A 72,089-nucleotide genomic window follows, 5' to 3' on the forward strand; every position below is an offset into this window, starting at 1 on the left:
ATCTCTTTGGAGGGCAAAGGGTAAAGGATGAACGTCAAAGTTCATGGGTTTATGGATGCCCCCTTCAAGGTGCACTGAATGAGATCTCCTGCTCAGGGCCAACTTTTGCATTTGAATATCTTCACCCTAGTATGCCCCTTCTACAGAGGAGCATCTACAGTTCCAGAAGGCAAGGCTTGTCCTTCTCTGGGTGCTTTCTGTACAAGCAGCGCAGCAAACAATGGAAACATGTCTTCTTACTTTCTTAATCTGTAATCTTCAAAGGATCCTGGGGGCTCCGGCAGGCTGGTACCTGTCTTTCTCAGCGCCAGTTCAAAACAAAACAACACAAAGCAGAAACTATGCTGTAATAAGTCTGCTGTGGGTGTGGGATGGTGTATTGGTGCATGTTTTGGGGGACCTTAGTCTGGGCTCATTCTAGGGGCTGCATGGTAGTTATCCACATTCAGAAGTTTTAGTAAGGCATTTCAAAGAAGTTAAAGACAAGAAACGTTAAGGACAGGGTTCCCCAACACCTACTATCTCCTGTCTTCAGTATCAGTGCTTCAGTACCAGGGGTAGCTTTAGCTCTAACCTGTCGTGGAGTGAAGAGTGCAGAGATAGTCATGGATCGGTTAGTAAACCTGAATTATGCATGGTTGACTTGATGGTCATTCTCTGGAAACTTGCCATGACATGTGTCCCCATGTCTTTCGGGTTTTCACTTGGGCCCTAAGGTCTAGGCGCTATTAGATTTGACTGCACACTTGGACATGTTGTGTAAGGTTTTCTTCCACTGAATATCAATGCGTGTGAGACTTGGCGGATTACTGATAATTTCTTGAGCATTCTGGCTCAATCACCCTGAGCTGCATTTGTTTCCTGTTCCCTGGATATGTTCATGTTTTCCTCTGTTTAGAATGAAGATTGGGTGTCTCTGTTGTGCCTGCCCATGAATGTGAGTTGATGTTTCTTCCCGTGGGTCTGCCTATGACTCCTGTCTTCTTTGATGTGGCACCGATGCCTGTGCCATTATACACAGCTCTGCTGCAATAGCTATGTCAGTTCTTGCATGCCCCTATTCAACATACATGAATTGTGTTGCTTGTATTCACTTTTGTTTTTTAAGTTTGTGTGTCTTTGTCAGATTGTGTGTGAAATGGTTGATTTCTTTCATTCCTGGATCAAATGTTTCCAACCTCTTGAATTGTGACTTTTTTTTTTTAAGAGATACACGATATTTGTGAACAGCAAGAAATGCTTTATCGCAGGAATAGTTAACAGTGACCCACGTTTGGAAACAGCAATACCCACATATTTACAGAAATGCCCGTTGGGCAAGAATATCACTCGTTGAAATGAGAATATGAATCAGGATCACAAAAGGCAAAGATGTTGCAGGAATGCATCTGTCAGAAAATTTTTCGTCTGTCAGGAGAGATTTGGGGTTGATTGTTAAGTGTTCTATAAACACTGCCGCAGAAAAGAAGGACATTGACTATTACCACTTCTTGCAGTGATCGTTAATCTGACATTACCCATGCAGAATTTCTTCATGATTTTAAGTGAAGCATCACTCAGGCAGTAAGAGTTGGGGCTTGCCTTTCTGTGAATAGGAATTTGTTAAAGAATTCTTGTCCTCGGTGACCTTCTATAGCCTGGGGAAAGGGGCTTGCATGATCAAGTACAAGTTCAAAGCCCCTTGCTATTTCTGTGCTTTTTCTGGAAGGAAAGCACAGGGAATGGAATGATGCCAACGTGATTGGCACTGTGAACCAGTCTGTTGTGATGGGAGTAGAGATCAGAGGCACACGTCACTCAACCGTCCACAGTGAGGACTTCCAGCCCTGCCAAACTCTTTGAATGTCAGTCCCCCTCATGAGAAAATCCCATTCACCTTCCAGGATTATCATAGAAGTAGAATAGGATGCTGATTTGATCAACTAGTGAGGGAAAAAAATAATAATAACTGGGCCCAAAAAAGAGGGGTGCTTACCAAAGTCCATTACACTGGACAAGTAAGCAATTAGTTGCACATCTGTGCGAGTTTCTTTTCAGGATTGTTTGTGTGTGTATGTGGGTAGGTGGGTGGGTGAGCATGCAGACACATGTGCGCTGACACAAATGTGTGTGTGAGCTGTCTGAACTGGTCTGGCTGGGGGATGGAAGAATGGACACTGAAAACGCGAAAGAGCTTGTGTAAGATGTAAAGATCATAGGGCAGCAGAAGCACTGACGCCATGGAAAAAAGCCCAGGGATCTCACCGACAGAGCAAGCTAGAAGTGTAAACAGGCTTGTAAGTGTAAACATGGATCCCTGAGCAGAAAGGAGAGGCAAGAACAAAGCACCTGGGTGCAGTCATGGAGGATGCAAAGGAGCAGAGAAATGGAGTGGGCCAGATTCCCAGGCACAGAAGAGGGGCTATGCACAGCCCCTAGGACACCCAGCTACAAAGGGTTTTCTGTCCTTCTCAAGTGCAGGACCATTCTATCCTCGACATGACCAGGCATCTGAGCACAGCTTGCCCTTTTCTGTAAGGTTTGGGAGACTGGTGGCACTGTAGCATAAGCACCTGCTACATGCAGTTTGTCAGTTTGAAACATCACTCCTTAAAAGGGTGTCTTGGGTTGATCCTCTCACCCCTCCCAGTCCCACGGGCCTGGGCTGATGGTGTAGGCTGGGCTGTGTTCTCACGGGGAGGCTGGATGAGAACAGAACCACTTTGAAAGGGCCTCTGTACAATAAATGGACAGACTTCAATTCCTCTGGCAATGGAGAGCCGTGGCCCTTGGTGGGGCGCTATCCTTAGCATCTCTGTATAAATTTCTCTCAACAGAGAGAATTCCATGTCTGTATCACATTTAGACATGAGGGCAAAAGTGTTCTATGTGAAGCATGGAAGTTGGTATTTCACATCTGAATACATGCATGTAGATTTCCTGAATGAAATACAGAATTCGCTGCATTTCGCCTGTGAATATCTCACCACAAACTTTCCAAATTGAGAATGGAATTCCCTATATTTTACAGTATGAAAATGTATGCACATATTAAAACATAATGTGACACACATGAGAAGCAAACTACTAAACGATGGAAAAGATAAAAGATATACTCGCTCTATATATCCTAGCAAATCAGCTCATGACAAAGTTTCCAAAATAATGAGTAGTCCTCAAGTAAGACCTGATGAAAACCTTTGTCACACTTTGTCCTAAATTCACCTGGTAACTAGGAGAGCTCTCAGTGTCTGTTAACTTGCTTCACACACAAGAAAAAAACTGCTCATCCTTTTATGAGTGTATGTGGTTTTGAAGTGAGACATTATCTCAAGAGATTCTGTTAACCTCCATAGACTTAAGAGATAAGGTGTTACTGTAACTAAATACCCCTGTACCCAACAACCTTGGGCCAAGCAATATCGAAACATTAAAGTTTAAAGCAGAGTATGTTTTACTGCAGAGCCATGCAAGAAGTGTGGCTTATGCCTTTAAAAACCTCAATCTACCTAAAGAGAAAAAAGAGCTACATATAGAAAAGTATAAAGCACTGATGAAAGAAATCAAACAGTACACAAATAGATGGATAAATATACCGTGTTCATGGATCAGAAGAATCAATATAGTGAAAACGAGTGTACCACCCAAAGCAATCTATAGATTCAATGCAATCCCTATCAAGCTACCAGCGGTATTTTTCAGAGAACTAGAAAAAATAATTTCACAATTTGTATGGAAATACAAAAAACCTCGAATAGCCAAAGAAATCTTGAGAATGAAGAATGGAATAGGAGGAATCAACCTGCCTGACTTCAGGCTATGCCACAAAGTTACAGTCATCAAGATAGTATGGTACTGGCACGGAGACAGAAACATAGATCAATGGAACGCAATAGCAAGCCCAGAGATAAATTCATGCACCTATGGACACCTTATCTGTGACAAAGGAGGAAAGAATATAAAATGGAGAAAAGACAATTTCCTTAATACGTGGAGCTGGGAAAACTGGTCAACCACTTGGTAAAGAATGAAACTAGAACACTTTCTAACACCGTACACAAAAATAAACTCAAAATGGATTGAAGATCTGAATGTAAGACCACAAACTATAAAACTATAAGAGTCCTAGAGGAAAACATAGGCAAAACACTATCCGACACAATTCACAGCAGGATCCTCTATGACCCACCTCCAAGAATAATGGAAATAAAAGCAAAAATAAACAAATGGGACCTAATGAAACTTAAAAGCTTTTGCACAACAAAGGAGACTAGAAGCAAGGTGGAAAAGCCTGCCTTCAGAATGGGAGAAACTAATAGCAAACGAACCAACTGACAAAGAATTAATATCAAAAGTATGCAAGCAACACCTGCAGCTCAAGTCCAGAAAAATAAGCGAACCAATCAAAAATTGGGCCAAAGAACTAAACAGACATTTCTCCAAAGAAGACATACAGATGGTAACAAACACATGAAAAGATGCTCAACATCACTCATTATCAGAGAAATGCAAATCAAAACCTCAACGAGGTAGCATCTCACACTGGTCAGAATGCCTGCCATCCAATAATCTACAAACAATAAATGCTGGAGAGGGTACGGAGAAAAAGGAACCCTCTTACACTCTCAGTGGGAATGCAAACTAGTACAGCCACTATGGAGAACAGTGTGGAGGTTCTGCCATATAACACAGTGAACCCACTGATGGGCATATACACCGAGGAAGCCAGAACTGAAAGAGACATGCTGCTGCTGCTGCTGCTAAGTCGTTTCAGTCGTGTCCGACTCTGTGCGACCCCATAGACGGCAGCCCACCAGGCTCCGCCGTCCCTGGGATTCTCCAGGCAAGAATACTGGAGTGGGCTGCCATTTCCTTCTCCAATGCATGAAAGGGAAAAGTGAAAGTGAAGTCGCTCAGTCGTGTCCGACTCTTAGCGACACCATGGACTGTAGCCTACCACGCTCCTCCGTCCAGGGGATTTTCCAGGCAAGAGTACTGGGGTAGGGTGCCATTGCCTTCTCCGGAAAGAGACATGTGTACCCCAATATTCATCGAAGCCCTGTTTATAATAGCCAGGACACAGAAGCAACCCAAATGGCCATCAGCAGACGAATGGATAAGAAATCTGTGATACATATACACAATGGAATATTACTCAGCCATTAAAATGAATGCATTTGAATCCCTTCTAACGAGGTGGATTAAACCGGAGCCTATTATACAGAGTGAAGTAAATCAGAAAGCAAAACACCAATACAGTATACTAACACATATATATGGAATTTAGAAAGATGCTAGCGATAACCCTATATGCAAGACAGCAAAACAGACACAGATGTATAGAACAGATTTTTGGACTCTGTGGGAGATTGCAAGGGTGGAATGATTTGGGAGAATGACCTTGAAACATGTATATTATCATATGTCAACACAGATCATATGCCATATCATGTCATATGCCAGGCCAGATTTGATGCATGAGACAAGGTGCTCGGGGCTGGTGCACTGGGAGGACCCAGAAGGATGGGATGGGGAGGGAGGAGTGAAGGGGCCTCAGGATGGGGAACACATGTGCACCCGTGGCGGATACATGTCAATGTATTCAGAAACCACTTAGATATTGTAAAGTAATTAGCACCCAATTAAAATAAATAAATTTATATTAAAAAAATAAAAGTTACCTGAAAATAAAGTACTTACATTTTCATCAAAAAGAAAAAAAAAAAGAATGCTCTTGAACTAACAAGTCTTGGGAACTGAACTTCATGCCATTCTGCCCCTTCAGTTTGGACTAGGCATCAGGTTTTTTTTGTTTGTTTCTTTGTTTTTTGACTACTGAAAAGATGGAGTAGATTTCCTTCCAGTCTTTACATCTACTTAGACATAATCTTTCACATTTTTTTAATGAAACAATGCATCTATTTCTGTTAAAATGTTTATTGTGAGCAAAAACCAACCAAACAAACAACAAAAAAGAAATTGGTGCCCAGATTTTCACATGAGAAACAGAGATAATGCCATCATTCATGCAGGAAAATCTGCACCCTGATTTTCAGATGTGAAATATAAATAAGTCCCTATTTTATGTAATGAAAACTGTGCTGTGATGTAGATGTTGGAAAATTTGTGAAATTCATATTTAATATAGGAAAATGGATGCCCAGATTTTCTGATGTGAAATACACAGAATTTCAAAACTTCTTGTAGTAATACAGACATGCAGATATTCATAAATAAAATACAGAGAATTTCATATATTACGCTGAAAAAAAAATGGCTTCCAGAATCTCATATATGACATATACAGAGGTGCATTTTTCATATGGGAAAATCAAAACCTAGAAATACAAATGTCACTCCAGTTATTTACGCAATTCATGTAGAAATATTGGCACCCAGATTCTCATGTGTGAAATATAGATTATTCCATATATCATGCAAGGCAGCCTTCACGCAGATTTTCAGAAGTGAAATCCAGAGAATTCCAAACTTCAATAGGGAAATCTGTGGCCAGATTTTCATATATGAAATATAGTTGATTCTATATTTGACTGCCTGGCCCAGATATCAATTTCTGAATCACGGAAAATTGCATATTTTATATGTCAAAATCTGACACAAATATTCACATGTGAATAACTGACATTTTGTATCTCACATGAGAAAATATGTCCCCAGATTTTCCAATGCAAAATATACAGAATTCCATATTTCATACTGAAGAGCTTCATGCAAGTTTTCTTGGGTGAAATACAGAGAGTTTCACACCTCAAGCATGAAAACCACTTTATATATGAAATAGAAATTTCTACATTTCTTTAGGAAAATCGATGCAAAGTGTTTCAATTGTTAAATATACAGTATTTTGTAGCTCATGAAGCAAAGCCAATATCCGCTGGATCATCGAAAAAGCAAGAGAGTTCCAGAAAAACATCTATTTCTGCTTTATTGACTATGCCAAAGCCTTTGACTGGGTGGATCACAATAAACTGTGCAACATTCTGAAAGAGATGGGAATACCAGACCATCTGACCTGTCTCTTGAGAAACCTGTATGCAGGTCAGGAAGCAACAGTTAGAACTGGACATGGAACAACAGACTGGTTCCAAATAGGAAAAGAAGTACATCAAGGCTGTATATTGTCTCCCTGCTTATTTAACTTCTCTGCAGAGTACATCATGAGAAACGCTGGGCTGGAAGAAACACAAGCTGGAATCAAGATTGCCGGGAGAAATATCAATAACCTCAGATATGCAGATGACACCACCCTTATGGCAGAAAGTGAAGAAGAACTAAAGAGCCTTTTGATGAAGGTGAAAGAGGAGAGTGAAAAAGTTGGTTTAAAGCTCAATGTTCAGAAAACTAAGATCATGGCATCTGGTCCCAGCACTCCATGGGAAATAGATGGGGAAACAGTGGAAACAGTGTCAGACTTTACTTTTTTTGGCTCCAGAATCACTGCTGATGGTGACTGCAGCCATGAAATTAAAAGACGCTTACTACTTGGAAGGAAGGTTATGGCCAACCTAGATAGCATGTTTAAAAGCAGAGACATTACTTTGCCAACAAAAGTCCGTCTAGTCAAGGCTATGGTTTTTCCAGTGGTCATGTATGGATGTGAGAGTTGGACGGTGAAGAAAGCTGAGCACCACAGAATTGATGCTTTTGAACTGTGGTGTTGGAGAAGACTCTTGAGAGTTTCTTGGACTGCAAGGAAATCCAATCAATCCATCCTAAAAGAGATCAATCCTGGGTGTTCATTGGAAGGTCTGATGTTGAAGCTGAAGCTCCAATACTTTGGCCACCTCATGCGAAGGGTTGACTCATTGGAAAAGACCCTAATGCTGGGTAGGATTGGGGGCGGAAGGAGAAGTGGACGACAGAGGATGAGATGGTTGGATGGCATCACCGACTCGATGAAAATGGGTTTGGGTAGACTCCTGGAGTTGGTGATGGACAGAGAGGCCTGGCGTGCTGCAATTCATGGGGTCGCAGAGAGTCGGACACGACTGAGCGACTGAACTGTACTGAACTGAAGCGAAGCAAAGTCAGCACACAGGTTTTCAGATGAGAAATATGAAAAATTCCATATTTCATGTTACAAAACGTGATCTTATTTATTGCCAATTCTATGTGAAATACAAGAATTTCATATTTCAGGGGAAAATGCTCTGTGCCTCGAGTTTCAAATGCGAAAGTAGAGATATCCATATGTCCTGTAGGAAAATCAGTGCCTAGATTGTCATTCATGAAATATAAAGAACTGAATATCTCATGTAGAAAAATCGTGACCCAGATTTTCCTAAATGAGATATAAAAAGTTCATTATCTCATGGATTAGGTCTCTGCCAAGATTTTTTTTTTACGTGAAATATAAAAGTCTATCCCACAAATGCAGATGCTGAAGAAGATGAAATAATCAGTTCTCATGAAAACTTACAAGACCTTGTGGAACTAACATCAAATGAAAGAGATCCTTATCATCATCAGTTCAGTTCAGTTCAGTCGCTCAGTCGTGTCCGACTCTCTGCGACCCCATGAGCTGCAGCACGCCAGGCCTCTCTGTCCATCACCAACTCCAGGAGTCTACCCAAACCCATTTTCATCGAGTCGGTGATACCATCCAACCATCTCATCCTCTGTCATCCCCTTCTCCTCCCGCCCCCAATCCTACCCAGCATTAGGGTCTTTTCCAATGAGTCAACCCTTCGCATGTGGTGGCCAAAGTATTGGAGTTTCAGCTACAACATCAGACCTTCCAATGAACACCCAGGATTGATGTCTTTTAGGATGGATTGATTGGATCTCCTTGCAGTCCAAGGGACTCTCAAGAGTCTTCTCCAACACCACAGTTCAAAAGCATCAATTCTGCGGTGCTCAGCTTTCTTCACCGTCCAACTCTCACAACCATACATGACCACTGGAAAAACCATAGCCTTGACTAGACGGACTTTTGTTGGCAAAGTAATGTCTCTGATTTTAAACATGCTATCTAGGTTGGCCATAACCTTCCTTCCAAGGAGTAAGCGTCTTTTAATTTCATGGCTGCAGTCACCATCAGCAGTGATTCTGGAGCCAAAAAAAGTAAAGTCTGACACTGTTTCCACTGTTTCCCCATCTATTTCCCATGAAGTGATGGGACCAGATGCCATGATCTTAGTTTTCTGAACGTTGAGCTTTAAACCAACTTTTTCACTCTCCTCCTTCACCTTCATCAAGAGGCTCTTTAGTTCTTCTTCACTTTCTGCCATAAAGGTGGTGTCATCTGCATACCTGAGGTTATTGATATTTCTCCCAGCAATCTTGATTCCAGCTTGTGTTTCCTCCAGCCCAGCGTTTCTCATGATGTACTCTGCAGAGAAGTTAAATAAGCAGGGGGACAATATACAGCCTTGATGTACTCCTTTTCCTATTTGGAACCAGTCTGTTGTTCCATGTCCAGTTCTAACTGTTGCTTCCTGACCTGCATACAGGTTTCTCAAGAGACAGGTCAGATGATCTGGTATTCCCATCTCTTTCAGAATTTTGCACAGTTTATTGTGATCCACACAGTCAAAGGCTTTGGCATAGTCAATAAAGCAGAAATAGATGTTTTTCTGGAACTCTCTTGCTCTTTCGATGATCCAGCGGATATTGGCAATTTGATCTCTGGTTCCTCTGCCTTTTCTAAAACCAGCTTGAACATCTGGAAGTTCACAGTTCACGTATTGCTGAAGCCTGGCTTGGAGAATTTTGAGCATTACTTTACTAGCATGTGAGATGAGTGCAATTGTGCGGTAGTTTTAGCATTCTTTGGCATTGCCTTATCATCGTAGGGGGTTGGAATTCAAAAGTAGGAAGTCAAGAGGTACCTGGAGAGACAGGCAAGTTTGACCTTGGAGTAAAAAGTGAAGCAAGGCACGGACTAATCAAATTCTGTCAAGAAATGCACTGGTCATAGCAATCATCTTTTACAACAACAGAAGAGATGGCCTTACAGAAGTATGTCACCAAATGGTCTCTGCTGATATCAGATTGATTATATTCTTGGTAGCAATCAAGGAGGAGAAGCTGCATACGATCAGCAAAAACAAGACCTGTGGATCATCATCAGATCATCATCTTCTCATGGCAAAATGCAGGCTTAAACTAAACGGAGAGGAGTTGGGGTGGGTGCAGAGGGCAGAACGACTAGGTCAGCAAGGTACAATTTAAATGAAATCCCCTCTCAATATGCAGTGTAGATAACAAATAGTTTCAAGGGTTTAGATCTAGTAAACAGTGTCTAAAGTACTGTGGAAGGAGGCCCAAAATATTGTACAAGGAGCAAACCATCCCAACGAAAACTAAAAGCATGAAGGCACAGTGACTGTCTGAGGAGTGTTTCCAAGTTGCTGTGGAAAGGAGAGAAGCAAAAAGCATGCGGACAATGCAAAGGTACCCCAACTAAGTGCAGAGTTTCAGAGAATAACAAGGGGAGACAAGCAGGACTTCTTCAATAAACAATGCAAAGAAATAGAAGAAAACAATAGAAAGGAAAGACTAGAGATCTCTTCAAGAAAATTGGAGGTATCAAAAGGACATTTCATCCAAAGATGAGCATGATAAAGGACAGAAACAGTAAAGACCGAAACTAAGTAGAAGAGATCAAGATGAGATGGAAGAATATACAGAAGTGTAGAAAAACAGGCCTAAACGACTCAGATAAGCATGATGTTGTGACCATTCACCCAGAGCCAGCCATTCAGGAGTGTGAAATCAAGTGAGGTGATGGAGTTCCAGCAGAGCTCCTTAAAGTTCTAAAAGAAAATGCTATCAAGGTGCTGCACTCAGATCAGTTCAGTTGAGGTCAGTCGCTCAGTCGTGTCTGACTCTTTGTGACGCCATGAATCACAGTATACCAGGCCTCCCTGTCCATCACCGACTCCCGGAGTTCACCCAAACCTATGTTCATCGAGTCGGTGATGCCATCCAACCATCTCATCTTCTGTCATCCCCTTCTCCTTCTGCCCCCAATCCTTCCCAGCATTAGGGTATTTTGCAATGAATCAACTCTTCACATGAGGTGGCCTAAGTACTGGAGTTTCAGCTTGAACATCAGTCCTTCCAATGAACACCCAGGACTGATCTCCTTTAGGATGAAGTGGTTGGATCTCCTTGCAGTCCAAGGGACTCTCAAGAGTCTTCTCCAACACCACAGTTCAAAAGTACCAATTCTTCCGTGCTCAGCTTTCTTCACCGTCCAGCTCTCACATCGATATATGACCACTGGAAAAACCATAGCCTTGACTAGACGGGCCTTTGTTGGCAAAGTAATGTCTCTGCTTCTAAATATGGTATCTAAGTTGATCATAACCTTCCATCCAATGAGCAAGTGTCTTTTAATTTCATGACTGCTATCACCATCAGCAGTGATTTTGGAGCCCCCAAAATTAAAGTCTTTCACTGTTTCCCCATCTATTTCCCATGAAATGATGGGGGCAGATGTATGATCTTAGTTTGCTGAACGTTGAGCTTTAAGCCAACTTTTTCACTCTCCTCTTTCACTTTCATCAAGAGGTTCTTTAGTTCTTCTTCACTTTCTGCCATAAGGTGGTGTCATCTGCATATCTGAGATTATTGCTAGTTCTCGCGGCAATCTTGATTCCAGCCTGAGTTTCTTCCAGCCCAGCGTTTCTCATGATGTACTCTGCATATAAGTTAAATAAGCAGGGTGACAATATACAGCCTTGACGTTCTCCTTTTCCTTTTTGGAAGCAGTCAGTTGTTCCATGTCCAGTTCTAACTGTTGCTTCCTAACCTGCATACAGGTTTCTCAAGAGACAGTTCAGATGGTCTGGTATTCCCATCTCTTTCAGAATTTTCCACAGTTTATTGTGATCCACACAGTCAAAAGCTTTGACCTAGTCAATAAAGCAGAAATAGGTGTTTTTTCTGAAACTGTCTAGCGTTTTCGATGATCCAGCGGATGTTGGCAATTTGATCTCTGGTTCCTCTGCCTTTTCTAAAACCAACATGAACATCTGGAAGTTCACAGTTCACGTATTGCTGAGGTCTGGCTTAGAGAATTTTGAACATTACTTTACTAGTGTGTGCGGTGAGTGCAATTGTACGGTTTTTGAGCATTCTTTGGCATTGCATTTCTGTGACATGGGAATGAAACGGACCTTTTCCCGTCCTGTGGCCACTGCTAAATTTTCCAGATTTGCTGCCATATCGAGTGCAGCACTTTCACAGCATCATCTCTGATGATTTAAAATAGCTCAACTGGAATTCCATCACCTCCACTAGCTTTGTTCATAGTGATGCTTTTACTTTATTTTTTTTTCTTTTATTTTAGTTGGGGGCTAATTACTTTACAATATTGCAGTAGTTTTTGCCATTCATTGACATGAATCAGCCATGCGTTTACATGTGTTCCCCTTCCTGGACCCCCCTCCCACCTCCCTCTCCATCCCATCCCTCTGGGTCATCCCATTGCCCCAACCCTGAGCATTTGTCTCATGCATTGAACAGGGAATGGTGTTCTGTTTCACATATGATAATAACCATGTTTCAATGCTATTCTCCCAGAACGTCCCATCCTCACCTTCTCCCTCAAAGTCCGTAAGACTATTGTATGCATCTGTCTCTCTTATTCTGTCTCACATATAGGGTTATCGTTACCATCTTTCAAATTCCATATATATGCATTAGTATACTGTATTGGTGTTTTTCTTTCATACTGATGTTTTTAAGGCCCACTTGACTTCACATTCCAGGATATCTGGCTGTAGTGAATGATTGCACCTTTCTGATCATCTGGGACGTGAACATCTTTTTTTTACAGTTTTTCTGTGTATTCTTGCCACGTCTTCTTAATATCTTCTGCTTCTCTCAGGTCCATACCATTTCTGTTTTTTATCGAGCCCATCTTTGCATGAAATGTTCCCTTGATATCTCTAATTTTCTTGAAGAGATCGCTAATCTTTCCCACTCTGATGTTTCCTCTGTTTCTTTGCATTGATCACTGAGGAAGGCTTTCTTATATCACTTTGCTCTTGTTTGGAACTCTGCATTCAGATGGGAATATCTTTCCTTTTCTCCTTTGCTTTTTTCTTCTCTTCTTTTCCCAGCTATTTTTCAAGCCTCCTCAGAAAGCTATTTTGCTTTTGTGCACTTCTTTTCAATGGGGATCGTCTTGAGCCCTGTCTCCTTTACAGTGTCGCGAACGTCTGTCCATAGTTCATCAGGCACTCTGTCTATCAGATCTAGTCCCTTAAATCTATATGTCACTTCCACTGTTTAATTATAAGGGATTTGATTTAAGTCATGCATGAATGGTCTAGTGGTTTTCCCTACTTTCTTCAATTTAAGTCTGAAGTTGGCAATAAGGAGTTCATGATCTGAGCCACAGTCTGTTCCTGGTCTTTATTTTTTTGCTGAATGTATAGAGCTCCTCCATCTTGGCTGCAAAGAATATATTCAATCTGATTTCGATGTTGACCATCTGGTGATCTCCATGGGTAGAGTCTTCTCTTGTGTTGTTGGAGGAGGGTGTTTGCTATGACCAGTGCTGACCTCGAGATGTCAGCAAATCTCGAAAACCTAACAACTGCCACAGGCCTGGAAAACGTCAATCCTTTTCCCAGTTCCCAAGAAGGGTAGGACTGAAGAACGTTCAAACCACCACACAATTGTGTTTGTCTCCCATGCTAAAAATGTATGCTCAAAATCCTTCATGCTAGGCTTCAGCATTACATGAGCTGAGAAATTCCAGATCTTCGGGTAGCTTTAGAAACAGCAGAGGAGCCAGAGCTCACGTTGTCACCATTTGCTGGATGAGAGAAATAGCAAATTAATTCCAGAAAAACCTCTACCTCTTTTTCACTGACGACTCTATACAGTCTTTGATTGTATGGATCATAACAAATTGTGAGAAACCCTTAAAGAGATGGGAATACAGGACCATCTTTTACCAGGATCCTGAGAGACCTGTAGGCAGATCAAGAACCAAGCGTTAGAACCACATATGGAAAAACTGACTGCTTCAGGATTGAGAAAGGATGAAAAGGCTGTTGATTGTCACCTTGTTTATTTAACTTAAGCACATAGCACATCATGAGAAATGCCAGGCTGGATGAGTTGCACGTGGAATCATGATTGCTGGGAGAAATGTCAACCACCTACGATATGCGTATGAATACCACTCTAATGATAGAAAACAAAGAGGGACTAAAGAATCTCTTGATGGGGGTAAAGGAGGACAGTGCAAATGCAGGCATAAAACTCAGTATAAAAACGCAGCTCACAATATCCGTTTCCATCACTTCATGGCAAATAGAAAGGGGAAACGGGAAAGCTGTGCCAGATTTCCTCTTCCTGGGCTCTAAAGTCTCTGCATATGGTGACTGCAGCCATGAAATCAGAAAACCAATTCTTATTGGCAGGAAAGCTCTGACACACCTAGACAGTGTGTAAAAAAGCAAAGCTATCACGTTGTTGACAAAGGTCCATAGAGTCGAGGCTACGGTCTTTCTGGTAGTCACTTATGGTTGTCTGAGATGGACCACAGTGGAGGCAGAGCGCCAAAGAACTGATGCTTTTTGAACTGTGGGGCTGGAGAAGACTCTTGTGAATCCCTTGGACAGCAAGGAGACCAAACCAGTCAATCTTCAAGGAAATCAACCCTAAATACTCATTGGAAGGACCACTGCTGAAGCTGAAGCTCTAAAACTTTGTCCACCTGATGCAAAGAGCCAACTCACTGGAAAAGACCCTGATGCTGGGAAAGACTGAGGTCAGAATGCAAAGCCAGAAACAAGGATGAGATGGTTGGATGGCATCATCGATGCAATGGATATGAACCTGGGCACACTCCGGCAGATAGTGGAGGACAGGGAGACCTGGTGTGCTGCCACCCACAGCTTCGTAAAGTGTCAGACATGACGTGGCCACTGAACAACGATGTGGAAGTGTCCTAATTTCATTCTTTTACCTTTAGCTGTCAAGATTTTCCAGCATCACTTATGAAAGAGATTATCTTTGCTCCATTGCATATTTCTGCCTCCTTTGTCATAGATTAGGGGACCCATTTGGGCATGAGATTATCTCCTGGTTTTCTGTCGTGTTCCATTTCTCTACATTCCTGTTTCTGTGTTAGTTCCATACCACACTGATTACTGCAGCTTTGTAGTATAGACTGAAATCAGGGAGTCTGAATCCTCCAGCTCTTGTTTTTCTCTCTCAAGGCAACATGGTTCTTCAAGGTCTTCTGTATTTCCATACAAGTTGTATAACTTTTTTGTTCTACTATCTGTGAAAAATGCCATTGGTAATTTCGTAGGAATGGCAGTGAATCTGCAAACTGCATTTTGTAGTGTAGCCATTTTCGCAATATTTTTTCTTCCAGTACATGAGAATGGTGTATCTCACTATCTCTTTATATCACCGTTGTTTCATCCATGCCTTATTTTTTTCTGTGCACCAGTTTGTTCCCAGCCTAGGTAGGTTTGTTCCCAGAAATTTTTCTCTTCTTGGTTCCATGGTGAATGGGATTGCTTCCTTCGTTTCTATTTTTTTTTTTATTTTTTGTTGTTATTTTATAGGAAAGCAAGAGTGTTCTGTGTGTTATCTTTGTATCCATCCAATACCCTAACGTCCTGGATTAGTTCTAGTCATTTCCTGGTGGTATCTTTGGATTCTCTGGGCATAGTATCATGCCACGTGCAAACAATGACAGTTTCACCTCTTCTTTCCCAGTTCGTTTGAAAATTGTTTTCTTCTTCTCCTCTGATTGCTCTCACTTGGATTCCAGAGACTATGCTGAGTAACAATGGTGAGAGTGGGCATCTTTATCTTATTCATAACATTAGGGGACATGCTCTCAGGTTTTTACCATTGGGAATCTTGTGTGCAGTGGATTTATTCAATGTGGTGGCCTTTATTAGGTTGAAAAAGATTCCCTGTGATCCCACTGCCTGTACAGGTTTTTGCATACACCCATCATGAATGGGTGTTGAATGTTGTCAAAAGTGTTTTCTGCATCTGTATCCTAAAGAGTTTCAAGGCCTCTTCTTGGAAAACTTAGTTATCTTTCAGTGTTCTTTCTTCCTTTCACCCCCTGATGCAAAGAGCTGACTCAGTAGAAAATGCCCCGATGCTGGGATACATTGAAGGTGAAAGGAGAAGTGGTCAGCAGATGATGAAATGGCTAGATAACATCACCAACCCTATGGACATGAATCTGAACAAATTCTGGGAAATAGGGAAGGGAAGTCTGGCAGACTAGAGTCCATGGGGTTCCAAAGAGTTGGGTATGACTTACTGACTGAATAACAACACAAATTCTCTCCTTCTGTGATTGACACTACTATTCATTCTTGATTGCTTCCTTTTCTAATGCACTTCACCCTATCCATACCTCAGTTTTGTTAATTTTACCCCTTATCATGCTTTAGATTCAGCTACATACCACTGTCTTTATTGCCACTCACCTGGCAGAACATGGGCAGATTTCTCAACTGCAGATGACTCAGTGGACGGCAATCCATTCTCTAGCATCCACGTATGTTCCTCGGACACTGTCTACCTTGCTACAGAGAAAATTGTCACTCACCAGCTAAGCCATGTGATGGCAAGCAAGATCTTGAGAAGAGCCTATGAGGACTCTGGATTCTACCTTATTCTCAATCTTCACGTTGTTCCTTTATTCTTCAATCACACTGACCTTTCAATCTGTTCTCTTTTCTTCTTAGCCTCACCATCTGTGCCTATGCCATTCTACTGCTCCCCTTGATTTCTCTTGTTTGTTAATGCCTATGAGATCTTATTTTAACTTCCTCTTGAAGCTTTTTCTGACTTTACAGATTGTTATTAGGCTACTATGGTAGATTGACCTGTTCAATGCAATTTGATAGATTGTCTTCTCTGACTGGAATAGACGATCATCTCCCAAGTCTATTTCACTTGGGATTTTATTTGATTCTCTTCTGGAATAGAGATCTGTATTTGAAACATACAACCTAAATAATGGAATCAATAAGAAACATGTTTAAACTAACTAATCTTGATAAACTCTGGACTCGAAGACAGATTATTAAGATTCTATCCCTCGAAAAAATGAAGTATATTGTTTATAAGTTAAAATCACCAACTGTGGGTGTCCATCTCAAGATCAGCTAAAGAAATATCATCAGCTTCTAAGAAAACCATATCTTTCCATGACTTATGTGGCCAAGGAACGTCAAAAAGGGGGGAAAAAAACGAAAAAACAAGCAAACAAACAAAGTAATCTCACAGGTCTGTACAAAGGATAGTAAATAGCAGCAGACAGCGGCATTTCACCGTAAGAGAAATTGAGACTAGAGTATAAATATTTTTCCCTTTCCTTTTCTTGCCGAATGGTAGTTACTATTCTGTGGTGGGAATGTTTTCCATCAGATTACCTAAAAGCAGAGGCCATGTTTGTTACTCAGATGACTCAATGGTGAGGGTTTTCCAGGAGAAATGGAATAAGAGAAGCAGGATATAGCAGAGGGGAAACAAAATCTAATGTCAAGCAGAGACCAAGTTGCACCAGGCTTTATCTCATTTTGTATTAAGACATCTGCTTCCATGTCACTCAGTCCAAATCTCACCCATAGATGTGAGAATTTCACCGCTTGGATGAGGAGGCTTTCCTGTGACCAAAGGCAACTTTCCAGAAAAGGGAACCTTTCACAAACATTAGTGGCCAGGATTTATGGTGTTGAGGGTTGCCTAGTGAAAGAGACCTGAGTTCAGTTCAGTTCAGTCGCTCAGTCGTGTCCGACTCTTTGCGACTCCATGAATTGCAGCACGCCAGGCCTCTCTGTCCATCACCAACTCCCAGAGTCTACCCAAACCCATGTTCATCGAGTCGGTTATACCATCCAACCATCTCATCCTCTGTCGTCCCCTTCTCCTCCCGCCCCCAATCCTACCCAGCATTAGGGTCTTTTCCAATGAGTCAACCCTTCGCATGTGGTGGCCAAAGTATTGGAGTTCCAGCTTCAACATCAGACCTTCCAATGAACACCCAGGATTGATGTCTTTTAGGATGGATTGATTGGATCTCCTTGCAGTCCAAGGGACTCTCAAGAGTCTTCTCCAACACCACAGTTCAAAAGCATCAATTCTGCGGTGCTCAGCTTTCTTCACCATCCAACTCTCACATCCATACATGACCACTGGAAAAACCATAGCCTTGACTAGACGGACTTTTGTTGGCAAAGTAATGTCTCTGCTTTTAAATATGTCATCTAGGTTGGCCATAACCTTCCTTGCAATGAGTAAGCGTCTTTTAGTTTCATGACTGCAATCACCATCAGCAGTGATTTTGGAGACCCCCAAAATAAAGTCTGACACTGTTTCCACTGTTTCCCCATCTATTTCCCATGAAGTGATGGGACCAGATGCCATGATCTTACTTTTTTGAATGTTGAGCTTTAAGCCAACTTTTTCACTCTTCTCTTTCACTTTCATCAAGAGGCTCTTTAGTTCTTCTTCACTTTCTGCCATAAGGGTGGTGTCATCTGCATATCTGAGGTTGTTGATATTTCTCCTGGCAATCTTGATTCCAGCTTGTGTTTCTTCCAGCCCAGCCTTTCTCATGATGTACTCTGCATAGAAGTTAAATAAGCAGGGTGACTATATACAGCCTTGACGTACTCCTTTTCCTATTTGGAACCAGTCTGTTGTTCCATGTCCAGTTCTAACTGTTGCTTCCTGACCTGCATACAGGTTTCTCAAGAGACAGGCTTTGGCATAGTCAATAAAGCAGAAGTAGATGTTTTTCTGGAACTCTCTCGCTTTTTCAATGATCCAGTGGATATTGGCTGGATATAGGTATATCCAGGTCTAGTCCCTTAAATCTATTTGTCACTTCCACTGTATACTCATAAGGGATTTGATCTAGGTCATACATGAATGGGCTAGTGGTTTTCCCTACTTTTTTCAAATTAACTCTGAATTTGGCAATAAGCAGTTCATGAGCTGAGCCACAGTTTTCCCCCAATCTTGTTTTTGCTGACTGTATAGAGCTTCTCCATCTGTGGCTGCAAAGAATATAATCAATCTGATTTTGGTGTTGACCATCTGGTGATGTCCACGTGTAGAGTCTTCTCTTGTGTTGTTGGAATAGGGTGTTTGCTATTACCAGTGCATTCTCATGGCAAAACTCTATTAGCCTTTGCCCTGCTTCATTCTATACTCCAAGGCCAAACTTGCCTGTTACACCAGTGTTTCTTGACTTCCTACTTTTGCATTCCAGTCCCCTATAATGAAAAGGACATATTTTTTGAGTGTTAGTTCTCGAAGGCCTTGTAGGTCTTCATAGATTCAACTTCAGCTTCTTCGGCGTTACTGGTCGGGACGTAGACTTGGATTACCATGATATTGAATGATTTGCCTTGGAAACGAACATAGATCATTCTACCGTTTTTGAGATTGCATCCAAGTACTGCATTTTGGACTCTTTTGTTGACCATGGTGTCTACTCCATTTCTTCTAAGGGATTCTTGCCCACAGTAGTAGATATAATGGTCATCTGAGTTAAATTCACCCATTCCACTCCATCTTAGTTGGCTGATTCCTAGAATGTCGACGTTCACTATTGCCATCTCCTGTTTGACCACTTCCAATTTGCCTTGATTCACGGACCTAACATTCCAGGTTCCTATGCAGTATTGCTCTTTACAGCATCGGACTTTGTGTTTATCACCAGTCACATCCACAGTTGGATATCGTTTTTGCTTTGGCTCCATCCCATCATTCTTTCTGGAGTTATTTCTCCACTGATCTCCATTAGCATATTGGGCACCTACTGACCTGGGGAGTTCATCTTTCAGTGTCCTATCTTTTTGCCTTTTCATACTGTTCATGGGGTTCTCAAGGCAAGAATACTGAAGTGGTTTGCCATGCCCTTCTCCAGTGGACCACTTCCTGTCAGGTGTAGGTATAGTCTGATATAGGTATAGGTATAGTCTGGTGCGTTCTACCCAGCAGGCCACACTGCCTCTCGTTTTTACCACTGGTCTTCCTACTTATTGTATGTCTGAAACAGAGGCTATCTCTGACCCTTGGACCACTAAAATTTGCCACGAAGAAGCCCCACACACCGATTATAGGAGTTGGAAAGTGTCAGTTGCTCAATGGTGTCCGATCTTGGCGACCCCACGGACCGGACCCCACCAGGCTCTTCTGTCCGTAGAATTTTCCAGCCAAGAATACTGGAATGGGTAGACAGTTCCTTTGCCAGGGGATCTTGACAAATTGAACCTCGGTCTCCCACGTTGCAGGCAGATATCTTACTGTCTGAGCCGTGCACATCAAGGACAATGAGAATACCAGGTATTTCACTGACTAGCCACCATACTCAAAGTCCAAGGTCCAGGGTCCAATTGCCCTATTGAATGGTTCCTTTAATGGTTGCTACTAGTAATCCATGCTCTAAAGTCAAAGTGAAAGTTGCTCAGGCGTGTCAGAGTCTTTGCGACTCCATGGACTCAGCAGCCCGTGGAATCTTCTAGGCCAGAATACTGGTGTGGGTAGCCTATCCCTTCTCCAGCAGATCTTCCTGATCCAGGAATCGAACCGGAGTCTCCTGCATTGCAGGCGGACTCTTTACCAACTGAGCTATCAGAGAAGCCCAATCCGGGCAGTAAGGTCAACCTCTAAACTGTATGTCCTATTATGTGATGTGCACAGAATCAGATATGTACGAGTAAGAAGGCTTCTAAGGAGCAAAATAATCAAGTGGTTGCTATTGAAAATATCTATATATGAAAGAGTTTAGAAGTTCCAGGGAAATGTCTTGATTATGAAGCTTGCAGGGAAAGGAAAAAAAAAAAAAAGAAGACAGAGCTTTGCAGGCCCACATTCATTCCATAATTCAGCTCCAACAGCTTAAATAGTATCTATTGCATACACTGTTCTCTGAGGCAGAAAAGGTTAAAGCTTAGAGTTTGGCAACTGGCAATCTGATCCAATTGCTAATCTAATCCACAGACCGGGAGCTGACTGTGACTCAGATCATGAACTCTATTATACTCTTTGCAGCCAAAGATGGAGAAACTTCATAGAGTCAGCACACAAAAGATCGGAAGCTCTCTATGGCTCAGATCATGAACTCCTTATTACCAAATTCAGACTTAAATTGAAGAAAGTGGGGAACACCACTAGACCATTCAGGTATGACATAAATCAAATCTCTTATGATTATGCAGTGGGAGTAAGACACAAACTGAAGGGACTAGATCTGATAGAAAGAGTGTCTGATGAACTATGGACGAAGATTCATGACACTGTACAGGAGACATGGATCAAGACCATCCCAACAAGAAAAAAAAATACAAAAAAGGAAAATGGCTGCCTAACGAGACCTTACAAAGAGCTGTGAAAAGAAGAGAAGTGAAAAGCAAAGGAGAAAAGGAAATATATACCTATTTGAATGCACAATTCCAAAGAATAGCAAGGAGAGTTAAGAAAGCCTTCCTCAGTGATCAGTGCAAAGAAATAGAGGAAAACAATAGAATGGGAAGACTTGAGATTTCTTCAAAAAGTTAGAGATACCAAGGGAACATTTCATGCAAAAATGGACTTGAAAAAGAACCAAAATGGTATGTACCTTACAGAAGCAAAATACATTAATTAGTGGCGACAAGAATACACAGAACTGTACAAAAAACCTTCATGACCAAGATAATCACCATGGTGTGATCACTCACCTAGAGACATGCATCCTGGAATGTGAAGCCAAGTGGGCCTTAGGAAGAAGCACTACGTATAAAGCTAGTGGTAATTATGGAATTCCATTTTTAAATCCTAAAAGATGATGCTGTGAAAGTTCTACACTCAATATGTCAGCAAATTTGGAAAACTCAGAGGTGCCCACAAGACTGCAAAGTGTCAGTTTTCATTCCAATCCCAAGGAAAGGCAATGCAAAAGAATATTCCTTGCTTGGACCTACAATAAACACCACACTACACTTGCTTTCACCACAGCTCACAGTCAGTTGTTTGACTTTACTGCACACAAGCAAGCTCACCCAAGTTTTTTTGGTAAAAGTATTGACTTCTAAGAGTGTGTGTACCAAAGAGTGATACAATAATTTTATTTCAAGAACCAAGTAGACTTATTGATGTAATTTGTTTGTGTAAAATTTCTTGAGGAATGAAATTTTGCAAGTTTCATGTTTGTGGTTTCTATTTAAGTAAGCAGCCTATATTTTCAGTACAGTTCAGTCGCTCAGTCATGTCCGACTCTTTGCGACCCCATGAACTGCAGCACGCCAGGCCTCTCTGTCCATCACCAACTCCAGGAGTCTACCCAAACCCATGTTCATTGAGTCGGTGATGCCATTCAACCATCTCATCCTCTGTCATCCCCTTCTCCTTCCGCCCCCAATCCTATCCAGCATTAGGGTCTTTTCCAATGAGTCAACACTTCGCATGAGGTGGCCAAAGTATTGAAGCTTCAGCTTCAACATCAGACCTTCCAATGAACACCCAGGATTGATCTCTTTTTGGATGGATTGATTGGATCTCCTTGCAGTCCAAGGGAATCTCAAGAGTCTTCTCCAATGCCACAGATCAAAAGCATCAATTCTGTGGTGCTCAGCTTTCTCCACCGTCCAAGTCTCACATCCATACATGACCACTGGAAAAACCATAGCCTTGACTAGATGGGCTTTTGTTGGCCAAGTAATGTCTCTGGTTTTAAATATGCTATCTAGGTTGGCCATAACCTTCCTTCCAAGGAGTAAGCATCTTTTAATTTCATGGCTGCAGTCACCATCAGCAGTGATTCTGGAGCCCAAAAAAGTAAAGTCTGACACTGTTTCCACTGTTTCCCCGTCTATTTCCCATAGAGTGATGGGACCAGATGCCATGATCTTAGCTTTCTGAACGTTGAGCTTTAAGCCAATTTTTTCACTCTCCTCCTTCACCTTCATCAAGAGGCTCTTTAGTTCTTCTTCACTTTCTGCCATAAGGTTGATGTCATTCGCATATCTGAGGTTATTGATATTTCTCCCGGCAATCTTGATTCTAGCTTGTGTTTCTTCCAGCCCAGCGTTTCTCATGATGTACTCTGCATATAAGTTAAATAAGCAGGGTGACAATATACAGCCTTGATGTACTTCTTTTCCTATTTGGAACCAGTCTGTTATTCCATGTCTAGTTCCAACTGTTGCTTCCTAACCTGCATACAGGTTTCTCAAGAGACAGGTCAGATGGTCTGGTATTCCCATCTCTTTCAGAATTTTCCACAGTTTATTGTGATCTACACAGTCAAAGGCTTTGACATAGTCAATAAAGCAGAAATAGATGTTTTCCTGGAACTCTCTTGCTTTTTCAATGATCCAGCAGATACTGGCAATTTGATCTCTGGTTCCTCTGCCTTTTCTAAAACCAGCTTGAACATCTGGAATTTCATGGTTCACGTATTGCTGTAGCCTGGCTTGGAGAATTTTGAGCATTACTTTACTAGCATATGAGATGAGTGCAATTTTGCGGTAGTTTGAGCATTCTTTGGCATTTCCTTTCTTTGAGATTGGAACAAAAACTGACCTTTTCCAGTCCTGTAGCCACTGCTGAGTTTCCCAAATTTTCTGGCATATTGAGTGCAGTACTTTCACAGCATCACCTTTGACGATTTGAAATAGCTCAACTGGAATTCCATCACCTCCACTAGCTTTGTTCATAGTGATGCTTTCTAAGGCCCACTTGACTTCACATTCCAGGATGTCTGGCTCTAGGTGAGTAATCACACCATTGTGATCTTCTGGGTCGTGAAGATCTTTTTTGTACAGTTCTTCTGTGTATTCTTGCCACTTCTTCTTAATATCTTCTGCTTCTGTTAGGTCCATACCATTTCTGTCCTTTATTGAGCCTATCTTTGCACGAAATTTTCCCTTGGTATCTCTAATTTTCTTAAAGAGGTCTCTAGTCTTTCCTGATCTATTGTTTTCCTCCATTTCTTTGCACTGATCGCCGAGGAAGGCTTTCTTATCTCTCCTTGCTATTCTTTGTAACTCTGCATTGAGATGGGAATATCTTTCCATTTCTCCTTTGCTTTTCGCTTCTCTTCTCTTCCCAGATATCTGTAAGGCCTCCTCAGGCAGCCATTTTGCTTTTTCGCATTTCTTTTCCATGGGGATTTTCTTGATCCCTGTCTCCTGTACAATGTCACGAACCTCTGTCCATAGTTCATCAGGCACTCTGTCTATGAGGTCTAGTCCCTTAAATCTATTTGTCACTTCCACTGTATACTCATAAGGGATTTGATCTAGGTCATACCTGAATGGTCTAGTGGTTTTCCCTACTTTCTTCAATTTAAGTCTGAATTTTGCAATAAGCAGTTCATGATCTGAGCCACAGTCTGCTCCTGGTCTTGATTTTGCTGACTGTATACAGCTTCTCCATCTTTGGCTGCAAAGAATATAGTCAATCTGATTTCTGTTGCAGCTGTGATGGCTCGGCGCAGAAGCGAGGCAGCTGCGACGGCTCAGAGCAGAAGCATGGCCGAGAGGAGCTAGGCCGGGCCAGGGGCCGGGAGCTGGGGTCAGCGGCCGAGAGGGGCTAGGCCGGGCTGGGGCCGAGGGGCCAGGGGTGGCGGCCGAGAGGGCCTAGCCAGGGCCAGGAGCCTGGGGCGGCGGCCTACAGGGCCTAGGCTGGGCCGGGGGCTGGCGGTGGCGTCCTTCAGGGCCTACGCCTGGCCAGGGGCTGGGGGCCAGGGCGGCGGCCGAGAGGGGCTAGGCCGGGCTGGGGTCCGGGGTCCAGGGTTGGTGGCCGAGAAGGGCTAGACCGGGCCGGGGGACGGGTACCAGGGACGGCAGCCGACAGGGGCTAGGCAAGGCCTGGAGCCGGGGGCGGCAGCCGAGAGGGCCTAGTCCGGGCCAGGGCTCGGGGGCCGGGGGGGCGGCAGCCGAGAGGGGCTAGGCCGGGCTGGGAGCCGAATCCAGCGGCCGACAGGGGATAAGCTGGGCCTGGGGCCGGGGGCGGCGGCCGACAGGGCCTAGGCCAGGGCGGGGGCTGGGGCTGGCGGCGGCGGTGGAGGCAAGAGGAATTACCCAAGGCCCAAGGTAAGAGAAACCCAAGTAAGACCGTAAGTGTTGCGAGAGGGCATCAGAGGGCAGACACACTAAAACTAAAACTACAGAAAACTAGCTAATCTGATCACACGGACCACAGCCTTGTCTATCTCAATGAAACTAAGCCATGCCGTGTGGGGCCACCCAAGATGGATGGGTTATGGTGTAGAGGTCTGACAGATTGTGGTCCACTGGAGAAGGGCATGGCAAACCACTTCAGTATTCTTGCCTTGAGAACCCCATGAACAGTATGAAAAAAGAAAAAGAAAAACACTTAGAAGTAGAATTTGTTATACAAGTAGAATTTGTTATACAAAAGGAGACAATATAACTGATACTACAAAAACAACAAATTATCAGAAGAGACTACAACAAACAATTATAAGTCAATAAAGTTTAGAATCTGAAATCCATGGACAAACTCTCAGAATTTCAAATAAGAAGAAATAGAAAATATTAGCACAGCTATTAGAAACACTAATATTGAAAGTGTGATGGAAAAATTTTCCAGTAAACACAATTAAAGCCATATGGCTTTCCAGGGAAATTTTATGAACCATTGAGAGAACTGCTAACATTTAAGCTTCTGAAACTCTTCCACAATTCTAAAGTAGAAGGAAAACCCAGAAACTCATCCTACAAGGTCACCATCACCCTGATACCGACAGCAAGATAACACAGAAAAGGAAAGTTAGAGACCAATATCACATAGATGAACAGAGTCAAACATCATTAACAAAATGCCACCAAAAAAATCCATCAATCCCTTAAAAGGATCGAACACCATTATTAAGTGGGGTTTATCCAAAATATGCAAACATTCTTCAGTAGCTGCATATCAATATATATTAAAGGATTAAAACTACATGATCATCTCAACAGATGTTGTAAAACCTTTGACATGATTTAACAAGTGTTTGTGATAGAAACTCCCGAAACTGACCATAGCAAAAACTACCTCTACTTAACAAAGGCACACAGATCAAAACTACAGTGAAGTATCACCTCATACCATTCTAAATGCCCATCGATAAAAACAAATCCACAATAGGGGGCTTCCCTGCTAGTCCAGTGGCTAAGACATCATAATCACAATGCAGGTGTCCCAGATTTGGTCCCTGGTCATGGAACTAGATTCCACATGCAGCAAATGACATTTGTCACAACCAAATAAAGAAGTAAATATATGTATATGTATATATATGTATGTGTGTGTGTGTATAATTGTGTAATAATATATAAAGGAGATGGTATAGAGAATAGGGAATCCTCCTGTCCTCCTGCACTATTGTTAGGAATGTAAATGAATGCTGCCCCGTTGCCTAACATTATGGGAGTTATTTAGATAACCAAGAATAAAACTACTATATAACCCAACAATCCCACTATTTGGTATAAACTCAAAGGAAACTATAATTGAAAAAGATATGTACTCCAGTAACCATTGTAATGCCATTTATAATAGCCAATAAAGGGAAGCAACCTTAGTGCCCATGGAACGAAAAATGGATAAAGAAGCTATGTTACATATATAGGACGAAAAATTACCCATAAAAAGAAACAAAATTGGATTATTTGTAGAGTTACAAATGAATCTAGAGCCTATGATGCAGTGAAATAATTCAGAAACAGAAGGACCAATATTGAATATGAAATCTCTAAAACAGGTACTGAAGAATCCGTTTGGAGGGTAGAAAGAGATGCAGTCATACAAAACAGACTTGTGAACACAGAGTGGGATGGAGAGAATGGAATGATTTGAACAAATTGCACTGACAGATGTAAAATACCAAATATGTAGTAGGTAGCTAATGATAGCTAATGTAGTAGATAGCACTTCCTGCTCAGTGCTATGAAGTGCTTTAGTGGAGTGTGTTGTGGGCTAGGGGAGCAGACCCCTGAGGGATATGGGAGGACTGTTCAAAAGGGAGACTCAGCTATATTCACGAATAACTGATTTATTTTGCTGTGCAGCAGAAATAAACACAGCGTTGTATATTTATTATACTACAAATTTTAACCATTTTCTTTCAAGTGAAGATAGAAAATCAGTCCTCGGCCAACTTGTGCAAGTGACAAGAAAAGCATCACAGTGTGTGTCATGGAAAATGTGTAACCGGGACTGCCTTAGTATGTATAGACAAAGAAAAAAACAAACAAACAGAAACTTAAAATACAGAGCTAAGTTACCCAGAATAAATTCAGGCTCTACACTTAGGTGTCCCTTCACTTCACCCTTGTCATTGTTTCTAAAAGTAAAGAAAATGTTTTTTAAAATAATGTAAACATGTATGGTTATATGTTTTCGTAAACTTATGTCACAAATTTATGAAAACATAAATTCCCTCAGGTTTTAATAAGTAGTAGCAAGCCTTTGAGTTTCAGAACATTGCTAGGTAGGAATTAGTAAACATAGGCTAAAGCTGAGATGCTGCACAAGAATTTCCTTTTTTTAAAATTTTTTTTGCAATTCTAGAATGTGTGCTAATGACTGAGAAAACTGCATAGCCTAAAAGTGACTAATTATGTTTTCTTCATCAGGACTTTCTTTTTTTTTTTTTCTGTTGGTACATATTTTATTGCTTCATTTATTTTTGTTGCTGAGCAATATTTCATCCCATAGATGATACCACATTTTATTTATACATTCATCAGTTGATGAACATTTGGATTGTTCCCACTTTTTAGCTATTATGACTAATACTGCTATGATCCTCCTCTTGAGGACATATGTTTTCATTAACCTTGTATATATTCCTAGGAGTGGAATTGCTGGATTATGTGGTAACTCAATATTTGGACTTTTGAGTAACTGCAAGTCTATTTTTTTTAGAGGCTGCATCAATTTCCAATTTCTCCACATCCTCATCAACACTTTTTATTGTCATATATATCGTATCTCCATCATAATGAGCATGAAATGGTATTTCATTGTGGCTTTGAGTTGCATTTCTCTGATGACTAATGACGTCAGAGCATCTTTTCATGAGCTTGTTGGACAACTGTACATCTTCTTTGGAGAAATGTCTGTCTAGATTCTTTGCCCATTTTAAATTGGGTGTTTGTCTTTTTTTATTATTGAGTTGTAAGAGTTCTTAATCATATTCTAGACTTTCATCCTAAGAAGGTTTTAATCACGTGGAGCAACTTCTTAAGTAATGCGAAAAGACTGCTCTGAAGAAGGATCAGAGGAGCCAGGTTTTACAGAAGTTTTGGTACAATGATCAGGTATGGAGATTGTGCAAATATTATGGTTAACGAAATAAAATCAGAACACATCAAGTGAATGGATTGAGATATTTTCTACCTATGGGAAGATGCAAGAATCTGGGCCCCTTGAAATAATTCCTTTGTTAAGCACCTTAACTATGCTGGGAAAGATTGAGGGAAGGATGAGAAGGGAGCGACAGAGGGTGAGATGGCTGCAAAGCATCACTGACTCAAAAGTCATGGGTTTGAGTAAACTGGTGATTTGAAAGGCAAGGGAACCCAGGGTTCTTGCTGTACATGGAGTCACAAAGAGTCAGACAAGACTGAGTGGCTGAACAACATCAAAAAATTGGTATTGGCAGTGCTTGAGGGGCTTTGTCATTATACATGGGATGATACGTGAGACTGAGGATAATTAGAAAGAACACAACTCTTGTCGGTTTCCTTGTTTCCTTCCCTCAAAACATACTTCTCACAATGTTTTTTGAGACCTTTGCAGAGAAGGAGAACTCCCGAGGTGTCATGTGGCATCCTGAGATGGAAACCTTACCCTATATGCCACTTGGATCTACAACCTTGGTCTTAGGCAGAAGCAGGCATTGTCTCTAAATATGTGTTAGAGCTGCCCATTTTTTTTTTGTACGTTTATTTATTTTAGCTGGGGGCTAATTACTTTACAATATTGTAGTAGTTTTTGCCATACATTGACATGAATCAGCCATGGGTTTATATATGTTCCCCTTCCTGGACCCCCCTCCTCCCCATCCCATCCCTCTGGGTCATCCCATTGCCCCAGTCCTGAGCATTTGTCTCATGCATGGAACATGGAATGGTGTTCTGTTTGACATATGATAATATACATGTTTCAATGTTATTCTCTCAGAACGTCCCACCCTCACCTTCTCCCTCAGAGTCCATAAGACTGTTCTATGCATCTGTGTCTCTAATTCTGTCTCGCATATAGTGTTATCATTATCATCTTTCAAATTCCATATATATGCATTAGTATACTGTATTGGCGTTTTTCTTTCTGGCTTATGTGTTAACAGTCATGATATGTGATCTTAAGGAAGGGGTGAGAGGTAAACAAACTTATAGCTTCTCAATCAATCTCTGTAATCCTGGGAGAAGCATCTTTGACTTGTGCATCCTAGTCACCCTTAGGAATGCTTGCAAGGGATTACATTACTGAGCATGGATGTAGGCAGGAAGCTGGATCCATTTTGACTTTACCACTTGCCTTTTCTGTGAACAGACCATTCCTCTTCTCTTAATGTCACAGTTTTTTCTTCAGATGAAGGTTGAGCATTGTGGAAGTGTGTGAATGCATGTGAAATCCCCAACTGGTGAGTGTGCAGCCTCCTATAGGAAGGTAGTATCCTATTACAGGAAGGCCCGGTTGAAACTCCAGGCCTCTACATGGCCTTCTTTGCTACTGCCATATTAGAGGCTGGGTGTTTTGTTACTGCCAGACATAATAGATACTTAAGGTCCCACTCATCTTTTGCTGGGCTGATTGGGAGAGTTTCAAAGTTTTTAATTATGTTTGGATGGAGTAGCTTGGGTATTATTGAAATGTTTTCAACCTTTGATGCATCCGTTTATCTTGCACTTTGAAAAGAAAAAGAAGACTTTTGAATGAGCATTTTAATTTGTACCTGTTTATACTTTTGAATGAATTATTTCTTCAGCAGAAATTTCTAACATAAAAGACCAAAAGAGAGCTCAGACATATACTCACAAACACATTCTTAATCTGATGTACACACACACGCACAGTCACAATCTTATATGCTTAAACACAATTACAAAAAGAAAAGAAAACCCAAGGACTCACTGAAGGACACCTATGAACTTCCCAGAGTTTCTCTGATACGTCTCTAGGCTTAGTTTTGGAAATTATTTTGTACTTGAATGATTTCTCTCTAGCGACTTTTTAAATCAGAATGTTTTAAAAGATATAACTTTGTTGTGCATTCCATGGGATCTTGAAATGTTTTGCATGTAAGACTATTCTGTGATTTGCTAAAATGAAAATAATTTGTAGGGTAACAATACTGAAGTCATATTGACCTATTTAGGTCCTGCTGTTACACATTTGCTTGTTACATTGTAAACATCCAATTTTATCCTCTGATCATCTCCCATCAGTTTTTCTACTTCTTGTCTCATCTTCTGTGTTTAATTCCCTTAAATTTTGTTCTCACTTTTACTATTTTAGGCACCAATTATAAAATAAATAAGTAAAGGAAAGAAAATTGAACTCTTGTACAATATTTCCCTAATGTATTGAGCTATTTTCTCTATCAGCTTTTGAGAATTAAAGGTACTGATATGTTAAAGCCATATGGGAATTGATCAACAAGGTAATGTATCATGTAACCAGGCTTCCCGTGGTAGGGCAATTGAGGGACAATTTAATAATATGTTTTCAGGAGGGAACAAAAACAGTAGCTTTTCCACACGATATAGTGAATGGCCTTATGCCTTTTCCCAGTTACCACAGAGCACTAAGGGAATTAATCCTGTTCTTTTTGAGAAGGACCTGCCACACAAAGCAGAACAGGAAAGAAGATAAAAGGGAGTGAGAAGGAATAATCAGTAAATGACAATGAAATAGAAGACGTGATTGCTTTAAGGTGCTATTTCTCAAAGCATGCAAATTTCACTACAAAGTAAGATGCCTGAAATCGAAAACAAGACCATTGGATTTTGGGCTTGAAATGACAACGAAGGACACCAATTTCAATAACTCTTATAATGGCTACAAAATGCTTACCTCTCTAAAGCATAGTATTCTCAGCCAAATTCAATGAAAACTTTCAGTGAAAGAAGAAGAGTGTGCTGTGTGGACACCTCCCTTATCCACACAAATATTCCACAACTGTCACTGTCCATTAGCCCCAAACATGAGAACGGTGAACTTTAACTTGGTGTTGTCCTGTATGGGTTACCATACCAGAACAGGGCCATGACTTAACATTGCCACCACCGTCTAAAGGAATGGCCACAAAGTGGAGATTGCCAAGATCCCGAGGTAGTGTTCATGAGAGTCTGCATAGTCCAAAGGCAGACACTCTGCTCATCGTATTTCGTTGTGAACTATATGAAGGATCAGCCATTGATTTTGATCCCTCCTTACTCCATTACTCTTATAGATGATTGAAATGAATGATTCTTTTTTGTTTGTTTGTTTTTTCATAAGTATCTCTATAACTACTACTGAGTTTTAGGGAACTGCGGCCTGAAACAACATGCTCAGTATGGGTTCTTAGAGACTGTAAACTTCATAAGAGCAGCAATCATTGTATAATTTGAATTCCCACATTTGACATTCATGTAAATATAATATATATATTTCTCAACTGGGAAAATTTTCTCAGTAAGTAGGAAAGGCCAATTATGATAATAGTGCAGGTTGTAGGCTGTTGTAGAGTAATGTATATAGCATTGGATTGGTGATTACTTTTCATTATTGATAATTCAGTAAGTACTTACAAAATGTCATTTGCAGGGTCTACGTTTTAGCTGATGTGAAAGATACATAAAGAAAAGGGGGTAGACCCAAAACACATTGAAGCCCTGATACCTGTGCTCACCTTGGTAGGAGGGCGAACAGAGGTTCCTTCCAACGTCAAGAAAGAGTTGAGGCAAAATTGTGAGAAGGGGCTTAGCACATCTGAAAGCAGTGTGTGTGATTGTAGCTCCAGAAGCAAGGTGTAACAAAACGATAATGAAACTACTATGGAAAACAAATATCTTGTCCTCAAAGAACTTAACCATCCTGAGATGCTGCAATCACCACAGGAATTTATTTTGTCGTGAGGGAACAGATAAACAAAATATAAATATTCATCAGGAAATATAGGGTGGAATCACCGTGGCAGGAAATAAAAGTATGCTTTAAGGAGAGCAGAGCTAAAATGACACTATACAATACCACTTGTAAAATATCTATCTTGTGCTGAGCATTGTCCAGTCACTGATTATGTCCTGTAATGTTTGGTATCACAGTGACGGTATAACGGTTATCCTAATTTTGGACATGCTACAATATCTATATTTTCAAGTATGAAATGAATTTCTATAATGAAGACACTCTCCTGTCTAATGTCTTAAGACTCTGCTGCTGCTAAGCCGTTTGACTTGTGTCCAACTCTGTGCAACCCTATGGACAGCAGCCCACCGGGAGCCGTTTTGCAGGGAATTCTCCAAGGGCAAGAATACTGGAGCGGGGCACCATTTTCTTCTCCATCTTAAGACCCTCAGTTCAGTTCAGTCACTCACTCGTGTCCGACTCTCTGTGACCCCATGATTTGGAGCACGCCAGGCTTCTCTGTCCATCACCAACTCCCGGAGGCTACCCAAACCCATGTTCATCGAGTCGGTGATGCCATCCAAACATCTCATCCTCTGTCGTCCCCTTCTCCTCCTGCCCCCAATCCTACCCAGCATTAGGGTCTTTTCCAATGAGTCAACCCTTTGCATGAGGTGGCCAAAGTATTGGAGTTTCAGCTTCAACATCAGACCTTCCAATGAACACCCAGGATTGATCTCTTTTAGGATGGATTGTTTGGATCTCCTTGCAGTCCAAGGGACTCTCAAGAGTCTTCTCCAACACCACAGTTCAAAAGCATCAATTCTGCGGTGCTCAGCTTTCTTCACCGTCCAACTCTCACATCCATACATGACCACTGGAAAAACCATAGCCTTGACTAGACGGACTTTTGTTGGCAAAGTAATGTCTCTGCTTTTAAACATGCTATCTAGGTTGGCCATAACCTTCCTTCCAAGGAGTAAGCGTCTTTTAATTTCATGGCTGCAGTCACCATCAGCAGTGATTCTGGAGCCAAAAAAAGTAAAGTCTGACACTGTTTCCACTGTTTCCCCATCTATTTCCCATGAAGTGATGGGCCCAGATGCCATGATCTTAGTTTTCTGAACGTTGAGATTTAAGCCAACTTTTTCACTCTCCTCCTTCATCTAGAGGCTCTTTAGTTCTTCTTCACTTTCTGCCATAAGGGTGGTGTCATCCGCATATCTGAGGTTATTGATATTTCTCCCGGCAATCTTGATTCCAGCTTGTGTTTCCTCCAGCCCAGCGTTTCTCATGATGTACTCTGCATATAAGTTAAATAAGCAGGGATACAATATACAGCTTTGACCTACTCCTTTTCCTATTTGGAACCAGTCTGTTGTTCCATGTCCAGTTCTAACTGTTGCTTCCTGACCTGCATACAGGTTTCTCAAGAGACAGGTCAGATGGTCTGGTATTCCCATCTCTTTCAGGATATACCACAGTTTATTGTGATCTACACAGTCAAAGGCTTTGGCATAGTCAATAAAGCAGAAATAGATGTTTTTCTGGAACTCTCTTACTTTTTCGATGATCTAGCGGATATTGGCAATTTGATCTCTGGTTCCTCTGCCTTTTCTAAAACCAGCTTGAACATCTGGAATTTCACGGTTCACGTATTGCTGAAGCCTGGCTTGGAGAATTTTGAGCATTACTTTACTAGCATGTTAGATGAGTGCAATTGTGCGGTCGTTTGAGCATGCTTTGGCATTGCCTTTCTTTGGGATTGGAACGAAAACTGACCTTTTCCAGTCCTGTAGCCACTGCTGAGTTTTCCAAATTTGCTGGCATATTGAGTGCAGCACTTTCACAGCATCACCTTTGATGATTTGAAATAGCTCAACTGGAATTCCATCACCTCCACTAGCTTTGTTCGTAGTGATGCTTTCTAAGGCCCACTTGACTTCACATTCCAGGATGTCTGGCTCTAGGTGAGTGATCACACCATCGTGATTATCTGGGTCATGAAGATCTTTTTTGTGCAGTTCTTCTGTGTTTTATTGCCACCTCTTCTTAATATCTTCTGCTTCTGTTAGGTCCATACCATTTCTGTCGTTTATCGAGCCTATCTCTGCATGAAATGTTCCTTTGGTATCTCTAATTTTCTTGAAGAGGTCTCTAGTCTTTCCCAATCTATTTTTTTCCTCTATTTGTTTGCACTGATCGCTGAGGAAGGCTTTCTTAGCTCTCCTTGCTATTCTTTGGAACTCTGCATTCACATGAGAATATCTTTCCTTTTCTCCTTTGCTTTTCGCTTCTCTTCTCTTCCCAGCTATCTATAAGGCCTCCTCAGACAGCCATTTTGCTTTTTTTGCATTTCTTTTCCATGGGGATTTTCTTGATCCCTGTCTCCTATACAATGTCCTGAACCTGTGCTGTAGTTCTTCAGGCACTCTGTCTATCAGGCCTAGTCCCTTAAATCTATTTGTCACTTCCACTGTATACTCATAAGGGATTTGATCTAGGTCATACCTGAATGGTCTAGTGGTTTTCCCTACTTTCTTTAATTTAAGTCTGAAGTTGGCAATAAGCAGTTCATGATCTGAGCCACAGTCTGCTCCCAGTCTTGTTTTTGCTGACTGTATAGAGCTTCTCCATCTTTGGGTGCAAAGAATATAATCAATCTGATTTCGGTGTTGACCATCTGGTGATGTCCACGTGGAGAGTCTTCTCTTGTGTTGTTGGAATAAGGTGTTTGCTATTACCAGTGCGTTCTCGTTGCAAAACTCTATTAGCCTTTGCCCTGCTTCATTCTGTACTCCAAGGCCAAACTTGCCTGTTTCGCCAGGTGTTTCTTGACTTCCTACTTTTGCATTCCAGTCCCCTATAATGAAAAGGACATCTTTTTTGAGTGTTAGTTCTAGAAGGTCTTGTTAAGACCCTACCTACACCTTATAGAATATCATGTAAATGTGAATGCACTAAGGTATGTACTGTGTATGTGCACTTTTTAATTTTATTTGTATGTCTTCCTGCACCCGTACCATCCTCATTTAGACACCCATTCATTTCAGCAGGGATGATTTCCCAAATCACTTTACATCCATTACCTCTTTTCCCTTTGTTCTCATTTTCTTGCTTAGAAACAATAGATTCGGTGCCATTTACCTAGGATGCCTAACGGATGTTTTCTTGAACTGAAGAGTTTATAAAAGAGTGCAGAAAAATAGCCAGACATTGAAATAAAGCCTTAATTTACTCTTCATTGTTTCAAAATAGAAAACAAAACTGTGCAGATGAACGTGTAACTTTATTGTTCAAATACAAGAATTGTAGGTATTTGTTGACATCTCCCAACGTAAATTTTAATCTTCATTAGGTTCCATAAGCTGATACTTATTTGATAGGTCAGTTTTAATTAGCATGGTTTTCACATAAGGAATATAATTGATGAATTGACTTGAAAGAGCGGAGGTGGGTGTATAAGCGGTCATTGGCACTGGGGACCTTGAGTTGCCTCTCTGTTGCTGGTTAGGAAAAGGACTGTCATGGGCTGACATATCGCTATACCTGCCTGGAAATGTAGAAGGCTCCACCATCAGTCCAAAAGAACTGCTCCGAAATGGAGATAGAATGTGGTTCTGAGAAGTAGAGGTAGCGATAGTAGCAAAGTCCTCAATGTGGCCATTTACTTGAGTGTAGGTGCTATGGGAGTGCCAATAAAAACGCTCAACTGGTTTAAAAGAGCAGGTTGATCTACCACATTCTGTTCTGTTTGTCTAACTGATATTGATGATGGAGAAGATAAGTCACCCGGAGAAAGGGCGCTTGTTTTAGGGACTATCTGGCTGGTATATGTCTTTTGTGTGAAAGGCACACTTAAACTTGTGGAAGCTGAAAATGGACTCTCTCCACTAGTTTCAGGATGAAAACCAGAGTTACGATCATCTATGTTAACCCTTGCTTTTACATGCTTCTTCTTGTAATCTCGAACTAATGAAGATTTTGGAAACACATTGTTAATCCCAACTCTTCTTTTCATTCTTCCTAAAATTTGGGGATAACCTCTTTTGAAATTTGGATTATGGTAGACCTGTACCTAAAATCAAAGGATACAATTATTTCATTTTTTTATACACCAAGGTACCCTTGAAAAGCAAAGCTAAACTATAAAAATGTATTCCTTTAATGATACCAATTAAAGAGCATCAAATAAAACGTCTCCATTAGTAGTTTTAACACCTTACATGTTAGAAACAGGTATGCTCCTCAGTTAAAAAAATATGTTGTTATATATACAGTAAATACCACTTAAAGTAGCTTGAGGACAAGTATCCGGTTTCAAGTTGCTAGGAGAGTATGTTAAATATCAAATATTTTAACCTCCAGCTGTTCTCAACTTCAAAAAATAAAATGTTTTCAACAATTTTCTATCTCAATTTTAAATTCAGTTTTAGCTATATATGTGAACATGCTTTGTAAGTCACATGAATTAATCTTACATATTACCAATAAGTGGAAATTTTGGAATTCTATCTCAATTTTAAATTCAGTTTTAGCTATATATGTGAACATGCTTTGTAAGTCACATGAATTAATCTTACATATTACCAATAAGTGGAAATTTTGGAATACCTTGCTCAAAAGAGAGACATTGCTTTCTTCTTCCAGAAAGTCAGGTAGTGAAGCAGATCTTTGATAAGTTTGTCGCTTTTTACTAAACCCATAAAGGTTAAGCTGGCGAACTAAACTTTTCATACTATCAGTTTTAAATATCCTGAAAGGGACCTTTCTTTCCAAGACTGCTTTCTTAAAGAGTTCTTCATTGATCACTATAGAAGTGCCACTCTCATCCCACCAAATAGATTCAAACTGTTCACTTTCAAGTATAGTCCAGAGTTTTTGTGGAAAAGTTAGTGAAAGAAAATCATTCAACTCATTTGTTTCAGAGACAGAAAATATGTAGCATGGCCTTTTTATCCCAACTTCCTCAGACAAAGCCTGAAAAGCATATTCTTCAATCATAGATCTCAAAACTGAGTCCCCAGTTAGTGTGTAATCACACAAAGAAGATCTAATGGAGGTTTTGGAACCAGTTGATTCATCTTTAAGAGGCACATCTTGAATTTCTGAAGGAATATGTGCCATCTCAGAGAAATCTTTTTTCAGATACTTTCCTCATTTGTCTGATTTTACACACTCCAACTTCAAATGCTGCTTGGCTGGCATACACAGATAAACTCTCTAGACCATCAACATGGTTCTCAAAGTCAAAAAGCTGTGACATCACAAAGTCACTGGTCTCCTAGCAACTGAAGGGTAGCTCTGACATCATAAAGTCACTGGTCTTCTCACAATTGAAGGGCAATGTTCAACCAGTGTTTACTTCTACATCAACTTAAAATAAAGGTTGCTTACATAAATAGTAACCAAAAACATGAAACCTGTAAAATGTCATTCCTAAAGTATTTTTACACAGAAAAATCACATCAATAAATCTACTTCGTTCCTGAAATAAAAGTGATTGATCACCCTTCTGTACACATTCTTAACATTCAGACTGTTACCAAACCAAACATGGGTCTGCTCACTTTGATGCAATAATGTCAATCAACTGACTGTGGGGTTCAGTGAAAGCAAGTGTACTGTTTTTTGTATGACCTTGAAGAGAAGTGTTTATATTACTGCGAGTAAAATAGGAACTTAAATTAAGACTCATTTTACTCTTATTTTTTTCAAAATAGAAATTGGCAATATGAAGATGAATATGTAACTTTATTCTTCAAATAAGAGAATTGTAGGAATTTGTTGACATCTCCCAACATTAATTTTACACTTCAATATCCTCTATAATCTGACACCTATTTGGTAGATGAGTTGTCTTAGGACAGTTTTCAAATAATGAAGATGGTTGATGAGTGGATCTTGAAAGAGAAGCAGCAGATGTATCAGGGATCTTTGGCACTGGGAAAAATAAATTGTCTGACTGTTGTAGTTTAGGAAAAGGATGGTCATGGGCTGACATATTACCATACAAACCTGTAAAGGTAGAAGGCTCCATCCTCAGTCCAAACTAACTGTTCTGTAATGGAGATATGTTATGGTACAGAGAAATAGAAGTAGACATAGCTGGAAAATTTTCACTGGAGCCATTTGATTTAGTGTAGTGGCTATGTGTAGTCCCGTGACAAATGATCAACCTAGATTGTTGGATGGGGAGGGAGATGGGAGGGTATTCCCAAAGGGAAGGGATATATGTGCCTGTATGTTTGATTTATTTTGAATTCTGACAGAATACAGAAAAATTCTGTAAAATTATTCTTCAATTAAAACAACGACAACAACTAAAGCAGCACCAGATTGCTGTATCACAATATGCTTCTGTGTCCTAACTGATATTTATGATGGAGAAGAGAAATCACTTCAAGTTCGGGCACTTGTATCAGGAGCTCTCTGGATGGTAGAAGGCTTTCATAGGAATGGCACACTTAAACTTGTTCAGGCTGAAAATATACACTGTCCTCTAGTTTCAGCATGAAAGTCAGAGTTTTGATCATCCACATTACCCCTTGCTTTAACATGCTTCTTATAATCTCAGACTAATGAAGATAATGTAGAGACATTTTTATTCCCAACTCTTCTTTTCATTCTTACTAAATTTGAGGATTACCTCATTCAAAATTTCGATTATGATAGAATGCAACTAACATCAAAGGAAAACATTTATCTAGTAAATTTTTAAACACAGGTAAATCAGAAAAACTAAGAAAAATCGATTCCTTTAATCATAAGAAGTTAATAGCATCAAATAACCCCCTGTATTAGTATTTTTAAAAACTTACATAACAGTAAAAATTATTCTCCTCAAGTAAAATATGTTACAAATCTCCAGTAAATACAACTTTACATGGCTTCATACTTGTGTCTTGTTCGAAGTTTTTCTCTCTCTCTCTCTTTTTTTTTTTTGTGAAAATGTAATTTCAAGCCTGTTTATTAAGCTGGCAAAACAATTGCCACACCCAAGAGAGTAAATGAACTATTTGGTATAAGTTTCAGGCTGAACAATTTCGGTCCTCTTGCTCAAGGCTATGCCATTACCTTGCTCATCTTCTGTTATTCTTTCTATAATAAGAGCTGGATTTCGAATATCTGATGAGACCTGCAGCCATAAAATTGCAACTGTAAAGTGTTTAAAGATATTGTTCTAAGAAAGCAGCTGCTATCTTTACATTGGATAAAATTTTAAAAATTAAAGTTCCAGTAGCAAAGGAACATATCTGAACAATATTCCTAGTGGTCAACTACTTAAATTTGGGATACAGCTACTACCTTTTTTTAGAAAAATATATTACCCTTTAATGGGTAAAATAGATGCAAAATGCACAGTGCATAGGTCATAATCAGGCTACTCTAGATAGCCTAACAATGAAAGTCAATGTTGTATACATCAGAATATCTTCCCCATACCTCAATAGGTAAAATTTTATTTCATCACTAACTTTTTGTTCCAAATATTACAATAGAAAGCATGGATGAATCAGATTTCTGTCCCTTCATACCATGGTGGTTCAGCTGCCTGCCCCCTCTCCATGTCATATCTTCTTGGTATTGTCATCCTTTGCATTTGCCTAGTTTCCATATTAGGGGGGAAAAAAAGAAAAACCCGATATCTTGAACAGTCTTAAGACATTACGTTAATGTCAAAGTATTTCACAGGTTGGGTATTTTATCAACATTTCACCAAGTTTTCACAGAATCATAGTAAACACGATTTCAGTAGGAAAATTAAAATCATCAGTATTACATAAAATGAGTAGCTATTGTGTTAGAAAACATGTAGAGAGTAATTTCTTATCTTAAACACTGAGGGAAAACAAAGTTACAAGAAAACAATAGTTGTCACTAATTATACAGAAACATTTGCTAAACAGTACATTTGAATAGTCAGTATTACAAGAAATAAGATCATGGCGTCTGTTCCCACTAGTTCAAGGCAAATAAAACGGGAACATGCAGAAAAAAATGAGAGATTTCACTTTCTGTGGCTCTAAATTCATTGCAAATGGTGACGACAACCTTAAAATTACAAGACAGTTGCTTCTTGACAGAAAAGCTGTGACAAATTTAGAATTTTTTTAAAAAAACTAAGACAAGATTTGGCCAGTAGAGGCCAATAGAGTCACAACCACTGTCTTTCCAAAGACATGTACAGGTGTGAGAACACCAAAGTATTGTTTATTTTCAACTACTCTGCTGTGGTGGCCTAGTGAGAGTTCCTTGGACTGCAGGAAGATCAATCCAGTGAGTCTTAAGGTGATCAGCACTGAAGATTCATTGAAAGGTCTGATGCTGAAAATAAAGCTCCAAACCTTGTCCATCTGAGGCAAAGAGCTGACGCATTGGAATAGACACTGATCTTTAGAAAATGTTGAAAGCAGGAGGAGCAATAGGTAAGAAAGGATGAGACATTTGGAGAGCATCAGCGATTCATAGGACATGATCTTGGGAAGTCTATGGGAGATGGTGAGGGACAGAGACGCCTGATGTGTTACAGTCCAAGGGGACACAAAGAGTCAAAGATGACTTAGTGGCTGAAGAACAGCAACACTTCAGTTAATAAAATGGCACTTGCATATTGAAGTTTGATTCCAAAATATCAGAGGAATAGGAGACAAAGACCACTCTCTCCCCAATGAGTTCATCTAAGGATCAACTACACATGGAAGAACTTTCAGAAAACAAATTGTGAACACGGTTGACTGGCCCAAGATACCGAGAAAGTCAAACATGTCTTTTCAAAAGGAGGTAGACAAAATAAAAGAGGTATAAAAAGAGACAAAGTATTTAGGGGCTGAGGCTGGTCTTGGAGAGGATGTTGTAAAAGAGTAGTAAACCCTCTGAGAACAGTGACAGTGGAGAACTCTGGGATCACATAGAGCAACATAATCAAGGGAAAGAAAAACAAAAACACATGTCCTTAAGTGAAACTACCAGCAGAGAAGAAGCTCAGATGCTCCTGTCCACTGTCATTGAGGTGGACCTGGGAGGGATATCTGGGCTGTATCATCTTCCCTATGGTAAAGACCCAGCTTTAATGCTCTGAGGACAATCTGACAGAGGTGAGGTGATGTAGCAACCTAAACCATGGGTATACTAGAGACAAAAATGCAAAAAGGGGCCGTTCTTGAGAGAAGTCTCGAAGGCCACATAGAGAAAACTGACACACTCACAGCACAAATATTACACATTACAGATATCAAAGGTGTGTAACATACTTAACATTTATGGCCTTTTTCTCCACGGAGGCAGAGAGGAATGTTTGGACCAGTGAGAAAAGAAAGCAAGATGCTGCTGTTGTATTAGCCTCTGAGAAAACATCTCCCTCCAAGATCTGAGCAGGCTACCAGTTGCTAATCATGTCTTCATGCATTCATGTACAGTTTACATAGGAGAGAAGGGTCAGAGCCTGAGTTCAGCACCCCTCCAGAGACACACACACTCTTGCAATTTGTCCTGATGGCAAAGCCAATAATAAAGAAAAGTTACATGTCTCTAAATCAGTTTAGTTCAGCTCAGTCACTCACTCATGTATGACTTTTGCAACTGCATGAGTCGCAGCATGCCAGGCCTTTCTGTCCAACACCAACCATGATTCAAAATCATGTCCTTCTAGTCAGTGATACCATCTAGCCATCTCATCCTCTGTCTTCCCCTTCTTCTCATGCCCTCAATCCTTCCCAGCATCAGGGTCTTTTCCAGAGAGTCAACTATTCGCATGAGGTCGCCAAACTATTGGAGATTCTGCTTCAACATCAGTTCTTCCAAAGAATATCCAGCACTGATCTCCTTTAGGATGGACTGATTGGACCTTCTTGCCATCCAAGGGACTCTCAAGAGTCTTCTCCAACACCACAGTTCAAAAGCAATTCTTCAGCGCTGAGGCTTCTTCACCGTCCAACTCTCACATCCATACATGACCACTGGAAAAACCATAGCCTTGACTAGACGGACCTTTGTTGGCAAAGTAATATCTCTGCTTTTCAATATGCTATCTAGTTTGGTTACAATCTTCCTTCCACGAAGTAAGCCTCTTCTAATTTCATGGCTGGATTCACCATCAGCAGTGATTTTGGAGCCCAAAATGATAACGTCTGACACAGTTTGCACGGTTTCCCCATATATTTCCCGTGAAGTGATGGGACCAGATATCATGATCTTAGTTTTCTGATTGTTGAGCTTTAAGCCAACTTTTTCACTCTCTTCTTTCACTTTCGTCCAGAGGCTCTTTCGTTCTTCTTTGCTTTCTTCCATAATAAAAGTTGCATGTCTCTAAATCAGTTCCGTTAAGCTCAGTCCCTCAGTCGTGTCTGACTTTTGCAACCATTTGAATTGCAGCACGCCAGGCCTTCCTGTCCATCACCAACTTCTGGAGCTTATCCAAACTCATCTCCTTCGAGTCAGTGAAACCATCCAGCCATCGCATCCTCTGTCGTCCCCTTCTCCTCCTGTACCCCAATCCTTCCCAGCATCAGGGTCTTTTCCAATGAGGCAAATCTTCTCATGAGGTCACCAAACTATTGCAGAATCAGCTTCAACATCAGTCCTTCCAATGAACACCCAGGACTGATGGCCTTTAGGATGGACTGGTTGGACCTTCTTGCAGTCCAAGGGACTCTCAAGAGTCTTCTCCAACACCACAGTTCCAAAAGCATCAATTCTTGAATGCTCAGCGTTCTTCACTTTCCAACTCTCACATCCATACATGACTACTGGAAAAACCATAGCCCAGACTAGATGGACTTTGTTGGCAAAACGATGTCTCTGCTTTTTAATATTCTATCTTGATTGGTCATAACTTTCCTTCCAAGGAGTAAGGGTCTTTTAATTGCATGGCTGCTAAATAGCCTGGAGTTAAAACTCCCCGTAATGTCCTCTAAACCATTCAATGAAAAACAAAGAACTGTCTCACCTGAAAGAAACATAGACATTAAGGCTGTTATACCCAGCTCCAAGTGGGTCTAGCCTCTGGCCGATCTCCAAAATTCCTTGCTCCAGCCATTAAGAGATGTCTACTCAAAACAACCTTGGAGAAGAACAGGCCCCCTTAAGAGAGTAGCTTTCCACATATATGCCTATATATACTTACTCTTTTCTTGGATTAGTGCAGCAGCTCATTTATCTTACTGCTGCCCCTTTTTGCCTCATTAAAGGTGACCTGTTCCTATGAAGTGCCAGTCTCATTATTTTTCTGAACCTCACCTTCTCTAACTCCCTTACCCTAAAAACAAACCGAGTGGCTGGGACATGATAGATACTTAAGATGCATGGCCTATATTGGACAGTGCCTTGCCTGCCACCCAATTGCCTGAGAAACTTGGACCTGGGAGGGAAACAAAGCACATAGTCGAATGTGGTCAGTGCCCTTGCACACCACCCGAGAACTTGAGTGGCTTAGACTTGGGACATGCGTGAAACAGAGGGCCCACTTTGGACAGTGACCTTGCGGATCACCTGGGAACCTGAGCAAGGTGGACCCAGAAAGTACATGTCACATTAGTCAATAGCAAGCCCACTTTGGTGGCCCATCCACCTTAAGCACCCCACATAACCCAGTGGTATTTGTTTTCAGTGTCCTCCCCGTCTCCACCAGCACCACCACTGCACCGCTGAGCAAGTGAGGTCGAATAACAGCCTTCTGTCCCCTCGTGTGATGGTGCAAACTACTGCCGCTGCTTCTGCTAAGTCGCTTCAGTGTTGTCCAACTCTGTGTGACTCCATAGACAGCAGCCCATCAGGTTCCCCCGCCTCTGGGTTTCTCCAGGCAAGAACACGGGAGTGGGTTGCCATTTCCTTCTCCAGGTGCAAACTAGTCATAAGTAAATTAGTCATGAAAGAGAGCTGCAAACTGAAGAAGTAAGAATAATCAAAGAAGGGCGAAGTACCCCAAAAGTTACAGGTGCAACAAATGGAAGCACTGAAGTTAATGCAGAAACTGTGTAATCCAGAGACAACAATAGCTTTTGACAACAAGTAGAAGGAGGACAAAGAGGCTGTCTGACACTGGTCTGACACAACAAAGCTCAGAGCAACTTTAGAGAAATTGTTAGACTATTCTCTATTATTTTCATGTTTTGTTGTTGTTGTTGTTGCTCTTTATCATTCCCTTTACTTTCATTTCTATACACTACATTATAATTTTGAGAATGACTTTGGCTTCCATCTTTCTTCCAGTATTTATAGTAGTTTAAATTCTATTCTAGGTACTTAATCTTTGCTTTTTGATTTTTTTAAATCAATGATTATACCTTTAGGAATTTGATCTTTAGAACTGATTTCCATTTACGGATTTAATTCCTGAGTTGACTGTACTCTTCCATTTTTACTCTCCCTTTTCTCCTCTTAGAAATCTTTATCTCCCTCCTCAACTTGTTCTGCTCTGTATAATTCTATGAATCCCTTTGACTGTTTTTGGCTATGGAGAACTGCTTCACCATCAACCTTGGGTTTTATCTTCTGTTCTGTGGATGCAGAATTCTTGATGCTACTGTAACTCAGGGACCAAAACCCAGAGGCCACGAGGTCAATTCCAGATCTTTAGATCATTTTTGAACCTCTGACATCAGTGAACATTAAACGAGAAATGCATCCAAAAGTTCCCATGCCTACATGGAAATCAAGCCCTAAGCTGAAGCCAGTAATTTCAGTGCACGACAACCCACAGCGATTCTTCAGCAAAGCTGAAACACAAAAATAAATATTACAAAAGGTGCTGCATGAAGCCATATCAAAGTCACAGACACCACAAAGCACATTATAGGACAATTGATTGCACTTCAGAGAGAAGTGATCAAGCTCCACCTGACAGACCACAGGAACAAGATCCCCCAAGAATTAAACCTTGACAACTTACAGGTCCAATCCCACCCACAAAGATCAGCTTCCACAGCAAAGTGGAGTCATAGCCCTCCAGCCTGCAGAAAGGGGACCCAAACCACAGGATCTAAACAAAATGAAATGGGAGAGAGATATGCAGCCGGTGAAGGAACATGATAAAAACCCACCAAAATAAACAAAGGAAGAGGAGATAGGAAGTCTTCCTGAAAAGGAGCTCAGAATAATGATAGTAAAGATGACCAAAAGCTTGAACGCTAAATGGAGTCACCAGTAATTAGAACTGGGGGCCCACACTGAGAAGAAATAAACATATTTACCATGGATCTATAACGAATAAAGAAAAGTCAAGCAGTAATGGTCAGTGCAAAAATGGAGATTAACAACACCCTGGAAGGAACCAACAGTAGAATAACTGAGAGAGAGAAAGAACTATTAAGCTGGAGGTAGAAAAGAGGAAATAAACGAAACACAGTGTGGTGTGCAAAAAAAAAAAAAGAAAGAAAAGGAAACAGGAAAAGCTCTGTGCATTCTGTGAAAATATTAAATCCTACGATGAGAATTGTAGGTCTCCAAATGGAGAAGACTAAAAAAAAAAGAAAAAAAAAGGGGGGAGAGGTTGCTCCATGAGAAAATTCTTGAAGAGATAAAAGTAAAGAACCTTCATTAAATGGAGAAAGAAATAGCTCCCTCAGTCCCAACACACCAGAGAGTCCCACATAGGATGAATCCAAACTGAAACACCCCACAACAAATATTTTAATTAAACACAGAAAATTTAAACACACACACACAAACAAAAGCAAACATCAAGTACCACGAGAAGAAAGACATAAATATTATACATTTGGATCCCCATAAGGATAGCTGCTGATCTTTCAGTAGAAATTCTTTTGTCCAATAGAGGATGGTAGCACATTCTCAAAATGATGAATGAGCCAAATATAAAACCAACAAGGATCTCATTCAGATATGAAGGAGAAATTGAAAGATTTAATCCAAAACTGCACACATTCATTAACATGAATTTGCTAAACTGTTAAGGATGCTGTTAAATTGGGGCCCTGGGTTCATAAGTCATCAGATTTGGAAATCTCAAGCACAGCCATGAGATTGGAAAAGGTCAGTTTTCATTCCAACACCAAAGAAGGGTAAAGCTAGAGTGTTCAAACAAGCATGCACTCTTGCTCCTTTCACACGCTAGCTAGGTAATACTCAAAATTTGTAGGCAGTACATAAACCACGAAATCCCACACGTGAAAGCTAAATTTGGAAACAATAGATGAGCCAGAGAACAATTTGGGAACATTCATTGGCTTCTAGAGGAAACAACGGGATTTCAGAAAAGCATTTACTTCTGCTTCAGTGATTCCACCAAAGACATTAGCTGAGTGTGTCACAGTAAACTGTGGACAGTTTGAAAGAGACAGGAGTCACAGACAATCTTACCTCTCACCTGAGAAACGTGTACTTAGGTCAAGATGGAAGAATTGGAAAAAGACATGGAACAATTGACCAGTTTAAACCTGGGAAAAGATAGTGACAGAACTGATGATTATCACTCTGCTTATGTGAAATATATGCAGACTATACTATTCAAAATGCCGGGCTGGATGAATAATAAGCTGAAATCAAGGTTTCTGCAATAAGCTTTAACAACCTTACATATTCAGATGGGAACCCTGTAGGAAGAGAAAGTGAAGAGGAACTAAAGAGTGTCTTGATGAGGATGAATGAGGAAAGTGAAAAACTTTGCTGAAAACTCAACGTTCAAAAAGCCAAAACCAGGGAATCTGGTCCCATCACTACTTGGCAAATAGAAGAGAAAAACGTGGAATCAGTGACAGACTTAATTTTGGGGGCTCCAAAAATCACAGTGAATGGAGACTGCAGTCATCAAATTAACAGATACTTGCTTCTTGGAGGAAAAGCAATGAAAAACCTAGACTTTTTTTTGTTAAAAAGTGGTGCTGGGAAAACTGGTCAACCACTTGTTAAAGAATGAAACTAGAACACTTCCTAACGCCGTACACAAAAATAAACTCAAAATGGATTAAAGATCTAAACGTAAGACCAGAAACTATAAAACTCCTAGAGGAAAACATAGGCAAAACACTCTCGGACATAAATCACAGCAGGATCCTCCATGTCCCACCTCCCAGAATATTGGAAATAAAAGCAAAAATAAACAAATGGGACCTAATTAAAATGAAAAGCTTTTGCACAACAAAGGAAACTATAAGCAAGGTGAAAAGACAGCCTTCAGAATGGGAGAAAATAATAGCAAACGAAGCAACAGACAAACAATTAATCTCCAAAATATACAAGCAACTTCTGCAGCTGAATTCCCGAAAAATAAACGACCCAATCAAAAAATGGGCCAAAGAACTAAACAGACATTTCTCCAAAGAAGACATACAGATGGCTAACAAACACATGAAAAGATGCTCAACATCACTCATTATTAGAGAAATGCAAATCAAAACCACAATGAGGTATCATTTCACACCAGTCAGAATGGCTGCTATCCAAAAGTCTACAAGCAATAAATGCTGGAGAGGGTGTGGAGAAAAGGGAACCCTCTTACACTGTTGGTGGGAATGCAAACTAGTACAGCCACTATGGAGAACAGTGTGGAGATTCCTTAAAAAACTGGGACTAGAACTGCCATATGACCCAGCAATCCCACTGCTGGGCATATACACCGAGGAAACCAGAATTGAAAGAGACGTGTGTACCCCAATGTTCATCGCAGCACTGTTTACAATAGCCAGGACATGGAAGCAACCTAGATGTCCATCAGCAGACGAATGGATAAGGAAGCTGTGGTACATATACACAATGGAATATTACTCAGCCATTAAAAAAATACATTTGAATCGGTTCTACTGAGATGGATGAAACTGGAGCCCATTATACAGAGTGAAGTAAGCCAGAAAGAAAAACAACAATACAGTATACTAATGCATATATATGGAATTTGAAAGATGGTAACGATAACCCTATATGCAAGACAGAATAAGAGACACAGATGCATGGAACAATTTTATGGACTCTGAGGGAGAAGGTGAGGGTGGGACATTCTGGGAGAATAGCATTGAAACATGTATATTATCATATGTGAAACAGAACACCATTCCATGTTCGATGCATGTGACAAGGGCTCAGGGCCGGGGCAATGGGATGATCCAGAAGGATGGGATGGGGAGGGAGGTGGGTGGGGGGTCCAGGAAGGGGAACACATGTAAACCCATGGCTGATTCATGTCAATGTATGGCAAAAACTATTACAATATTGTAAAGTAATTAGCCCCCAACTAAAATAAATAAATTTATATATAAAAAAAAAGACATATAGGAATAGAGCAAAGGTGTAATGTGTCAAGATATGTGAGGATGTAGCCAGGTTTCCCTAGGTTGGATGATTGAGGCATAATTTGATAATATGTGCCAATTTGATATTATTCAGGAGTGCATAGAAGCAGAGGCTTGTCAACTTGAGATATCTTGATGCCAATATCCATGCCTTTTTTTTTAAATAAATTTATTTATTTTAGTTGGGAGCTAATTACTTTACAATATTGTAGTAGTTTTTGCCATACATTGACAAGAATCAGCCATGGGTTTACATGTGTTCCCCATCCTGAACCCCCCTCCCACCTCCCTCCCCATACCATCCCTCTGGGTCATCCCATTGCCCCATCCCTGAGCATTTGTCTCATGCATCGAACATGGAATGGTGTTCTGTTTCACATATGACAATATACATGATTCAATGCTATTGTTCCAGAACTTCCCACCCTCACCTTCTTCCTCAGAGTCCATAAGACTGTTCTATGCATCTGTGTCTCTTATTTTGTCTCGCATATAGGGTTATCGTTACCATCTTTCAAATTCCATAAATATGCATTAGTATACTGTATTGGTGTTTTTCTTTCTGGCTTACTATCCATACCTTTTATTAGCTATCCCAAAGGACTATAGAGATTAATCCTGTTATCTTTCGGAAGGACCTTTCACTCAAGGTAGAATATGAAAAGAAGCTGAAAGGGAGTCAGAAGGAATAGTCTGTAGAAGGCAATTAAATCGAAGATGCAATCACGTTTATGTAGATTCTGCTCAAAGCATGCACTTTTGCCTACATATCACGATGCCTGAAATCTAAACTGAGGCTATTTTACTTAGTGCTTGAAATGATAATTAAGGACACCAATTTCAGTGACTCAGATTTGCTGCAAAATGCTTAATTCTCTAATGCATAATATTCTGACCTGCATTTTAAAGACAATTTTCAGTGCAAGAAGAAGAATGTGCTCCTGTGAACAACACTCTTATCTACGCAAAGATTCCCCAGACCTCACTGTACATTAGCTGTAAGAATGAGAATGATGACCTTAACTTGGTGTTGCCCTATGTGGAGTAGCAAACAAACATACGGACATGACTCGATGTTGCCACCACTGCCTAAGGGAATGGCTACAAGTGAGATCGCCCACAGTTCTAAATAGAGTTCATAAGAGTCTGGGTAGCACAGGCCAGCAAGCAGATACTCTGCTCAGAGTATTTCATTGCACAATAGATTAAGCAGCAGCCATTGATTTTGGGCCACGCTTTCTCCATGATTTTGCTAGATGATTAAACTGAATGCTAACATTTTGTTTTATATTTATGTATAATTCCTATTGAATTTTATGGAAGTGCAGGCTGAAGCAACATGCTTAGAATGAGTTCTAATAGACTGTAAATTTCTTGAGAAGATACAATCATTCTATAATTTGAATTATCTCATTTGCCTTGCACATAAATATAATACATATTTGATAAAGCAAAAAATTCTCAGTCAATTATAAGGGTCATTTATAGCAATACTGGAGGATATGGGATGTTGTTGAGTAATGAATATATCTTTTGATTGGTTATTACACTTCTTTACTGCTAACCCAGAAAGTACTTAAAATACTTCATTTGGCAGGCACTATATGTTTGCTGATGTGCAAGATACATAAGGAAATGTGTGTAAATACATAGAAGGCCTGATATCTGTGCTTACTTTGGTAGGTAGGCTAACAGGTGCCTTCCAACTGCAAGAAAAGGTTGAAGCAAAGTGGTGAGAAAGGGCTTAACATGACTGAAAGTAGTTTGCCTTCTGCAGCTACGGAAGGACAGTGAAAGAGGCATTTAATGAAGCTACTAAAGCAAGCAGATATTAGGTCTTCCAAGAATATCTGAACCAAGCTGAGGTGTTGCATTCCACAGAAGGATGTAAGTCTGTCTTTGCAGGAACAGGCAAGAAACATGAAAATATACATTTGGAAAAATAATGTGAAATCCTGTTGGTAGGAAATAAACATATGCATCAAAGACAGAAGAGCAAAAGTGACCGTTTATAATACCATTTGTAAAATATCTATTTTGTGCTATGTTACAATTTTTCACTCTGTCATCTTCTCTCTGATATTATCATCCTGATCACGATTACTGAGCAGGCTACACCACATATATTTTCAAGTGTGAAACATACTTTTTAATGGAGATAACCTCATGTCTAACTTTTTTCTTTTAAGTGAGAGACTAGGATGCAGCTGAGACAGCAGTAAGATACATACTGTGCATTTGCTTTTTCTCAGATAGATTTGTATCTCTGCTTTCTCCCATACCATCCTAATTTTGATATCCATTCAGATCAGCCTGAGTGATTTCAAAAGTCACTTTATCCATGACTTCTTTGCCTTTTGCTTTCATTTCCTTTTTTTTTTTCCAAACAATTGATTATATATAATTTACATAGGATGCTTATCAAAAAGTTCCTGGAAGTAAAGTGTTTATATTAAAATGCAGTCCAATAGCCAGATATTGAAGGAAAGTGTAATTTTACTCTTATTAAAAAAAACTAAGATGAGCATATATCTTATTGTTGAAATAAGAGATGTAAGAATTTATTAACGTGTACCAGCATTAATTTCACTCTTCATTACCCTGCATAATCTGACACTTGTTTGTTAGATCATTGTAATTTGCATAATTTTCATATAAGAAAGACAGTTGATGAGTTAACCTTGAAAGAGAGGCAGCAGATGTATCGGCGATCATTGGCGCTGGGAACCATGAATTTCCTGTATGTTCCAGCTTAGAGAAAGGACCATAATGTGCTGACATATCTCTGTACCTAACTGGAAAGTTAGACATCTCAATCATTAGTCCAAAATAACTGCTCTGTCATGGAGATAAGATGTGGTACTGTGACATAGAGGTAGTCATAGTAGCAAACTTCTCAATATGATCATTTGTTTGATGTAGCTGTTATGTGAGTGTTGATAGAAAAATGTTCAAGTGATTGAAAACCATAGGTTGATCTATCACAGTTTGCTCTGGTGGCCTAACTGATATTGATGATGGAGAAGAAAAATCCCTTTGATTTGGGGCACGTGTATTACCAATCATCTGGCTAGTAGAAGGTTTTAGTATGAAAGGTACACTTAAACTTGTTGAGGCTGAAAATACACTCCTCTAGTTTCAGAAGGAAAAGCAGAGGAAAACTAGATTGTGACAATCCACATTGTCCCTTGCTTTAACATGCTTCTTCTTGTCATCATTTATTATAATGAAGATAGTGGAGAGATATTTTTTTTTTTCTCCTTCTTTTTTTTTTTTTTAATAAATTTATTTATTTTAGTTGGGGGCTAATTACTTTACAATATTGTAATAGTTTTTGCCATACATTGACATGAATCAGCCATGGGTTTACATGTGTTCCCCTTCCCGGACCCCCCACCCACCTCCCTCCCCATCCCATCCTTCTGGATCATCCCATTGTCCCGGCCCTGAGCCCTTGTCACATGCATCGAACATGGAATGGTGCTCTGTTTCACATATGACAATACACATGTCTCAATGCCATTCTCCCAGAACGTCCCACCCTCACCTTCTCCCTCAGAGTCCATAAAATTGTTCCATGCGTCTGTGTCTCTTATTCTGTCTCGCATATAGGGTTATCGTTACCATCTTTCAAATTCCATATATATGCATTAGTATACTGTATTGTTGTTTTTCTTTCTGGCTTACTTCACTCTGTATAATGGGCTCCAGTTTCATCCATCTCAGTAGAACCGATTCAAATGTATTTTTTTTTAATGGCTGAGTAATATTCCATTGTGTATATGTACCACAGCTTTAATTCCAGTTTATTGTTTTCATTCTTACAAAAAGCTGAGGATAGCCTCGTTTAAAATTCAGATTATGATAAAACTGTTTCTAAATCCCAAGAAGAAAATTAGTGAGTTTATAAAGCACGGTAAAATGAAAAAGCATAGCTCAAATATAAAACCGATTCATTTAAGCATACAAAGTTATTAGCAACTAAACACCTCCATTAGCAGTTTTAAATACATACATATTCGAATTTATTGTGTTCCACAAGTAAAAATATATTGTATAGTAACAGTAAATAACACTTTCAGTGGCTCCAGGATTTCTTTCCAGTTGAAACTTGCTAGGAAATTTTTGAAATTGCAAATGTTTCAACCAATTCTTTCTGCATAAATGCATCTAAGGATCATTGGCACATGGAACAACTTCCATAGAACAACTTGTTAACTCTGTTGCCTGGCCCTTCAACTCAGTTCAGTTCAGTTCATTTCAGTTGCTCAGTCGTGTCCGACTCTTTGCGACTGCATGAACCACAGCATGCCAGGCCTCCCTGTCCATCAACAACTCCCAGAATTTACCCAAACTCATGTCTATTGAGTCAGTGATGCCATCCAGCCATTTCGTCCTCTGTCGTCCCCTTCTCCTCTTGCCCACAATCCTTCCCAGCATTAGGATCTTTTCTAATAAGTCAGTTCTTTGCAAGAAAGTATTGGAGTTTCAGCTTCAGCATCAGTCCTTCCAATGAACACCCAGGGCTGATCTCCTTTAGCATGGACTGGTTAGTTCTCCTTGCAGTCCAAGGGACTTTCAAGAGTCTTCTCCAAGAACATAGTTTAAAAACATCAAGTCTCCGGTGCTCAGCTTACTTCACAGTCCAGCTCTCACATCCATACGTGACTACTGGAAAAACCATAGCATTGACTGAATGGACTTTGTTAGCAAAGTAATTTCCCTGATTTTTATTTTATTTTATTTTTTAAAATTAGTTTATTTATCTATTTTTTAACTTTTCAACATTGTATTTGTTTTGCCTTACATTGACATGTATCCACCATGGATGTACATGTGTTCCCCTTCCAGAATCCCCCTCCCGCCTCCCTCACCATCCCATCCCTCTGCGTCATCCTGGTGCACCAGTCCCTTGTACTCTGTAATATGCTATCTAGGTTGGTCATAACTTTCCTTCCAAGGAGTAAATGACTTTTAATTTCATGGCTCCAACCACAATCTGTAGTAATTTTGGAGCCCAAAAATACAATGTTTGACACTGTTTCCACTGTTTCTCCATCTATTTGCCATGAACTGATAGAACCAGTTGCCATGATCTTAGTTTTTCTGAATGTTGAGCTTTAAGCCAACTTTTTCACTCTTCTCTCTCACTTTCATCTAGAGGCACTTTAAGTCTTCTTCACTTTCTGCCATAATGGTGGTGTCATCTACGTATCTGTTGTTATTGATAATTCTCCCAGCAGTCTTGTTTCCAGCTTGTGCTTCGTGAGAGCCCAGCGTTTCTAATGATGTACTCTGCATGTAAGTTTTATAAGTAGGGCCAATATACAGCCTTGAATTTTTCCTTTCCCTATTTGGAACCAGTCTGTTGTTCCATGTCCAGTTCTAACTGCTGCTTCCTGACCTACATACAGGTTTCTCAAGAGCCAGGTCAGGTGGTCTGGTATGCCCATCTCTTTTAGACATTTCAACAGCTTACTGTGACCCATACAGTCAAAGGCTTTGGCATAGTCAATAACGCAGAAATAGATGGGTTTTTTGTGTGTTTGTTTCTGGAACTCTCTTGCGTTTTTTGATGATCCACCGGATATGTTGGTAATTTGATCTCTGGTTCCTCTGCCTTTTCTAAAACCAGCTTGAACATCTGGAAGTTTATGGTTCATGTATTGCTGAAGCCTGGCTTGGAGAATTTTGAACATTACTTTACTAGCATGTGAGATGAGTGCAATTGTGCGGTAGATTGTGCAGTCTTTGGCACTGCCTTTCCTTGGGATTGGGAGAAAATTGACCTTTTCCAGCCCTGTGGCTGCTGCTGAGTTTTCCAAATTTGCAGGCATATTGAGTGCAGCACTTTCACAGTATCATCTTTCAGGATTTGAAATAGCCCAACTGGAATTTCACCACCTAGATGTCCAGAAAGGCAAACGAATTTCTTCAAGAGGTGGAAGGACAAACTATAAGAAACATAAACAGAGATAAATTACTCTGGGGATGGATTCCCATTTTGTAGAGGGAATCGTAAAGGAGGAGAAGCTTGCACACAATAGGAAACCCTCTCACATCGATGTCAATGGGGAGCTTGTGAGCACAGAGGGCAGCCTACCTGGGGAGAACAAAACAAAAACAAAAACACAGACTATATCCTTAAATGCAATTATCCACAAAGAAGTGACTCAGAAACTCCTGTACACGATCATTTAATGGGTCTTAAAAGGTAGGCCAAGACCATATCATCTACCCCGCGGTAAAGGCCAGCCTTTAATGTCTTGAGGACAATTTGACAGAGCAAAGGTGGTATAGCAACCTAAACTGTGGGGAAACTAGAGATAAAAATTATGGGGGAAAAAAAAAAAAACTTTCTTCCAAAAAGGCTGTAAGGCCACATAGTGAATGCTGTCATGCTCACAAAACAAGCATTTACACACTGGAAAATACACAAGGAGACCACGTCAGCCACCTTTTACGACCTTTTTGCCAGGGAGGCAGAGTGCAGTGTGTGTGACAGCAAGAGGCAGAAGCCAAGGCGCTGCTCATATCTCAGCCACAGAGACGACATCTCCCACCAAGCTCTGAATAGGCTGCCGATTGTTCACCGTGTCTTCCTGGGTTCATGGACAGTTCACATTGGCCAGCAGCCTCACAGCCTGAGATCGGCTCCATTCTGGAGACAAGTGGCACACCTGCAACCGTGCCCTTTTGGCACAGCCAGCAAAGAGAGTGCCTGGGAACATACAGGTGAGTAAGATGCATAGCCCATCTGGGACAGTGCCTTGCTCACCACCCACTCACTTGATCCTCACGGACCTTGCCAGGGGACAAAGCACATAGACAATCAAAATCAGTTGCCTTGCAGAAAACCTGAGAAACTGAGTTGCTTAGACCTGGAAAGTGTATGAAATGCAGGGCTCGTTTGGTTCAGTGGACCTGTGGAACAGCCAGGTACCTGAACAGAGTGGATCAAGAAACTACATGACACCTTTGGAAATGGTAAGCCCACAGTGGTCCATCCATTCAAAAATCCACAGATATCTCAGTGGTAATTGTTTTCAATGTTCCCATTCTCACCACCAAACCACTGAGCATGTGAGCTTGAATGGGGGTCGCTGCTCCCTCACCTCAGGGTGGAAAATCAACACAGAATTGACTTGCAAACAAAGGAAGTGAAATTAAATGAAGAAGGGTAAAATACCCCAGAAGTAACATGTGCAACAGATTAAAACTCAGCAGCTAATATGGAGATTGTTCAGTTGAGGGTCAATCGTAGCCATTCATGACAAGTAGAATCTGGAACAAGTGACTATCTGACACTGAACTGCATCACATAACAAACAACTCAAAGGAAGTACCTAGACCTCTCTTTAAATTATGCTTATTATCATTTTTAAGTTTGTTTTCATTATTATTTCCTTAACTTTCATTTCTATATTTTGTCCACGTTATGCAAAGGGCTGACTCATTTGAAAAGACCCTGATGCTGGGAAAGATTGAAGGTGAGAGGAGAAGGGTACGAAGGGGAGGAGATGATTTGATGGCATCACCGACTCAATGGACATGAGTTTGAGTACTCTCCAGGAACTGGTGAGACACAGCAAGGCCTAGTATACTGCAGTCCATGCGGTTGCAAATGACTGAATAACTGAAGTGAAGTGAAATGAATGATTGCCTTTCTAATAATAATAATAATAATACTAAGCAAACCTATTTATTAAAATATTTCATATATATACATTTCATATATAGTAAGGTAGAAAACAACTGTGATCTGGGAGTCTACTCTCTTTCTAAGCTCTTAATTTGTTTTTAAATTTGCTATCAATGATATAACCTTAGGAATCTAACCTTTAGGATCTGTTTTAATTTATGTTTTTTAATCCCGAGTTGACTGCTGTATCCCACTTTGATTCTCCATTTTCTTCTCCCAGACACCTCTATATCTCTGCTCTGTGTATTTCTGTGAATCCTATTTTTTACTTCTGACTATGGAGAGTTGCTTCACCATTAACCTTGATTTTTATTTTCAGTTTTGTATGCACACAGAATTCTTGATGATACTGTAATCAATTCAGTTGCTCAGTCATGCCCAACTCTTTGCCCACAAATCCTTCCCAGGATAAGGGTCTTTTCAATTGATTCAGCTCTTTGCATCAGGTGGCCGAAGTCTTGGAGTTTCAGCTTCAACATCAGTCCTTCCAATGAACACTCAGGAGTGATTGGCTTTAGGATGGACTGGCTGGATCTCTTTGCAATCCAAGGGACTCTCAAGAGTCTTCTCCAACAACACAGTTCAAAAGAATCAATTCTTTGATAACTACGGGGAGCCCAGCTCCTCATTTACCCAGAGACTTCATTCTTTGTCATCCTAATCTCAAGCTCACATTAGAAAGAAAGGGAAAATAGGAACTTCCTTGGTACCTGCAGGTACAGACATTAACACTCCATATTCCAAATGCAGGGAGCCCAGGTTTGATCTCTAGTCAGGGAACTAGATTCCACATGCCACAACTAAGGGTTCCCATGCCACCAAGGAAGGTCAAAGATCCCGCGTCTCACAAATAAGACCCTGCCTAGCCAAATAAATATTTATAGAATGGGAAAATAGAAGACAGACAGATACTCCAGGTGGTGTGCTGTATCTCCTTTTGGCTGCTTGCATCTATCTGAGGAATAGGGACTGATTAGTCTTGCACATGAACGTGCATCTTATTGCTCAGGTAGGGTGCCAACTCCTCCTCACACTGACTGTGGGCAAAGGCCTCTACTTAATGACTCAGGTCCAAAGTTCCCACCTGTCCCTACCACCAACTCAATCCCCATGTCTGCTGTGGGTCTTTGTTTGACCAAGCTGGCCCAGATTCCCAAGGATCCATGAGCTTGCATTTCTTGAATTCCTTCCCCTCTTCCTCTGCTGTCACCTCTAGTGACCCCCAAACCATAGCAAGGGGACAAAACGGTGGAAGCAGCAAAGTCCCAGAAAACAGTGAGAGACTATGCAGACAGGAAACATTGTCTTTCACCCTGACATCACCTCCGATAGACCCGAATGCTCTTGGGCTCTGATAAGGGGTGCCAAGTTCCTCTGACTGATCCCTGAAAGCAGGTCAGAAAGGATGTGGGATCCCTCAAGGATCACTCAGGAACAAAGATGAGCCACCTCTGAGGTAGTTCCACTGGCTCTGAGCTCACTGCTGACTTCTCCCATCTCTTTGCTATCCCTACCCAGAACGTCACCTCCATCCACCAACCTGGTACAAAGACCAAGGTACAGACTGAATGCTGGAATGCAGGGCTCCTCCAAAGCCTTCATTCTCCCCCTTAACATGACCCTTGCATGTTGCCCTGCACCCAAGAAGCCGGGGGGGGGAGTGATGCTCATAATTCCACACACCAGAGACTTACCATTTTAAGGGGCCACAGGCAGTCACCCCAAATCCCCACCCAACCCACTTACTCATAGGAGACTGGAGGCCCAAATTGCTCTAACTTCATTTTTCACCATAATGAGGCAAGATTAGGAAGGGCCTTGTCCCAAGGACACACTTGGGGTCGACCACCAGGGAGAATCCAAAAGTGAGCTTTCAAAGTAAACTGGGACAGCAATCTTGTCATTAAAGAAATAGCTCTAAAAATTCTCACGCGAGTGTGCACGTGTGCATTCATGTGCTTGTCTGTTGTGTGTGTACCTGCTGATCTGGGGCCCTTCAGAGAGACTCTCAGGGCCAGGACTGAAGATGCTTGCAAGGAGAATGGCTGAATGTGCAGCTACTTTAGAAGGGGAAGAATGTGCATTCAATTTTACTGGAGAGGCCTCTTACAAACTGAACAGACAGCATGAAAGAGGGATAAATGAACGACTGAGCGACTGAACTGAACTGAACTGATGATGATAAGGATCTCTTTCATTTGATGTTAGTTCCACAAGGTCTTGTAAGTTTTCATGAGAACTGATTATTTCAGCTTCTTCAGCCTCTGCATTTGTGGGATAGACTTTTATATTTCACGTAAAAAAAAAAAAATCTTGGCAGAGACCTAATCCATGAGATAATGAACTTTTTATATCTCATTTAGGAAAATCTGGGTCACGATTTTTCTACATGAGATATTCAGTTCTTTATATTTCATGAATGACAATCTAGGCACTGATTTTCCTACAGGAAATATGGATTTCTCTACTTTCGCATTTGAAACTCGAGGCACAGAGCACTTTCCCCTGAAATATGAAATTCTTGTATTTCACATAGAATTGGCAATAAATAAGATCACGTTTTGTAACATGAAATATGGAATTTTTCATATTTCTCATCTGAAAACCTGTGTGCTGACTTTGCTTCGCTTCAGTTCAGTTCATTTCAGTCGCTCAATCGTGTCCGACTCTCTGCGACCCCATGAATTGCAGCACGCCAGGCCTCTCTGTCCATCACCAACTCTCGGAGTCTACCCAAACACATTTTCATCAAGTCGGTGATGCCATCCAACCATCTCATCCTCTGTCGTCCACTTCTCCTTCCGCGCCCAATCCTACCCAGCATTAGGGTCTTTTCCAATGAGTCAACCCTTCGCATGAGGTGGCCAAAGTATTGGAGCTTCAGCTTCAGCATCAGACCTTCCAATGAACACCCAGGATTGATCTCTTTTAGGATGGATTGATTGGATCTCCTTGCAGTCCAAGAAACTCTCAAGAGTCTTCTCCAACACCACAGTTCAAAAGCACCAGTTCTGCGGTGCTCAGCTTTCTTCACCGTCCAACTCTCACATCCATACATGACCACTGGAAAAACCATAGTCTTGACTAGATGGACATTTGTTGGCAAAGTAATGTCTCTGCTTTTAAACATGCTATCTAGGTTGGCCATAACCTTCCTTCCAAGGAGTAAGCGTCTTTTAATTTCATGGCAGCAGTCACCAGCAGCAGTGATTCTGGAGCCAAAAAAAGTAAAGTCTGACACTGTTTCCCCATCTATTTCCCATGGAGTGATGGGAGCAAATGCCATGATCTTAGTTTTCTGAACTTTGAGCTTTAAACCAACTTTTTCACTCTCCTCCTTCACCTTCATCAAAAGGCTCTTTAGTTCTTCTTCACTTTCTGCCATAAGGGTGGTGTCATCTGCATATCTGAGGTTATTGATATTTCTCCCAGCAATCTTGATTCCAGCTTGTGTTTCTTCCAGCCCAGCGTTTCTCATGATGTACTCTGCAGAGAAGTTAAATAAGCAGGGGGACAATATACAGCCTTGACGTACTCCTTTTCCTATTTGGAACCAGTCTGTTCTTCCATGTCCAGTTCTAACTGTTGCTTCCTGACCTGCATACAGGTTTCTCAAGAGACAGGTCAGATGGTCTGGTATTCCCATCTCTTTCAGAATGTTGCACAGTTTATTGTGATCCACACAGTCAAAGGCTTTGGCATAGTCAATAAAGCAGAAATAGATGTTTTTCTGGAACTCTCTTGCTTTTTCGATGATCCAGCGGATATTGGCTTTGCTTCATGAGCTACAAAATACTGTATATTTAACAATTGAAACATTTGGCATCGATTTTCCTAAAGAAATGTAGAAATTTCTATTTCATATATGAAGTGGTTTTCATGCTTGAGGTGTGAAACTCTCTGTATTTCACCCAAGAAAACTTGCATGAAGCTCTTCAGTATGAAATATGGAATTCTGTATATTTTGCATTGGAAAATCTGGGGACATATTTTCTCATGTGAGATACAAAATGTCAGTTATTCACATGTGAATATTTGTGTCAGATTTTGACATATAAAATATGCAATTTTCCGTGATTCAGAAATTGATATCTGGGCCAGGCAGTCAAATATAGAATCAACTATATTTCATATATGAAAATCTGGCCACAGATTTCCCTATTGAAGTTTGGAATTCTCTGGATTTCACTTCTGAAAATCTGCGTGAAGGCTGCCTTGCATGATATATGGAATAATCTATATTTCACACATGAGAATCTGGGTGCCAATATTTCTACATGAATTGCGTAAATAACTGGAGTGACATTTGTATTTCTAGGTTTTGATTTTCCCATATGAAAAATGCACCTCTGTATATGTCACATATGAGACTCTGGAAGCCATTTTTTTTTTCAGCATAATATATGAAATTCTCTGTATTTTATTTATGAATATCTGCATGTCTGTATTACTACAAGAAGTTTTGAAATTCTGTGTATTTCACATCAGAAAATCTGGGCATCCATTTTCCTATATTAAATATGAATTTCACAAATTTTCCAACATCTACATCACAGCACAGTTTTCATTACATAAAATAGGGACTTATTTATATTTCACATCTGAAAATCAGGGTGCAGATTTTCCTGCATGAATGATGGCATTATCTCTGTTTCTCATGTGAAAATCTGGGCACCAATTTCTTTTTTGTTGTTTGTTTGGTTGGTTTTTGCTCACAATAAACATTTTAACAGAAATAGATGCATTGTTTCATTAAAAAAATGTGAAAGATTATGTCTAAGTAGATGTAAAGACTGGAAGGAAATCTACTCCATCTTTTCAGTAGTCAAAAAACAAACAAACAAAGAAACAAACAAAAAAAACCTGATGCCTAGTCCAAACTGAAGGGGCAGAATGGCACGAAGTTCAGTTCCCAAGACTTGTTAGTTCTAGGGCATTCTTTTTTTTTTTTCTTTTTGACGAAAATGTAAGTAGTTTATTTTCAGGTAACTTTTATTTTTTTAATATAAATTTATTTATTTTAATTGGGCGCTAATTACTTTACAATATCTAAGTGGTTTCTGAATACATTGACATGAATCTGCCACGGGTGCACATGTGTTCCCCATCCTGAGGCCCCTTCACTCCTCCCTCCCCATCCCATCCTTCTGGGTCCTCCCAGTGCACCAGCCCCGAGCACCTTGTCTCATGCATCAAATCTGGCCTGGCATATGATATGATATGGCATATGATCTGGGTTGACATATGATAATATACATGTTTCAAGGTCATTCTCCCAAATCATTCCACCCTTGCAATCTCCCACAGAGTCCAAAAATCTGTTCTATACATCTGTGTCTGTTTTGCTGTCTTGCATATAGGGTTATCGCTAGCATCTTTCTAAATTCCATATATATGTGTTAGTATACTGTATTGGTGTTTTGCTTTCTGATTTACTTCACTCTGTATAATAGGCTCCGGTTTAATCCACCTCGTTAGAAGGGATTCAAATGCATTCATTTTAATGGCTGAGTAATATTCCATTGTGTATATGTATCACAGATTTCTTATCCATTCGTCTGCTGATGGCCATTTGGGTTGCTTCTGTGTCCTGGCTATTATAAACAGGGCTTCGATGAATATTGGGGTACACATGTCTCTTTCCGGAGAAGGCAATGGCACCCTACCCCAGTACTCTTGCCTGGAAAATCCCCTGGACGGAGGAGCGTGGTAGGCTACAGTCCATGGTGTCGCTAAGAGTCGGACACGACTGAGCGACTTCACTTTCACTTTTCCCTTTCATGCATTGGAGAAGGAAATGGCAGCCCACTCCAGTATTCTTGCCTGGAGAATCCCAGGGACGGCAGAGCCTGGTGGGCTGCCGTCTATGGGGTCGCACAGAGTCGGACACGACTGAAGCAACTTAGCAGCAGCAGCAGCAGCATGTCTCTTTCAGTTCTGGCTTCCTCGGTGTATATGCCCATCAGTGGGTTCACTGTGTTATATGCCAGAACCTCCACACTGTTCTCCATAGTGGCTGTACTAGTTTGCATTCCCACTGAGAGTGTAAGAGGGTTCCTTTTTCTCTGTACCCTCTCCAGCATTTATCGTTTGTAGATTATTGGATGGCAGGCATTCTGACCAGTGTGAGATGCTACCTCGTTGAGGTTTTGATTTGCATTTCTCTGATAATGAGTGATGTTGAGCATCTTTTCATGTGTTTGTTAGCCATCTGTATGTCTTCTTTGGAGAAATGTCTGTTTAGTTCCTTGGCCCAATTTTTGATTGGTTCGCTTATTTTTCTGGACTTGAGCTGCAGGTGTTGCTTGCATACTTTTGATATTAATTCTTTGTCAGTTGGTTCGTTTGCTATTAGTTTCTCCCATTCTGAAGGCAGGCTTTTCCCCTTGCTTCTAGTCTCCTTTGTTGTGCAAAAGCTTTTAAGTTTCATTAGGTCCCATTTGTTTATTTTTGTTTTTATTTCCATTATTCTTGGAGGTGGGTCATAGAGGATCCTGCTGTGAATTGTGTCGGATAGTGTTTTGCCTATGTTTTCCTCTAGGACTCTTATAGTTTTATAGTTTGTGGTCTTACATTCAGATCTTCAATCCATTTTGAGTTTATTTTTGTGTACGGTGTTAGAAAGTGTTCTAGTTTCATTCTTTTACAAGTGGTTGACCAGTTTTCCCAGCTCCACGTATTAAGGAAATCGTCTTTTCTCCATTTTATATTCTTTCCTCCTTTGTCACAGATAAGGTGTCCATAGGTGCATGAATTTATCTCTGGGCTTGCTATTGCGTTCCATTGATCTATGTTTTTGTCTCCATGCCAGTACCATACTATCTTGATGACTGTTACTTTGTAGCATAGCCTGAAGTCAGGCTGGTTGATTCCTCCTATTCCATTCTTCATTCTCAAGATTTCTTTGGCTATTCGAGGTTTTTTGTATTTCCATACAAATTGTGAAATTATTTTTCCTAGTTCTCTGAAAAATACCGCTGGTAGCTTGATAGGGATTGCATTGAATCTATAGATTGCTTTGGGTGGTATACTCGTTTTCACTATATTGATTCTTCTGATCCATGAACACGGTATATTTATCCATCTATTTGTGTACTGTTTGATTTCTTTCATCAGTGCTTTATACTTTTCTATATGTAGCTCTTTTTTCTCTTTAGGTAGATTGAGGTTTTTAAAGGCATAAGCCACACTTCTTGCATGGCTCTGCAGTAAAACATACTCTGCTTTAAACTTTAATGTTTCGATATTGCTTGGCCCAAGGTTGTTGGGTACAGGGGTATTTAGTTACAGTAACACCTTATCTCTTAAGTCTATGGAGGTTAACAGAATCTCTTGAGATAATGTCTCACTTCAAAACCACATACACTCATAAAAGGATGAGCAGTTTTTTTCTTGTGTGTGAAGCAAGTTAACAGACACTGAGAGCTCTCCTAGTTACCAGGTGAATTTAGGACAAAGTGTGACAAAGGTTTTCATCAGGTCTTACTTGAGGACTACTCATTATTTTGGAAACTTTGTCATGAGCTGATTTGCTAGGATATATAGAGCGAGTATATCTTTTATCTTTTCCATCGTTTAGTAGTTTGCTTCTCATGTGTGTCACATTATGTTTTAATATGTGCATACATTTTCATACTGTAAAATATAGGGAATTCCATTCTCAATTTGGAAAGTTTGTGGTGAGATATTCACAGGCGAAATGCAGCGAATTCTGTATTTCATTCAGGAAATCTACATGCATGTATTCAGATGTGAAATACCAACTTCCATGCTTCACATAGAACACTTTTGCCCTCATGTCTAAATGTGATACAGACATGGAATTCTCTCTGTTGAGAGAAATTTATACAGAGATGCTAAGGATAGCGCCCCACCAAGGGCCACGGCTCTCCATTGCCAGAGGAATTGAAGTCTGTCCATTTATTGTACAGAGGCCCTTTCAAAGTGGTTCTGTTCTCATCCAGCCTCCCCGTGAGAACACAGCCCAGCCTACACCATCAGCCCAGGCCTGTGGGACTGGGAGGGGTGAGAGGATCAACCCAAGACACCCTTTTAAGGAGTGATGTTTCAAACTGACAAACTGCATGTAGCAGGTGCTTATGCTACAGTGCCACCAGTCTCCCAAACCTTACAGAAAAGGGCAAGCTGTGCTCAGATGCCTGGTCATGTCGAGGATAGAATGGTCCTGCACTTGAGAAGGACAGAAAACCCTTTGTAGCTGGGTGTCCTAGGGGTTGTGCATAGCCCCTCTTCTGTGCCTGGGAATCTGGCCCACTCCATTTCTCTGCTCCTTTGCATCCTCCCTGACTGCACCCAGGTGCTTTGTTCTTGCCTCTCCTTTCTGCTCAGGGATCCATGTTTACACTTACAAGCCTGTTTACACTTCTAGCTTGCTCTGTCGGTGAGATCCCTGGGCTTTTTTCCATGGCGTCAGTGCTTCTGCTGCCCTATGATCTTTACATCTTACACAAGCTCTTTCGCGTTTTCAGTGTCCATTCTTCCATCCCCCAGCCAGACCAGTTCAGACAGCTCACACACACATTTGTGTCAGCGCACATGTGTCTGCATGCTCACCCACCCACCTACCCACATACACACACAAACAATCCTGAAAAGAAACTTGCACAGATGTGCAACTAATTGCTTACTTGTCCAGTCTAATGGACTTTGGTAAGCACCCCTCTTTTTTTGGCCCAATTATTATTATTTTTTTCCCTCATTAGTTGATCAAATCAGCATCCTATTCTACTTCTATGATAATCCTGGAAGGTGAATGGGATTTTCTCATGAGGGGGACTGACATTCAAAGAGTTTGGCAGGGCTGGAAGTCCTCACTGTGGACGGTTGAGTGACGTGTGCCTCTGATCTCTACTCCCATCACAACAGACTGGTTCACAGTGCCAATCACGTTGGCATCATTCCATTCCCTGTGCTTTCCTTCCAGAGAAAGCACAGAAATAGCAAGGGGCTTTGAACTTGTACTTGATCATGCAAGCCCCTTTCCCCAGGCTATAGAAGGTCACTGAGGACAAGAATTCTTTAACAAATTCCTATTCACAGAAAGGCAAGCCCCAACTCTTACTGCCTGAGTGATGCTTCACTTAAAATCATGAAGAAATTCTGCATGGGTAATGTCAGGTTAACGATCACTGCAAGAAGTGGTAATAGTCAATGTCCTCCTTTTCTGCAGCAGTGTTTATAGAACACTTAACAATCAACCCCAAATCTCTCCTGACAGACGAAAAATTTTCTGACAGATGCATTCCTGCAACATCTTTGCCTTTTGTGATCCTGATTCATATTCTCATTTCAACGAGTGATATTCTTGCCCAACGGGCATTTCTGTAAGTATGTGGGTATTGCTGTTTCCAAACGTGGGTCAGTGTTAACTATTCCTGCGATAAAGCATTTCTTGCTGTTCACAAATATCGTGTATCTCTCAAAAAAAAAAAGTCACAATTCAAGATGTTGGAAACATTTGATCCAGGAATGAAAGAAATCATCCAATTCACACACAATCTGACAAAGACACACAAACTTAAAAAGCAAAAGTGAAACAGAGCACCATTCCATGTTCGATGCATGTGACAAGGGCTCGGGGCCGGGGCAGTGGGATGATCCAGAGGGATGGGAGGGGGAGGGAGGTGGGTGGGGGGTTCGGGAAGGGGAACACATGTAAACCCATGGCTGATTCTTGTCAATGTATGGCAAAAACTATTACAATATTGTAAAGTAATTAGCCCCCAAGTAAAATAAATAAATTTATAAAAAAAAAAAATAAATGAAACAAACAAACAAAAAAAAAAGTGAATACAAGCAACACAATTCATGTATGTTGAATAGGGCCATGCAAGAACTGACATAGCTATTGCAGCAGAGCTGTGTATAATGACACAGGCATCGGTGCCACATCAAAGAAGACAGGAGTCATAGGCAGACCCACGGGAAGAAACATCAACTCACATTCATGGGCAGGCACAACAGAGACACCCAATCTTCATTCTAAACAGAGGAAAACATGAACATATCCAGGGAACAGGAAACAAATGCAGCTCAGGGTGATTGAGCCAGAATGCTCAAGAAATTATCAGTAATCCGCCAAGTCTCACACGCATTGATATTCAGTGGAAGAAAACCTTACACAACACGTCCAAGTGTGCAGTCAAATCTAATAGCGCCTAGACCTTAGGGCCCAAGTGAAAGCCCGAAAGACATGGGGACACATGTCATGGCAAGTTTCCAGAGAATGACCATCAAGTCAACCATGCATAGTTCAGGTTTACTAACCGATCCATGACTATCTCTGCACTCTTCACTCCACGACAGGTTAGAGCTAAAGCCACCCCTGGTACTGAAGCACTGGTACTGAAGACAGGAGATAGTAGGTGTTGGGGAACCCTGTCCTTAACGTTTCTTGTCTTTAATTTCTTTGAAATGCCTTACTAAAACTTCTGAATGTGGATAACTACCATGCAGCCCCTAGAATGAGCCCAGTCTAAGGTCCCTCAAAGCATGCACCAATACACCATCCCACACCCACAGCAGACTGATTACAGCATAGTTTCTGCTTTGTGTTGTTTTGTTTTGAACTGGCGCTGAGAAAGACAGGTACCAGCCTGCCGGAGCCCCCAGGATCCTTTGAAGATTACAGATTAAGAAAGTAAGAAGACATGTTTCCATTGTTTGCTGCGCTGCTTGTACAGAAAACACCCAGAGAAGGACAAGCCTTGCCTTCTGGAACTGTAGATGCTCCTCTGTAGAAGGGGCATACTAGGGTGAAGATATTCAAATGCAAAAGTTGGCCCTGAGCAGGAGATCTCATTCAGTGCACCTTGAAGGGGGCATCCGTAAACCCATGAACTTTGACGTTCATCCTTTACCCTTTGCCCTCCAAAGAGATGCTGCTGTCGGGAGACAATTTTTGGAGTGAGAACTCCATGTGAGACAGAAATATCACCCACAGGAATGCCCACGTTGGAGCCATTGTATCTGGGGTGAGAGGACAAACGTTGACCTCTCCCTACTCCCTTTGTGCCAGTCTGTCCTTTGCCCAATCCAGAGGTGGACGTGATTCCGGAAAGCAGCCATCTACCTGGAAAGGGCCACCCTAAGTTCGACCAGTCCCTCCGTAAGCTCTGTATTCTCCAGGTGTTCCCATTGGCCCTTGGCCCACAGAGTAGCGACAAAGCCCAGAAGAAGGCCACTTGCGGTTTTATACAGCCTGTGCTGAGCCATTCAGCAAGGAATAGACACTGTCACCAGAGGGTTTGTGGAAAAATGTTATTTCTGCACCTAGGCCTGACAGAGGGCCTTGGGCACAGAGCTTAAGCCTTACTGGAAAAAAGGATATTAAGCACTGAGCCATCATGCGACACAGAGTGCACGGCTGCGTAGGCTGGACTTTGCCTGTTTAACATCCCCATTCCCCTGACTTCTGCCCCTGCAGACTTTGTACCTAAATTGAGTTCTTGGAAAAAAGAACAGAGTTCACATGAGCTCAAACATACATGATGGGATCTCTTTTTGTTTGTCTGTTTCCTGGTGATTTATCTTTTCCCCTGGTCACTTTTGCCAGAAATTAATATCCTTACTGCCTTCCCACCCCCTCGCTTTTGCTCTGGGCCACAGCCCCTCCATATACTTTATGCCCCCATCCCCTAAGATGTTACCTGGAACCCTAGGCCTGGGAAGCTGACTCTGAGAAAAGGTGAACTGTGCAGTCATATACACAAGGAGGCTATGTGGTTCATAGTGAGTTGAATGTTAAGGCTTTTTCCTTGTCCTGTACTCTTAAAATGCCTGATGATATCCAACAGTGACGATACCTGGGGCACCACCTTCCAACAAAGTTGTGTCCCACTATTTCGATTTCTGGCTCTTGTTCACCAGACCCTTTCCATGAACATCCACATTTCCCTTGTCAAGTTGCCAGACCCACAGTTAATGGCCCCTCCTCTTCCTTCTCCTTCCTCCCCAACCCCACCCCACAGGAAGAACTTGTCCCCTGACACAACCCCAACATATGACTTAACCCCCTCTATAACTCTCCATGGTCTGGTAATTCCCACGCATTAAAGTGAGAATCCTACATGGAGTTGAAGTATCTGTCCTGAGGACCTGGCCGAACAATACACAGACACCTATGGTTGATGCTTTCTATTTATCCTTCAGAATTATTTCATGTTTACTGGTTTCTCCCTATCGATCTGTTTCACCAGCAGACCACTCTTCATTACTTTCATGTCAGAGAGGACTAGTTGGCCATTGATCTTCATGTGAAGCACCTTCTTAGGTTTTCTATTTTAGGTAAAGGGGGACACTCCAACATAAGTTTCTCAAAATCGGGGGTTTCCTTTCAAAACGGACAGAGAAACATATACATATATGTCAACCTAGCCTCCCGGAACAACACTAGAGACAGCTTTAACCTTTCAAGTCAGTTTCCAGGAGAGAGAGTCTGTGAACTTTTACATTTCCTCTCTCAGTTCGGTTCAGTTCAGTTCAGTCGGACAGTCGTGTCTGACTCTTTGTGACCCCATGAATTGCAGCACTCCAGGCCTCTCTGTCCATCACCAACTCCAGGAGTCTACCCAAACCTATGTCCATCGAGTCAGTGATGCCATCCAACCATCTCATCCTCGGTAGTCCCCTTGTCCTCCTCCCGCCAATCCTACTCAGCATTAGGGTCTTTTCCAATGAGTCAACACTTTGCATGAAGTGACCAAAGTATTGGAGTTTCAGCTTCAACATCAATCCTTCCAATGAACACCCAGGATTGATTTCCTTTAGGATGGACTGATGGCATCTCCTTGCAGTCCAATGGACTCTCAAGAGTCTTCTCCAACACCACAGTTCAAAAGCATCAATTCTTCGGCGCTCAGCTTTCTTCACCGTCCACCTCTCACATCCATACATGACCATTGAAAAAACCATAGCCTTGACTAGACGGACTTTTGTTGGCAAAGTAATGTCTCTGCTTTTAAATATGCTATCTAGGTTGGCCATAACCTTCCTTCCAAGGAGTAAGTGTCTTTTAATTTCACGGCTGCAATCATCGTCAGCAGTGATTTTGGACCCCCCCCCAAAATAAAGTCAGACACCGTTTCCAATGTTTCCCCATCTATTTCCCATGAAGTGATGGGACCAGATGCCATGATCTTAGTTTTCTGAACGTTGAGCTTTAAGCCAACTTTTTCACTCTCCTCTTTCACTTTCATCAAGAGGCTCTTTAGTTCTTCTTCACTTTCTGCCATAAGCGTGGTGTCATCTGCATATCTGAGGTTATTGATATTTCTCCTGGCAAACTTGATTCTAGCTTGTGTTTCTTCCAGCCTAGCGTTTCTCATGATGTACTTTGCATAGAGAGTTAAACAGGCAGGGTGACAACGTAGAGCCTTGATGTACTCCTTTTCCTATTTGGAACCAGTCTGTTTTTCCATGTCCAGTTCGAACTGTTGCTTCCTGATCTGCATACAGGTTTTTAAACCACGCACCCCAATCTTCACTGTACAACTATTTACAAGAGCTGGGATATGCAAGCCACCTATATGGCCATCGGCAGATGAAAGGTTAAGGGAGTTGGGGTACATATACACAATGGTATGTTTCTCAGCTCTAAAAAGGAATGCCTTGAACTCAGTCCTAATGAGTTGGAATGAATATGGAGCCTATTAAGAGTGTGAAGAAAGTCAGAAAGAGAAAAAGCAAATACTGCATGTTAGTACAAATATATGGAGTTTAGGACCACGTAGGTGGTACCGGACATCGAACATGCAGAACAGCAAATAAGACACAGACATATAAAGAACAGAATTTGGACTCCGTGGTGGAATGTGAGTCTGGGTTAATTTGAGAAAATAGCCCTCAAACATTTACATTACCTTATGCAAAATAGACGACCAGCGCAAATTTGATGCGTGAAGCAAGGCAACCAAAGTCATGTTGTGGGACAACCCAGAAAGACAGGTAGGGGAGGGCGGTGGGGGTTGGGTTCAGCATTTGGGGGGACACGTGTATATCTATGGGTGATTCGTGTTGGCCAATGTAGGAAAAAAACCATCATGGTTTTGTAAAGTAATCATCCTCCAGGTAAAATAAATAAGTTAAAAGACTATTCTCCATAATCCTACACAGTGGTCAATATTCTCAGAATGAGAGTGGCATGTGGAAAAAATGTAAAAGAAAACAAAAATAGAAACAAGTGTGATGATGAAAATGGAATCAAATGATGGTCAGTGGGGAACAGCCTAGCAGAAAAGAGACTCACAGACCGTTGTAGAAAGGGGATTTCAATAGTAGGTGGGCCCCAATTTAAGAGGAGCCTGAGGGTTGCCTTGTTGGCCATGGAATGCCAGTTCAGAGATGTGCAGCTGAGCCAGATATAAATTGGAGTGACATTGCCCTGACCAGGACACTTCATCTACCTCAAGCTTCTCTACTTAGAACCTGTTTTTCACTACATTTCTCTACTTCTGCTGTCTCTTGCTGATTCCCTCATTCCATGGTGTTACTCTGCATTCCACAGAGTCTCACTTTCTCCACAAGTGAAATAAGTGACCCAAGTTTCTGGAAAAAACACTTATGCCAGTGCCCAATCCCTGGGCTCCTCGCCTCTCGTCCTCCCAGTACCTCTCGTGTCAGAGCCTTCCTCCTCATATAGTACCACACGGGATTGGGCCAGAGATCCTTTATGATGAACTGTCAGGGCAATGAGCTAGGTCAGCACGGGGCTGGCCAGACCCTGAGCCCTCCTGTACACCACCAAGAATTCCAACATACATCACCAGTTCTGGCCCAGTGGCCGCGTGGGACCCTACCTCAGCAATCCGGTCAGATCCTGTGAAATTGTGGTCAAAGGACCAGTTGAAGAAGTTAACGCTGCTGTCATGGTGCCTGCGGCTGTATGCCTTGCGTTCAAATCCCTGGTTCCAGTGAATTAGGATGGAATGAGATGCTCGATATCCTGCAGGAAAAGGAGTATGGGAGAAAGACCTAAACCACTTTCCAATTCAACCTACACTTTTCTGCCCCCACCCACCAAATCCAAGGAGCTGCCTCTTACCAGTGACATTAATGAGATAATCCTTAACAGTCACTTCATTCTGGAAATACCTATTCTTCCAGAAGGACAATGTGATCTTGCAGTGATGAGAGGGATGCCTGAGTTCCTCCACCTGCCAGGACAAAGTGTGGGGAGTAGGGTAGGGGTGGATGGGTGTGAAACCCCTTTACAGAAGAGCTGTCCTTTCCTGTTTTCAGGGGTAAATCATGTCCTCTCCCCTCCGCAGTCACCTTCCCCCCACAATTATCAGTGTCCCCTACCTGACCTTTAAGTTGGTCATGAAGTGAAGTATGTCTTCATCTTGGTCAGCCATCATAGCTGACATTTGAGGGTGGTTCATAAACTGCTTTAGGTCAAGGAGCCTCTAGATGCTAGAGGAAAAAAGTGCTGGAAGGACAAATCTAGCCTAAAGTGTAGAATGGCGCTGTCTGACTTCATCTTGCGACGAGTTAACTCGTCACATTTCTGTTAACGCAGACTGTATGAAGGCATGACAAGCCCCAAGGCTGTGCCTATAAATGCACTACCAGAGCAGGTTCTGTTCCTAACAGGAAAGGCCCTAAGCTCCATCTTAGCCTCCTAAAACTTAGCTTACTTCTGGAAAACAGGCACTCCTACGTACAAGCAGCATGAGCATTTACACATCCCAACCTCACCGCCAAATTCACGCAGCTTTTCAGAGAAGACCTGGATCCCAGACAAGCCTTTTCTCTGAAGAGTCCCTGGTGCTAATGACAATTCTGATTGGGACCTCTGCAAATAAAGCCCAAGTAGCAATTTGTGCTACCCAGAACAGCAAGGACATCACACCTTATATCGGGAACAGATACACAGAACGGTAACCAATACTCAGCATCCAAAAAATACATTTTGTACCAGAACTGCCAGATCTCTAAACTGCTTCTGCAATTACCCAGATTGAAAAAAAAAAAAAAAATTCACAAGCACCACACCAAGGGATACAACTTCGACCCAGAATCCACGGATTCCCTCGATGATGGCACTT

At 41.1% G+C, this 72,089-nt stretch overlaps 1 protein-coding gene across 1 annotated transcript; it reads right to left on the reverse strand.

Moving 5' to 3' along the window:
• Nucleotides 1-35,346: 35,346 nt before the first annotated feature.
• Nucleotides 35,347-37,369, reverse strand: LOC145537813 (heat shock transcription factor, Y-linked-like). The gene is made up of 2 exons (XM_081568685.1): nucleotides 36,691-37,369; nucleotides 35,347-36,154 (listed from the first exon to the last, which is right to left on the reverse strand). Exons 1-2 carry the CDS (start codon nucleotides 37,201-37,203, stop codon nucleotides 35,744-35,746), a joined length of 924 nt encoding a protein of 307 aa, XP_081424811.1. The 5' UTR covers nucleotides 37,204-37,369; the 3' UTR covers nucleotides 35,347-35,743.
• Between the last annotated feature and the right edge of the window lie 34,720 nt (nucleotides 37,370-72,089).

The sequence above is a fragment of the Giraffa tippelskirchi genome, chromosome Y, assembly GCF_054371585.1.
Source record: "Giraffa tippelskirchi isolate mGirTip1 chromosome Y, T2T-mGirTip1v1.2.pri, whole genome shotgun sequence".
Taxonomy (NCBI): domain Eukaryota; kingdom Metazoa; phylum Chordata; class Mammalia; order Artiodactyla; family Giraffidae; genus Giraffa; species Giraffa tippelskirchi.

What these genes read in the sequence shown, in the direction of transcription:
- LOC145537813 (XM_081568685.1), bottom strand. Translation starts at nt 37,203, where the DNA reads ATGGCACATATTCCTTCAGAAATTCAAGATGTGCCTCTTAAAGATGAA. An exon ending in ATGTCTCTCTTTTGAGCAAG is followed by an intron (nt 36,155 to 36,690) that starts GTATTCCAAAAT and finishes CTTTGATTTTAG; the next exon opens with GTACAGGTCTACCATAATCC.